This window comes from Maylandia zebra, linkage group LG8, assembly GCF_041146795.1.
Source record: "Maylandia zebra isolate NMK-2024a linkage group LG8, Mzebra_GT3a, whole genome shotgun sequence".
In the NCBI taxonomy this organism is placed as follows: domain Eukaryota; kingdom Metazoa; phylum Chordata; class Actinopteri; order Cichliformes; family Cichlidae; genus Maylandia; species Maylandia zebra.
Window position 1 is genome coordinate 8,932,233 of NC_135174.1, and position 60,948 is coordinate 8,993,180.

The following is a 60,948-nucleotide window of genomic DNA, read 5'->3' on the forward strand; positions in this document are numbered from 1 at the left end:
CCGCCTCGGGCTGGCGGCACCGTGGACCACGAACTCGTCATCACTTCCACTTTCGGGACGCTCCTCTCCGTTGTCTACATCATCGGGGTCTCGGGGAACGTGTACACGCTGGTGGTGATGTGCCACTCGATCCGGTTCGCCACCTCCATGTACATCTCCATCATCAACCTGGCTCTCGCGGACCTGCTCTACCTCTCCACCATCCCTTTCGTGGTGTCCACCTACTTCCTGAAGGACTGGTACTTCGGAGACGTGGGCTGCCGCATCCTGCTCAGCTTGGACCTTCTCACCATGCACGCCAGCATCTTCACCCTGACCGTAATGTGCACGGAGCGCTATCTGGCCGTCACCAAGCCGCTGGACACGGTCAGGCGCTCTAAGAGTTACCGCAAAGCTCTGGCGTGGGGCGTGTGGCTGCTGTCGCTGGTGCTCACCGTGCCCATGATGGTAATGGTCGCTCAGACAACTAAAAGCACGCCGGACGGGGGTGTGAAGAGGATGTGCGCGCCCACATGGGCTCCACTGGCTTATAAAGTTTACGTAACGGTCCTGTTTGGCACCAGCATCATGGCCCCGGGGCTCATCATCGGGTACCTGTACGTCAAGTTAGCCCGCACTTATTTAGAGTCCCAGCGCAACTCTGTGATCAGCAAAGGCGGCAAAAGGTCACCGAAGCAGAAAGTGCTGATCATGATTTTCACCATCGTGCTGGTGTTCTGGGCGTGCTTCCTGCCTTTCTGGATCTGGCAGCTGCTGCCTCTGTACCACACCAAGCCGCTGAGCCTGGCCTCGCAGACGCACACGTGCATCAACTACCTTGTCGCGAGCCTCACATACAGCAACAGCTGCATCAACCCTTTCCTCTATACGCTGCTCACCAAGAACTACAGAGAGTACCTGAAGAACAGGCACAGGAGCTTCTACAAGTACACGTCGTCGTTTAAGAAGCGGCCGCCCAGCCTCTACTCGTGGGGCAAGTCGGCGTCCTCCAGCAATCAGTTCGAGTTCAACTCCGAGACGCTGGTCATGGGGTCACTGAAGTGAGGTGAAAGCGTCTGGAGCCGGAGCAGCGACAGGTAGGCGGTGATGTCTCCGTTACGCATAAAGCAGGAAGCAGCCAAAGTTTGTTTTCTGTCATTTTAAAGTGCGGCTGTTCTTTGGTCACACATATGTTGTTTGTTATTTTATTCTGTCCATGATGGACAGCCCACGGAGCCACTCTCTCTCTCCCCCTCTGCTGCGCTCCTGCAGCTCAGCCTCAGTGGAAGAACTCTTCCTGCGGTGCTGTGTTGCAGTACAAGGCCGCGGCGGTAATTAGAGAAGCTGAAGCGCCTCTTAAACGCAGAAGTGATTTTAAGAAGCACATTTGAATGTTTAATTTAAGGGTGTTTTAATCTGACATTACATTATTTGTGTTAGAGCAGTTAAATAAAGGGGGCAGTCAGAACTTGTGCTATTGCAGGTTTAACCTCCTACTGACACGCCTACACTACAAACCAGGGACGTCCCGAAATACATTCACATGTAATCAAATTCCCACACAGTAAATAAAAAAAACGAATAACAATAAAAATAATCTGATTAGGGCATAGATTTTTTTGTCCCACCTTCTGCAAAGGTTATGTTTGACTGAGGAAAACATGTAGTGCACCTGTAGGTATGGAATTCCAAAGCCCCACTTTCACTCCATATTAATGATACATACACACGTCTCAATAATATGCACCACTGTAGCAGAATATTAACTTTTAGAAGGACCAGAGGTTTACAAGCTCTATATTAGTTTATGCTGAGCACATGTAAAGTTGGTCGTCATATTTCTTCAAGCTTTTCTTGTTTGAAGTAACTGATATAGATCTTACTGTGTTATTCCTTCATAGAGGTACTGGACTGCTCTAACAAGTATATACTCTCACCACTACTACATCTGACATCCAATATTATATTTGCATATACACAGAGAGAATGTTTGAACTACGTTGGAATGGGAAAACTGATTTTTTTGTTGTTGTTGTTTATTTCTTTTGTTTTTAGTTTATAGCATTGCATCTTACAAACTGGTCAAGGACTTAAACTCATTGCTGCTCAGCTATGCTGCTACTCTGCTGCATGCGCTGCAGATAGTGAAAAAAGGATCATAAACAGCTGAGTTAAAGCCATTCTGGTGGGCATACTATGCGATGATCACATTTCTTAATTACCCTCCATTTAAGGATAATAAATGTTTCACATTTGCAGTTTTCTGACAAAAAATAAATAAAAAACAAATTTATAGACATACAATTACAATATGTCAGGTCACTATGAGCTGATTTGATCCATAGCAGGTCTTAAAACCAGGTAAATACAACCTCAGATGAAAAACAAAACATGAAATATTACACTGCATCATATTTTTTTAACCCAAAATGTAGAAACAGTGTGTGGAAAAACTAAGTACACCCTCACCGCTGTCATAGGAATATGACAGCAGCACCTGCCTACTGCAGCAGGCAGGTGCTGCTAATTAAATACACTTGACTTACTGGTCATCAGCAAGTGTGAGTGCCTCTATAAAAGCAGAATTTGGGGCAGTTTGGTGATCTGGAATGTTGAGGTGTGTTAACACAATATCAAGCAGGAAACAAAACACACCAGCAACAATCTTAAAGAAGCAACTGTTGCCCATCTATCTGTGGAAAGTCGAAAACACTCAAGACAGCTGCTAATCTTCAGAGTGGTGGTCCCAGGAAATCCAAAGAACAAAGAGCTACATCTCCAAATCTAAAAGCCTCAGTTAGCATGTTAAATGTTAAAGTTAAAGACGGCACAATATTTTTTAAAAAAAGACTCAATAATTACGGCTTACATGGAAGGATTGTCAGGATAAAGTCTCTTCTTTCTAAAAAGAACATTGCAGCACAGTCCAGGTTTACAAAGTTGTATCTGAACAAACAGCAAGACTTCTAGAACAATGGGGCTTTGGACAGATGAGACCAGAGTGGTGACGTTTGACCATAATTTACAGAACCATGTTTGATAAAAAGGGTGGAGGGGTGATGAGCCTACATCTAAACAGGTGAATTGACCTCGATGTGTTGTGTGACAGCCATAATAAGAGCTGGTCAAATTCTCTGAAAACAAAGGAAGGTGCTTTAGTATTTCCTTTCTTACCTCCTTTAGTAGAAGACACTGGAACATCCCTTATGAGAGTGAAGGAGATAACTTCTTCAAAGTAAGACAGCATCCGACTGTCACAAAAACAGCAGATCAACATAACTGATAAGCGACATGTTTCACATTGTAAAATGCGGCTTTTTTCCAGTTGTAACCCACAGGTGAACGAGGAGTATTGCACTACTCTACTAAAACCTGCTAGATTTGAATTTGTTCCCTTGTGTGAAGCACTTTGTAAAGCGGATTTTAAAAAAGTGTTCTACAAATGAATATAATTACCCACATTGAAACAATCAAGCTGAAGTGGACCTAATTTGTGTTAATTGTGTCCTCATTCTGAGTTGCTGTATTATCAGCTTTTAGAACTTATTAATTGATTTTACTTCAGAGATGCTAAAAACCTTAATAAAGGAAAAATGAAAATAAGGGGATCATCTCTTTAGTGGGGAAAAAAACATCTGATTGGATAGCAGCACGAGTATCTGTTAAAACAGCTATTTAATTTGAGTGTTACTATCATTACTTGTACACAATTATGCAAGCCTACATGAAGAAACACTCTAAGAACACAAATAGAGGAGCGTGTATCTAATGCTAGTTTAAACCATAGACTGTATAAAAAAGATGGCCACAATGACGTCACTCAATTGAGCTAAGCATTTTCATCATCCTTTTTGACTCTAAGGGCAAGATTTATTAACGCACTGCCCCAGCATAAACTGGGTTTTGGTGTAAATTGTAAAAAGTACTGTTGGTATTTACAAAGAGTGACAATCATCCATAGAGCTAATCATGCCCTCACACGCTACTTTGTCCTGTTTTAGTAAATCTGGTCCAAAGTAGAACTGAAAATTAGAAAATTGTTGCATGATCATGTTGCAAGAGGACTTAAAACTACAGATAATATAAGATAATAGGCAAAGACTTTACTGAAGTCACTCATCAACACAGTTGAGTGTAACTTTAAAAATTTTTTTAAAGAAAATTTAAAAAGAACAGATGGAAGAAACACCCTTCAGTGATTATGTAATGAGTGTTGATGTTGTATAGTTTGTTCACCAGGACCAGCACACCCGTTTAAAATGCCTCAAACATGATAATCGGTTAATGTGAGCAGAATTATTCAGAGTATATAAGCAAGGTACAATTTGTTGTTCCAATAAAACCAGTTTATGTTTAAGATACATAGTCTTATTTTCCTAGTAGGGAGTCATGAATAACTACACGTAACAAATGTTAGGAAGATGCATTTGTTTTGTGTCTGAAAGAAACAAAATATTGTGCAGTATGTCATTTTTTTAAATCACCAAATATCAACATCAAAAATCTTACATTTTCTGACTTCTTCTTATCCCAATCAGAAATGCACCTCCTGCTGGTCATTAGAAAGAATGCAGGTTCAATGAATTTCAAATGCCAGGAACCTTGGTTCATCTTTTATATACAGTTTACTGATTTTAACTGCAGAGCCATCACATTATTAAGCAAACAAGTATGAGCTAAACCCTCTGAGCACTATAATTATCTTTTCCTAAGTCCTTATAAATTCTCCCTTACGTCTTACTTTAAGACGTTCCCCATCACCATCAAGGAAAAACGATTAGCAACAGAGATAATTTTCTGAATATTTAATTGGAATCCTGAATTTTGGCAGGAAATGGAAAAAGAAGAGAAAAAGAAGCACACACATGGCATGTCACTGCCATTGAATTTGCATGCATCCACCTGCGGAGGCAAACACACTTCTGCTGCTGTGGTAAAACCTGAGCCAAAACACCTACTCCTCAGCGTGCTCGCATCCAGGCTTTGTGCGCTCTGTTTACTAGGCTGAACTGTGGCCCACTTACCTGAATGGACAGACAGGACTTCCTTTCATGCTGTAGTGTTTGTGTGGTAATAACACAGTTAATAGCATAGCACCTGCACCCATTAACAATTACTGCAAAAGTTTTGAGGTTGGAAGGCCTCAGTGGCAAGCATGCTAACAACAGATGCATAAAGTGCCTGTGTTTTATGAAGAGTTCACGGTCTTTAATTAAGACAGCTCTTCACTCTAATCTGGCATGTTGTTTCCAGCTCACGCAGCCTTCAGCTGTAAAGCCACTGTCTTCTTAGATTCATAAGAAGCATGGAAAAAAAGACTGTTACAGACCGAGAGTGGTGGAAATATTACGCACGTCTAGGCAGTAAACGAAAAATGTCATTAGTGACAGATTTCCTGTCATTCTAAAACATATCTGAATATCTAGAAGTGTGACATTTTGCAAATCATGTCCCAGGTGGGACTGGGCACTTTGGTACACTGACCTTTTTGTGTTTGCATGTCAAATTGTCCAAACTCATGCATAAATTCATTACAGCTACATCGTGCCGCATCACAGATATGGAAATCCCCCACCCTTTCTTTCTTTTTCTTCCTTTCTCCACATATTGACTGACAAAACTTTGCAGAAGTTTGAAAATTCTGGATAAGACCAGGTCTGTGTGGGATTTAGCAGCTTAAATCTGCATACATTCGAGCTGAGAAGTTTAGCTTGGATTTGTAGATTTCTTCTAAGCGTTAGCTTGAGAGCCACTTTTGGGTTTCCTGTAAAAATGTAATACGTTAATCCCAAAAGAGAAATTAGAACAATGGACGTTAAAGGTCTTGAAGAAATTTGTGCCATTTGATCCTGTTTAGTTTCAGCAGAGGTGCAAGCACACTTTTTTTTTAGTGTGTAATTGTTTTTTTTATCTTACATCTTAGCAGACAAGCATCAGCAGTAAGGTATCCAAAATTCCTATAAACAAAGCCATAATTCAGTGTCTAACCTCCATGTAAAGCTCAGCAGGTTTTTGAGTTTGTGAATGAAGGAAAAAAGGGAGAAAATCCTTCCTAAAGCACACAGTGCTAAATTCTTTCTTTACTGTAACGTGGTACAGATAATACTGCTGTCTGTGTCTGCAGAATATTACATTACATTAAACATTACAGTAACTTCCAGCGGTTTACAGCTCTGTGTGAACTGTTTATATTGGCGGCTGTTTCCCTGCATTTCATTAAAGTGGAATTTAGACAGATCACTAGAGTCTGAGTCCTGTTTAAGCCTTGCAGAGACTATCTAATGGCGCCAGTTGGCACAAGCCAATGATAACACCTGAAATAATCAGTCACATCTAGACTATTAATTACACAACCCATATCATGATAAAACACTGCTGAGGGCAATATGTTCTACAGAGAGTCTGTTCTTTGTTTAAATTACCTTAAATAGGCCTCAACTGATCCTGCATCAATGCCTACAGCTGTCAAAGCCTTAAAAATAATACTTGGCACAGTCTGCACCCTACATTTATTTGCAGTCCAAATCAATTACACCCACTCCTGCAGAAATTTATCCTGACATGCATGATAATAGTTATTGGTAAGTAGAAGTAGTATTTACTGTGTTATTGTCGGGCAAGGCCAGACGGGTCATTTACAATCAACTATTGGCTCAATTCCTTTCCCACACAGTATCAACAACTAAAATAAATCACATTTAGAAGCAGTGTCCTTGATATTTAAAGAGATCAGAAGGCAGTGTTTGTTTTTCCAGTCTGTTCAAACCAACAGGAAAGATATAAGGAAATGAAAAAACTGTGTGTGTCTGCTTTAATATAGGCTAGTACAACCTTAATGTAATCAGCTAGCAAGTGATCACAGTATGTCACTTTAGAGGGAAAAAAGCTGACATCAATTCAATTCAGTTTTATTCATAATCAATCATGAATAATCAATTCATAATTGTCTGATCAAATTTACGTTCCAACCACAGCAAAGCCTCCCAACCTGCAGTACAAGGACAACGCAATTTCTTATCTGTTTTTTTGTTTTGTTTTTAAATAAAGCTTTGGCATCTTTCAGCATCATTAGCCAGAAAAGTACGAGTTGGAAGATTCTTTTGCAAAAATTTGTCTTAGAAGTTTGTGAAGTGTGCCGAATTAGTTTGCTAGCTAAAGCTGATTACGCGGAAGCAGCTACAATATATATATTTGACCATTTCATTTATGTTTATATTTATTAACAGTTCCATGTGGAAATGTCACCACAACAGTAATAGATGAAGAGTACAGTGACTGGAACCATTATTTATAAGGGTAGAGGTGATTAATGGCTTCTTTATTAGTAAATTCATACGTGGCCATCTTTATCAGATCAGTTATAAACTCTGAACAAGGCGCTGCCATTTACAGCTGTGTGACCCTGTCACATCAGAGCATAAATATATATAAATATGCAATGTATATATATGTGCTACTGCACAGTGACCCAACACCATGCTCATTTCAAATAAACTCCCACACAGCCCTGCACAGCATAGAAAGACTTACCTCTGTTCTTTATATCACCAGTGAATGTGCTAACAGCTGTGCAGCAAGGTGAGAAAAGTGTGAGAAAAAATGTTTCAGTCACAGCTTTTGAATATGTGTGCTCACTAATGATACATTATAAATGTATACTTACATTTTTGAGAACCAGTGTGCAACTGGCACGTCTTTCTGTAGCACAAAAGTTGCAATTGTTAGCAACAAACTAACAGGGAAGCATCACCTCACTTCAGTTTTTCATGACCTTTACGAGCATTCTTCATTTACCATTCATCTATTCATTTATTCTGCTTTATCGTGCAGGTATTTTTAATTTAAAACTAAAAATCTGTGATAGTCCAATGTGCAACGTACACAACCAACAACACCCAAACAAAATTAGTTTGGGGTTTTTCAGAATTTATCTACACAGCCTGATATTTTCAGTAGGAGCTGGAACAGAAACAAAAAGAGCTAAAAAAGAAAGCGAATATTGGACATGCATCAGACTGTTGCACACAAAGAGAAGTTTACTAGCATATTTATGTTAATGAGTCAACTATATACAAGTGAACCTAGTGCCTAAAAATGAATGCTTTTAGTGTAGGCGATTTATAAAACGTTTACTTTCAAATGCCAAAAAATGCAGAATTGCACAGCTGATTTTAAATATACGCTAAAAGATTGTCCTAGTGTGTTGACATTAACAGAAGTAAACAGCTGTTTGCATTTATTAAGTGTAAAAAAACCTGCTGTTATTTTAAATGACATGAAGAGCCGTTTTTTTGTTTTGCTTTTTTTTTTTTTTTAATGGAAAATGGCACCACGTAATAATATTTTGACTTTCTCTTTCTTTCTTTCTTTGATGGCTGGCTGACATTTTGTTTCTGATTCTACCTTTAAAAGAAAAAAAAAAAGAAAAAGCCCCAAACACATGAACGCATTAACATTTAAAATCACATCAGAGCATAAAAACTGAAATGGGTGTTGACATATAAAATAAACACAAAATTATGGATCCTAAAATCAAAAAACTCCAGAATCAATAAAGAAAAAATGAGAATGGAAACGGTGGGTGGTTCGGTGCAGCTGTGTGAAAAATAAGAAAGGCGAGGATGATGACTTCCCAACCACATGATAGTCTCAGATCAATCAAGAGATTCCTCAAGTGGCTGGCTCACAAAGGAAGGGCGGATAAGACTCTAGTAGCAATCAGCAGGAGCAGAGACGGGTATAACACTGGTTAATTGAATTTAAAAAGTAGTAATACATAAAGGTTTAATATTCCAGGCTGCTGGTTTTAAAATAGAAAAGTACAGAGAAGCATGACTAACAAAACCAGGCAAACTTTTGATGTCATTTTATTTCAAAACATCCTCAAGACTGCACAGAAGCATAAGGTAGGAAAAAGCAAACGAACAGGACAGAGAGACGGTTCTTCTTAGAAGAAAATACCTCAACGGGTCATAGGACGGGGTATGAGTGGTACTTGGTGATGAAACGTTGATTATTCAGTTGGCAGTTCATAAGTTTCAGATCTCTTCTTCAGGGAATCAGCAGCTCTCTTAAAATAATAAACAGAAAGGCAGAAAACAATCCTGCTTTGGCAGAAAGCCTGCAGGGGAACTGAAAAACCCTTAAAACCAGCGATTAAGATGGTGCAGGAAAAAAAGACATTTCTGTAGAAAACAGGATAAAAACACAAGGGTGCGTAACAAACAGGAAAGCACAGAGGGAGACCACATGTGGCTCTTTTTTCCCCCTGCTGCACCATCAGCAAGTCAATACTTGAAAAATAAACGGAGAAAATTGAAGATATTGACCGAGCAGCTACAGAATACCAATGTAAAAATCCATGTAAAAGCTCTTTTTCCTTCCCCTTGTTCTTAATTCCTGCCTATTCTGCCTCTTTGTTGCAGGGCCTATCGGAACCAGTGGGCAGTGCCGTCATCCATCATCCGTGGTTGCCTCATGGCAGGGCAGGGTCAGAGATGGCGTGTGCAGGGTCGCAGGTGAAGGACACAGTGATGGCGTAGCGTGTCCCCCACATTACCTTCTCCACGCGGTGGAGGTTCTCTGAGCCAGAAGAGAAGAAAGAAACTCTCCCTAAGGGTGGGGACAAAAGGAACAAGAGGAACTCTTTAGGAGAGAGGAAATGTAAAAGCTGTTCAATATTTACCGATTCAGATCCAACACACACACAGCTGGTGTTACCATGTGTTGAACAAGGCTTTTAAAGTCAGAGAAAACCTCTATTAATCTCATGGTCGGTTGTTACATCAGAGGTATTGGCAAGGCAGAGATACGGCACTTGACGAATAGAAATCTTGAAGCGAAATCTATTGGAGAATGCTGTAAACCCAACTATAGAAGCTGCCAACCATACCTCTTTTACGAGATGCGATCACAAAGTTCTGGGATTACACTTCTACAAATCAAAAACAGCATTAGATTTAAATGTAGACGATCTGTCCTTCAAGGGCATCTTCTCGTATATCTCTGGACTAATTTAAGTGCCTCTGTGCGCACGCTGGATCCTCCGCTGTGTCAAAATGACGATCAACTTGAATTAAATCATAGGTGTCAAACTCTGGCCCGCAGCCTAATTACATTTGGCCCGCGAAGCCATACCAAATTACTATTAGAGCTGGCCTACTGGTATTATACAGCTAATGTATATATTGTTTAGTATTAAGCTTTGCTTGTTCCATATTCAGTTTTTCAGCAAAACGTGTTTTGAGTCCATAAGAAAAGATTAATTCTTATATCTGGAGGAATAAATATATTTCAATAAATATTAACGTTAGCCCGCGACATTGTTCCAGTTTTGAATTTTGGCCCACTGTGTATTTGAGTTTGACACCCCTGAATTAAATTGTATGAAAGTGGGGGAAGTTGCAGGAAGATAAATCTGGCGGTGAGGCAGGTGGTGAGAAACGATTATGCTGTCGTGGCCACAAACCTGTAGCATTTTTCATGAGCCGTGGGGGCTCACAGACACACACGGCAGTGCAGGTCATTCCAGCTCAATATTCTCTCACAGATACTTCATAGCTATAAAGGAGAACTCTGCGCTGACAGCTCAAGCCCCGCCCACCCCCAAAACCCCCCAGCAGGTATGCTCCTGTTTATAAAACTTAGGTGATGTGCTGTGCTGGAAACTGGACATTTCAACAAGAGAACGAGAGGGGAAAAGAACATGTAGTCCCTGTATCATAATTCAATACAACAATGATCCTCTTCAAGAAAGTGTTTTCAGTTTGACACAAGCTGAGGTTTGCTCTCTGTGCACACTTGAGTCGCTGAACTTGGATCATGGTGAAATCACAGAACGCACAATGTCGTTTCCAGGGATTTATATCAGCAGCACTGGCAGCTGTTCAAAGGTGTATGAGAAGATGACTTTAAAGTCAAACTAATATATAACAAAAAATGTTACATTTTTTAAATTATGATCACATCTCATCTCAACAGTCAACCTAGGAAACATATAAATGAGTTGACTGGTTTAAACCGTCATAGTAAAGATGATGATGGTACATCTGCTTGTTTCTAATGGCTGATCATTCACATGATTAGCATATTAACATTCATTACAGAGCAATGCAGGGTAAGAGAAGTGATTGTATCAGAAATCTGGGTAGAGGTGTAGATGAAACTTGGGGCATGTGTACTAGAAATAAATCTGTGGGGAAAAAAGATTTTTAAAACCTCTTTCTGGTGAAAAGTCAGCAAACTTTTTAAATGATTCTTATGAGATTTAACTGGCTGCAAACATTCAGTTTTTATGAATTACTGATCATTTATATAAAGTTATGGCCTCCGTAACCTTCCTTCAGATATGTATCTGGTCTTAACCCAAAATAAATGCCTAAAGGGAGTATCAAGTCGTCAAGACGTCAAGAAAGGTTGAAAACAGAGCGAGGACGCAGCTAGCGAAGCTTGGTATACACACCAGAGGCAGCATATGCAGTTATTCTGGTTAAACACTCATTAGTTTAACAAAGTTGTTCTCAAACTGTGGGGGTGGGACAGAAAAACGTCCGTTTGGGCTTGGGTGACCAGGCTAAAAACCCCGAGTCTGTATTGAATGAATATGATAAAAAATTAAATTGCTGATACTTTCGTGCATACTGAAATTTTCTTTTATATTGTTGATTTATAAAAAATGTTTAAAATATGAGGCGTGTGAACTATTATTGACTTCTAAAGTGGGACATAGTGGAAGTAGTTTGCAAACGATTGGTTTAACCTGTTCACTGAGAACACAGTCGTCCCCGGCAGAGCCCGACCAGAGATTTTTAACACTGATATTTGGTGATTTTAAAATCTGGCATTCTGAAATAAACGCTGATCGTTTTAATAAATTCCAATATTGATATTTCGGCAAAATGTTAATATCAGCCAATAATATCAACTCGCTGGTAAAATGGTAAGGGTCTCGAGACAACTCCAACTCTAACACCATACCAACACCATAGAAGCAGAAGTTTAATTGACTTGATGATAGCTTACTAAACAGCTATGCTGTTCATAGAGAAACTGCTATAACATCCAATTTGAAAGTGTTGGTATGCACTTTTTAAAAATTATTGTTATTATTTTAACCTTTCGACAGATTATACCTTGCTTATTAACCATGTTTCCAGGTTTAGCCTAATATAGCTTATAAGCCTTAAAACAGTTCAAACACTCCCCCTAAAACTCTCACTACAATCACAAAAGCTGGATGTTTATTTCGAGCTAAACTTGCTGTTTTGTAGTTATTATGCAAAGCAAGGTAAACCATGTCCTCCCTCTGTCTGGTTGTAATATTTTCCTTTCATTTGCAAAAAGAAAGTAAATAAGGTGAAGCTATTATTTATTTATTTATTTATTTTTTAAAAAGTATTTGCAATGATGGTGGAGTCAAAAACCATTGATAAGGGAAGCGAACACAAAGACAAGCAGTTGGGAGCAATTTACTTATTCTAGGGTTTCATTTTTTGGACTGAAATGCATTTCCTTTGACTGAAAAGGTTTTTTTTTCATTAAATAAACAAACAGTCTGAGTCTGGTGAGGTTTCCTCAGGATAAATTTTCTTCACTTATCAGAAGCTCTGCGTCACCAGGTCATCTCATGAACTACTACCAGTTACTAGCCAGTGTTGTTTTACCTGTGCTCTGTGTTAGATAAGACATTTCCATTCAGTTTGGAAAGTTTAAGCAGCAAGCCCACAGTTGTAGATTTTTATTCAGAATTCTTTCAGACTCTTGGTTTGCTAATAAACTTACAGTGTCTCAAACCTTTTGAAGAGAATATCTCATTATCTTATGCCATGAATAAACAGCTGGAATCACTGAGCCAAAGAATCTCAATCAGATTGGAGACCGGACTGTGACTGGGCCACTTCAAAACCAACAGTTTGTCATTTAGAGCCATTCAGAGATGGCCTTGCTGCTGTGTCTCAGATCATTGTCCCGCTGCACAACCCAATTTTGCTTCAGTTGAAGGGTACAAGCTGATAGCTGGACATTATCTTTCAGGGTTTTCTGGTAGAAGTCAGGTTCAGTCAATTACAGCAAGTCATCCAGGTCCTGAAGAAGCAAAGCAGCCACATAACTTCCACCACCATGTTTGACTGTTGGTATGATCCTTTTAGTTAGTTTTACACCAGATGGAACGGGACTCAAACCTTCCAATGATGTTTTGTGGCAAATGTGAGACTGTTTTCCGTTTGGTCAACAGTGGGTTTCTCCTTGGATCTCTCACATGGAGGCCATTTTCGCCCAGCCTCTTTCTTACTGTTGAATCACGAACTTTGACAAGTTAGCCGTGGAGTTCTTCAGATGTCGTTGTGTGGATAATGGCTCTTTGTGGTTCAGTGGAGTCCCAAAGCCTTAGAAATGGTTTTGTAACTCTTTCCACAGTGATAGATATTACTGACTTTGTTTCTTTTTGTTTTCTTTTTCTTTTAGCCTACTTCACTTCATGCTTTTTTCGACACTAAAATTATCATTTAAAAACTAAATTTTGTATTTACTCTAGGGCAGGAGTGGGCAACTCCAGGCCTCAAGGGCCGGTGTCCTGCAGGTTTTAGATATTACTCTTGGTCAACACACATGAATCAAATGATAAGTTCATTACCAGGCCTCTGGAGAACTTCAAGACATGTTGAGGAGGTAATTTAGCCATTTAAATCAGCTGTGTTGGATCAAGGACACATCTAAAACCTGCAGGGACACCGGCCCTTAAGGCCTGGGGTTGCCCACTCCTGCTCTAGCCTATAAAATACTGATGACCAACGAGTAATGCATTTTTTTTAAATGTAACATCAAACATCCACTTCCATTACCTAATAACTACCTTACAATATCAGCCACATCATCTTGTCTGCTAGAGTCTAAATAGTACTTTCTTCATTAAAAGCACAACTAGAAAGGTCTTCATAATAAATGCAACATGCTTATTAGCAGAAAAAAGGCAAAACTGCTACTTCTTAAAAACAGAAAAACTATATGTTGTAATTATTGCTTTACCTGCAGTCTTTCCCAATAGTATTTTAGCACTTTGCGGTGTCATGAAAAGGAGTAAAGCATCAGTACATTTCTGTCATTTAAGGATTTGGGTTTCCACAATAGAAATTTTCCCATGAAACAGAAAACTTTAGAGAAACAATTCCACGTCCTGAGCTTATTCTTGAAGCACCTGGGTCAACAATCACTTCTATGGAGGAAATGTATCCTCCCAAGCTAACCTCTGTTTAGCAGTGCTGTTAAGTGCCGCACTTAACATTGTCTTCACTAAATGTATAGGGGAAGTTTTGCCTCATGCTACTCATGTGTCATGCCATTAACCCATGAATATTTGCCCATAATCACCAACGGGATGAGCAAGAGTACAGGTCTAACAGTAAACAAGACCCCGAGATACTTAAACTCCTCCACTTGGGGCAGGGTCTTGTCCCTGACCCGGAGTGGGAACTCCACCCTTTTCCAGCTGAGGACCATGGCCTCAGATATGGAGGTGCTGATTCTCATTCCCACCGCTTCACACTCGGCTGCGAACCGTTCCAAGGCGAGCTGGAGGCCATCACCTGATGAAGCCAACAGAACCACATCATCTGCAAAAAGCAGAGATGAGATCCTGAGATCACCGAAGTGAAAGCCTTCCGCCACTTGGCTACGCCTAGAAATTCTGTCCATAAAAATTATGAACAGAATCGGTGACAAAGGGCAGCCCCGGCGGAGCCCATCACCCACCAGGAACGAGTCCGACTTATTGCCGGCTGTGCGGACCAAGCTCTTGCAACCGTATAAGGACTGAATGGCCCGTAGCAATGGGCCAGACACCCCCATTGCTGAATATAATATGTACTTAATAATGTATAGCATTGATATTTTGTAGTACACTGTATGATTTTTTTTAATTCTTTAATTTTATATAATAGAAAAATCCAATGTATATAATTTTAAAGTCAAGTGAAAAAAATAGTTTTTTTTATTATTTCATGGAATTTTCTTTTTTCACAGAAAGGAAGAAAAGTGGTTTGGGAACTAGTTTGCTTCTCTTGTACGTCAACAACTGAGCATCATGTCAGTGTTTGACTGACAGCAGGCTGCGGTCCGGTAGCAGAGCGAGAGAAACTGGGATTAATTTTTGATGGATGGAGTGAGAAAGTAAGGACCACACGCCTCCAACTAGACCTCAGTGAGAGCTGCAGCTTTGTTTACATGGAGTTTAATGCGCGGAACCAAGCAGCAAACTAGGCATCTAGCCTTCAAACTAATGTTAGCGCACTTTTCCCTGGTGACGTGTGCTTTTTGAAGCAGGAATGTGTGAAACAAGACATGCTCATCTTTTTAGGACAAGAAAGAAAAAGACTTAAGTAGTAAAGCTAAAGTGAGTTATTTTCAATATGTAGATGAAGCAGTGCGTGGGCTCTGTGTTTGGCAGATAGCCGACATAATGTAGTAGTGGTAAGTTCAAGGTTTGGCATCTACCATTGGTTAGTTAAATTTAAAAAAAAGGCAGACCTTTAAATTCCAAGCTTTTATGTATCAGAACACTTGAAACACTTGAAGTGCGTTTGGTTGATTTTAAACAGGCAGTATAAGCGCTACAACTTGTGCAAAAAATGTACACATTACTTCTAAAAGACACGGGGCTGGGTATCGTCCCTGATTTCTAGAATTGATTTGATTCGATCCACGATTTAAATTCGATTCGATTCGAATCGGGGAAATTTTGTCAAAAATATTATAATTCTGATCATTTATCAGTACTGACACTTGTGAGAGCTGTGTGAGAGCTTCTTATCGTGGTGGAAGCAAAACAGCAAAAGTAAAAGGGAATTCATGACGATGTGTATGTGAAGTGAAATGTGAAGCTTAGATTTGATCTTCTTTTGCTGCTGGTTCAGTCAATTTTGGTTGGAGAGTGATTAAACCTGCAGCTTCAGAATCTAGTGCAAAAAAAGACATAAACACAAAGCGCTGATCCGCCGCTTCAGAATCAGCCCCGGTGGTGTGTCCGTGTACATGCCGTCGGGTGAAAAAGCCGACAGCTCACTGATTCTGATGTGTCGAGTTCGCGCTTTGCATTTATTTCTTTTTGCAGAATCCGTTCACCTGCTCTCGTTTGCTGTTTTAGTTGTTTGGTGGTTGGTGAAATAGTTTTGTGAGGTTTAACCTGAGATTTTGGGTTTCTGGCAAAATACATTTATATTTAAAAATCGATTCAGGATTTTAATGAATCGATATCGCTTTATTCAAACTAAAACCGATTTTAATCGATAAATCGATTATTGAAACCCACCCTAAAAATACAGTAATAAACTGTTAAAATTTCCACATAAGATTTAATTCTACTAATAGTTTGTAAAATGTTATTTTTTAGGTGATTCTTACTTTGACTGTATTTAGGAAATTCTCCATTATCTGTGGGTATCCAATCATTAGGATCAAAAGTTTGATGCCATATAAGGGCGTGGAAAGTCAAACATTTTCCCTGAATACACGTTTATTTTTTAACATCACGGTGAATCTGCATTTTGGAGTCTCATAAAGTGACTATGTGCACCATGATGAATTTTTTTCTTTTGTTGTGTATTATTCAAATGAACGAATTTGCCTTGAGAACCAAACACGGTTAAACATTCAGAGAAACAACGACCACGTACAAAAATGTCTTCTAGATAAATGTAAACGCCATCAACGGGAAGTGAACAGAAAAAAAAAAAAGTATGTCATAACACTTGAGACAGTAGGAGAAAAAACCTGCAGAAACACTGCCGTCTCTCTTGGACCTGCTAATAAGAGGCTTTAAAAAAAAAAAAAAAAAAAAGAAGATCCAATTAATACCATCACAGAGGTACTACGATGCGTAATAGTGATCAGCACGAAATACTTCAAGCAACGCCACCAGACTGTTTTTGTTTTTAATAATAAAAAACAGCCACATGCTGCTGATTAGCACTTAATGAGCTCTTGAACTTCACAGACCCAACCGGGATGAGTGCACAATTCTAACAAGATGCTAAACGACGCATGACTCATCCAGTGCCGATAACAAAATCGCCTGCTGGAGCGAAACGCCTCTTTACACTGCCGGCACAGTCACAAGGTGCGCGGCACACTGACACAATGTCCAGTCAATTTATTACTCCCACAGCCTTATAATTAATCAGCTGGGGAAGAATTAAAGAGGGTGTTTGGTGTAACCAGAGATGAAAGGGATAAAAGTAAGATAAAGATAGATCACGCTAAGCTTGAGCAGACAGGACAGAAAAATGTGCTCCCAGATGCAATTACCTGGATTACATTGTGACTGACTTCAATTTAAAACCCTTGAGAAGGCTGAAAGGAGTGTGGTCGCTTTCCATTTGTCACCATGCGTCAGTCTAAAGAGCAGCTTAAGTGGATCCGTTTCACTCTTTTCTTTTAACGATAACTGGATACAGCTTAAGATGGCGAGTGCTGGAAAATGTATATCTGCTAAACATCATCTTATTAGCATTATGACTCTGAGAGTGTTAGCACCGTGAGCTTCAGACAAGAACAGAGCTGCAAAATGTTCTTGTTTTATTCAGTGTGAAATTATTCTGGACATTTTCAGTAGCATTTGGGCGTCTCACCACTGGCTGTCTGTCGGGGTGTGTTAGCTGTGTGATAGACTGACAACCTGTCCAGGCTTCACTTCAGCTCCCATCCAGTGACAGCCAGGATAGGCTTCAACGCACCGCAAACTAAATGGGAAGAAAATGCACGGAACTCTGTCGAGCTCTCAATACATTTATACAGGCTTACACTCGATACTAAAGTCATAAATGATTTCACAAGAATCAAGTACAGATGTCATCCAAAGACGTTTCCCGTCATTTGTAGAACAAGAAGGAGAAAATCCTCTTCAGGCGAGCTCTGACTAGACAAGTGGAGGGTATGCAGCAGGACGCGTGACGCACAATGCACAAACAATTACTGTGAATTCTCTGGTCAGTTAGTTGTGCTATTCTCACATCTCTGCAGTCTTAATCCACACAGACTTTGGATTCCAGAGCTGGGAGGCTAAAAGCTAACTTGCTTTCTCACATCCACCTGTAGAAAACTGTAGGGCAGTGCGGCAGGGATGAAAGCATCTTAACACAAAATCTGTTTGTCATTGAAAAGAAATGAGCATTAGACAGGAGTCTAACAAACAGCTACAGAAATGAGAAGTGTGGGATCCAGCCACTGTCACGTTAATGTTAATCATTCTGTCTGTGATGAAACATGAGGAACCAAATTTTATACAAAATTCAAGGACTCTTTTACTTCTTAATTCTATAAACAATTCTCACTTTAACCAAGTGGCAGCCTCCAGGGATGAAAAATCAACCGAGTGCAGACATGCTAAAAGTCTACAGTTTCTTCAGTTCAGTTCAGTTCAATTCAGTAATAGTTATATATCACCAATTCACAACAACAGTCGCTTTATATTGTAAGATAAAAACCTTACAATAATACAACAATCAAAGACTCGCTATGAACAAGCACTTGGCGACAGTGAAAAGGAAAAACTCCCTTTGAACAGGAAGAAACTTCCGATGAACCCAGGCTCAGGGAAGGGCAGTCATCTGCTGCTGGGAGTGAGGGGAGGAAGACTGGACAAAAGACACACTCTGGTATAGAGCCAGAGATTGATAATAACTAATGATTAAATGCAGAGTGGTGCGTAAACGCACAGTGGATGGAGAAAGTAAAATGTGGGTGAAGAAGAAATGCTTAGTGAAGCTCCCAGCAGCCTACGCCTATTGCAGCATAACAAAGGGAGGATTTAGTGTCGCCCTAACTATAAGCTTTATCGACAAGGAAAGTTTGAAGCCTAATCTTAAACGTACAGAGGGTGTCTGTCTCCCGAATCCAAACTGGCAGCACAGAAGAGGGGCCTGAAAGCTGAAGGCTTTAAATATCCTCGGAACCACAAGTAAGCCAACAGTATGAGAGCGAACTGCTCTACTGGGATGACACGGTACTGTGAGGTCATTAAAATAAGATGAGGTCTGTATATTAAAGACCTTGAATGTTAGGAGAAGGATTTTAAATTAAGTTCCAGTGGCCACTTGAGGCTGCATACAAAAGGAAGTTGATCCCCAAGTGCCCAGCTATGGGCATATATGTTTAAACTCTGGCAAAAAAAATGGTTTTAGTGTCCTTTCCCTTTATGGCAGTTGTGTAGTAGGTACATTTAAGTAGCCAGTCGGCGTCACTCTGTGCTTCCTGTGCCTTTAATTAAACTACCTGCAGAATCCTACAACTTCCTGTAACACTGCAAGCTGATCTTCCATATACGGTCATTTCTGACTAACATTGAAGGCATCGTTTCGATCGTATGATTTCGCCCACACACACTAGCAGCGTCTTTAAAACAACACACCTTCTCAGAGTGAGAGATTAATGCACATATTTTCACTCCATACACTGTGTGTGTCTGTACAAGCACAGCGGGCAAGGTCAGACCGGCCGTTTTAAGGTGTCTGCCCAGCTGAGGTTATCTAATTCCGTGGTTATCCAAGCAGTCAGGTTAACTGCTGCTGGCTCCTCTAACTGGTAGACGTGTCTTTTTCGCTCTGTCCTTTTATTACCCTGTTTGTATCTGCCATTCCCAGCCAAACACCATATCTCTCACGCTATCACACACTGTATTTACTCTTTATCTGTCTCCCAGCCATTTTCTGTGTCTGACCTACCTTCTTGCCCTATCGGTGGCGCTTTTCACATTCCACAAATCTATCCATCATCTCATCTAATCCTCCACTTTTTCCTCTGCAGTCTGAACACCTCCACCTCTGTCCCCCTACTGCTCGTTGTCATTACATCCTTGACTGTTGCGCTCTCTGACAGCAAAGTCCTGATTGTCTTCCTGGTGTTATAATTACACCTTGTTCATTGCAGTCGCCTCGAAGAGACATGATTATCTCGGCAAACTAATCATCCATCCAGATATGAGGATCAGACTCTTATCAAGTCAAAACATGTCAGTGGGATCCATCCCAAACAGTTTCTTGATGAGGTGATGGTGGATTTTAGTAGAGAAAATAAAATGATGGGATGTTGATGCATTATGAATGAGCCTGTATCATGTCTACTACTCGACGCACACACATAGCAGGTTAGGATTTACCAGCTTTACAGATTGCCAAGCATTTAAAAATCTATCCAAGGGACAGACTGTACTTTTCCTAGTTCACTTTTCCATGACCCTCTTCCCCACCTTCCTCTTCCTCCTGCAATGTTCACTGGGTTTAAAAATCCTGCTCATGTCGCCCTCTTTGCTGTCTGGAGGTTATTCTCACCTCGCCGATACAAGACGGCTGAGCTATTCACCAAAACCCGTCACAGGAGACTAGGAGGAAGACACGCTGCAGTCACTCTTTATTATCATACGTCCTTCAGTCGATGTTCAAGACAGTGTCAGCAGCCCAGGATCCTTCACTGCAGCTCACCGAGTATGACACATGAGCGAGAGTGGTAGCAGAGATTAAATGGAGGTGAAAAAAGGCACACAAAAAAAAAGCATTTAAGGTAAGAGAAGTAGTAAAATATCATTTTTCTGAATTGCTTTTGATTAAAAGTGGCAAAAGACTTGATGTAAATGGCACGAGATGATGGACAGTGGGGGAGATAAAGGGAGAGAGCGAAAAGCGGTGAAGAAAGAAGTTCAAGAAGGGACAAGGTGAGCGGAGGCAGTCTGGGATGGTTTGCTGTCAGAAGGAAAACGCCTCAGGCGATGTTTCCCATACAGAATCGTTCAGGAGTAACGCGTACGTGGGGGAATATGAGCCGAGAAGGAAGCTGCCCCAAGTTTTTTGCACAAAAACTAGGTCACACAAATATTACAAACCATGACACTTTGGAGCGTCACCTCTTCTCTTCCCCCACAGTGAGGCCTCCACGATCAGCAGACTATACGACACACAAAGCTTTTGAGTTTATCTTTCAAATTTTCTTCAGTGACGACCTTTTTACACTGAAGGGGAGCTATTACAGGGAGTGCAGAATTATTAGGCAAATGAGTATTTTGTCCACATCATCCTCTTCATGCATGTTGTCTTACTCCAAGCTGTATAGGCTCGAAAGCCTACTACCAATTAAGCATATTAGGTGATGTGCATCTCTGTAATGAGAAGGGGTGTGGTCTAATGACATCAACACCCTATATCAGGTGTGCATAATTATTAGGCAACGTCCTTTCCTTTGGCAAAATGGGTCAAAAGAAGGACTTGACAGGCTCAGAAAAGTCAAAAATAGTGAGATATCTTGCAGAGGGATGCAGCAGTCTCAAAATTGCAAAGCTTCTGAAGCGTGATCATCGAACAATCAAGCGTTTCATTCAAAATAGTCAACAGGGTCGCAAGAAGCGTGTGGAAAAACCAAGGCGCAAAATAACTGCCCATGAACTGAGAAAAGTCAAGCGTGCAGCTGCCAAGATGCCACTTGCCACCAGTTTGGTCATATTTCAGAGCTGCAACATCACTGGAGTGCCCAAAAGCACAAGGTGTGCAATACTCAGAGACATGGGCAAGGTAAGAAAGGCTGAAAGACGACCACCACTGAACAAGACACACAAGCTGAAACGTCAAGACTGGGCCAAGAAATATCTCAAGACTGATTTTTCTAAGGTTTTATGGACTGATGAAATGAGAGTGAGTCTTGATGGGCCAGATGGATGGGCCAGTGGCTGGATTGGTAAAGGGCAGAGAGCTCCAGTCCCACTCAGACGCCAGCAAGGTGGAGGTGGAGTACTGGTTTGGGCTGGTATCATCAAAGATGAGCTTGTGGGGCCTTTTCGGGTTGAGGATGGAGTCAAGCTCAACTCCCAGTCCTACTGCCAGTTTCTGGAAGACACCTTCTTCAAGCAGTGGTACAGGAAGAAGTCTGCATCCTTCAAGAAAAACATGATTTTCATGCAGGACAATGCTCCATCACATGCGTCCAAGTACTCCACAGCGTGGCTGGCAAGAAAGGGTATAAAAGAAGAAAAACTAATGACATGGCCTCCTTGTTCACCTGATCTGAACCCCATTGAGAACCTGTGGTCCATCATCAAATGTGAGATTTACAAGGAGGGAAAACAGTACACCTCTCTGAACAGTGTCTGGGAGGCTGTGGTTGCTGCTGCACGCAATGTTGATGGTGAACAGATCAAAACACTGACAGAATCCATGGATGGCAGGCTTTTGAGTGTCCTTGCACAGAAAGGTGGCTATATTGGTCGCTGATTTGTTTTTGTTTTGTTTTTGAATGTCAGAAATGTATATTTGTGAATGTGGAGATGTTATATTGGTGTCACTGGTAAAAATAAATAATTGAAATGGGTATATATTTGTTTTTTGTTAAGTTGCCTAATAATTATGCACAGTAATAGGCACCTGCACACACAGATATCCCCCTAAAATAGCTAAAACTAAAAACTACTTCCATAAACATTCAGCTTTGATATTAATGAGTTTTTTGGGTTCATTGAGAACATGGTTGTTGTTCAATAATAAAATTATTCCTCAAAAATACAACTTGCCTAATAATTCTGCACTCCCTGTATAGTTTTCTTTATTTTCTGTGATATATCTACTGTTACAGTGATGAATGCTCAACCTACAAAGTTTAAAACATGAAGTCACCATAAGAGCTCCCCAGTGAGAGTGGATATCCCTAATATTTTGACTTGCTGCCTTTTATTACCAAAAACCAGTTTCCAAAAAACAAACGTCAGCAAAGTGTTCTCATATTTTTTCCTCTTCTTAGTTCAGTTTAAGAAAACAAACTGCTGCTGTCATCTGTTCAGTCAACAGTTTTTCTTATTTACACACGTTTTAGTCCTGATGGAGCGCTTAGTTACGCTTAGTTACGCTTCGTTACGAATCATGTGGACAGATTTGTGGATAATAAATGATTGAAGTGGTCCTATTATTCTTCCTAAAGCTTCATATTTTTATCCCTGGACTCCACATAACTTAATCATAATCATTTTATTTATGATAGATGGCCCCTCAGTTGATCCATCCCCTGAAATGAGCCGTTTCAGCTCCTCTCCCTTTAAGCCAAACTCTTTCTGATAAAGAAACCAAAAAAGGATCATTTAACAGCGCTCCATGTCTGCTGGCTGTGCAACAGTGCATATATTACAGAAGACAAGAGATATTTGCTATTTGTTTTAATATATGTGCCCCCTGTAAACTGTGCTACATCTTAAAGCTGTCAGTGTGGCAGGTGGATGTTGTTCAGTCTGCCTGGAAGCATCCACAATTTTAATATGACAAAAATAAGGAAAAGTAAAAAAAGGTGCACATTACCAACGACTCAGTTATTATCTATTTAATAATAATACCTTATTGATATTTGATAATTACTTCTGTCTTACATCTTTACTCTCTACTTAAAAGCAAGTATCTTAAGTGTGTCTGTATATTGGAGAGCCTCTATTAAGTATTGACAGAGTAAAATGTGAGGTAACCAGTATTTCACCCCAGAAAGCGCAGACATTACATTTAGACTTAATGGACGACAGAAATAATTAAATAAATGTGATTTTTTAAAAAGCCATGTTAGATCTATAACTAGAAAAAGAATCCAATCACTCTTTATAAAGCATGGCGTGCCATATGTTAAACAGGAAGAACAATTTATTGCTCACTTTCAATATCATCCAATTCAGTATATAAATAAAACCGGTGTACATGCTGTGTCACATTCCTTTAAAGTGACCAGCTTGGAAACTTTCCAGATTTCCTGCATGCTCCCCCTGAGGACTCCTCCTCCGCTTTAAAATGTCTGAAAAGCAGATGCCCCTCTAGGCTTTTCTGCTTCAGTCTTCAAGGTGTTCATTTGCTTATAGTGTTGCCCATTTTTTTTCCTTAATGTGAAGTGTTGACACAGACAGATCACGTTACTTACTAAAAAAAGACCACATGTAGTTACTTCTAACTTTTTAGGTCCTAAAAGCTCAATACAAAAACAAATCCCCTGCATGCGCACTGTGCTACAGTCTGTGCTGCTGATTACCCACTTACAGAGGATTATGCCCACTTTGCTGCACACATTAGTGTGCTAAAACCACCTCCAGGCTCCCTAATGCAGCTCAGCAATTATAATTTTAACCTCTGCTGTTATAATGAAATCATTTATCTGTCTCACATCATTTACTTTAACTTTTAGGCTTATGAGAACGAATCAGCTATCAGGTGTTAACGTCGATGGCCTGCGTTTACACCATCCTGTCTTTAAGCAGGTCAAGCATTAAAAAAAGGCTTAAAGCTAAAAAAGAGTTAGGTAGATTCAGCTTCTAATACCTGTCCGTGGTTCCACAGTCCGGTTGCCATTCTGGTCCATGAAGACAAATCTACCTCCAGTGAAGTCAGAGCCGTAGTCAGACAGGTACAGGAGGGAGGTGTAGTCGAAAGAGCCATAGGTCACCTGGCAGACAGGGAGAGAGGAGGAAAGCACGAGTTGAGAGCTGAATAATATAATTTCATGTCTCATCTCCATATTCAACCAACACTCACAACACACACGTGTCACAAGTTCATTCCCAAACTTCTGCACGCTTTAAAATTTAATGTGTTCACGTGGAGCAGCAGCACCGCTCCATCATCATGAGCTGACGGGTAAAAAACACAAGCAGAATATTTCTGACTGCTGGCTTGATTTTTGAATTAGAGCTAGTGCAGTGTTCACTATGGCGACTCCTAAATGGAGCAGCTAGAAAGAAAAAGAAGAGAGGAGGAGTGACACTGCGCTTAGTAAAACATTTTTTCTCCTTTGTTTGTCCTTGAGAAACAGCGCTGTAGATCTATCAGTCTATCTAAGATTAATCAATTATATTCTGATTCTGATCCTCGCCCCAACAGAGGACTACAAACTGACCAGCAGCCTGTGTGAAAAAATGTATTTATCAATATGAGGGAGGGGGAGAACCCTATCATACAAGCCTAGCTAATGCTGCTGGTTTCACATGTCACAAATGTGTTCCCAAAATACTTTCACAATACAACAAAAAGAACAGACAGCATGCCTTTGGCTTTTTCTTTGTTGTACCTCCGCGACAAAACGTTTGAAAAGCACTAACCTAAGGCTCCGGTCTGCCTATGGAGCGTCACTCCGTGGATTCCCAAAGTTATTGTATGGATTCTTACTCAACACTGATTTTAAAAGCTCCAAAAAGCATTTACAGCTGTGGAACCGTTCACGCATGCATTCAATGCATATCACTTCATGAATCATATCCCTGAAGGTTTTATCCATCACACTGTAAAAGAAGCAGCAGCAGCTCTCTTTCTGTACATTTTGGCTCCACGTGAGGTCCCCAGGCTCTGAGGCACAGTTTGGATCTACTCACAGCAGTTTCACACATAAAGCATTAGGTAAAATATCCCACCTGCATGTTCTTTACAGGCAGGCGGATTTGTTACTTTCTGCATAAACTCATTGTGAAGTTCCTTTGTGTATACACCACACAGCTTCTCCCACAGCAGGATGGCAGCCACCTGTTTGTGCCCACTGTGTCAGCAGCTCATGTGGAAAAAGAAGAGCTTTGTCTTTACGTCGCTCAAAGATTACCTGCTGCCAGGTCCTCCCTCCCACTCCCCCCATCGTATCTGTAATCACTCAAATACAAGTCAAAACGATGCCGCTTTGAGCAGCAGCAAGCGTTATTCATGGGAAGTGAACTGTTGCCCGTTTCTGCAGAACAACTAATAGCAGTGCTAACGTGAAAGCGCCTGATCTCAAAACCTTAATATATCATCTGAAGGTAAGCTGAGAGGGAACAAGAAACGGCTGCCTCTCTTATTTCTTGCTGTGAAATAAGTCCTCTCACTTCAAAGAGAGAACAAAAGTAAGCTGCTAAGAGTTTTATGAATCCCTGAAACGACGTCAAACCGGCATCGTTCACAAAGCGCTCGTAAGTGTTTCCAATCGAGTTCTACAATAGGAAACTTTAACAATTCATGAACATTTGTCTCTTAATGTGCGTGTGCCCGAACGCCTGTGTTCTCCAATTAGAGAAGAGTGTGAAATGGAAATATAGTGTAACCATGGGGACTGAGAAGCTGCCTGAAGTTAGAATCATCTTATGTAAGATGTTATTTTTGGCTAACGTTTAAACACATTTTACTAACATACACTGTAAATCTGAAAAGTTAACATATTACTGAGATTTACAATGCCAGGCAACACACCTAGCACACATCTGTTAATAGTAAAAGCCAATTGTTGCTTATACACTGTTACTGTAACAGAAGCTCACAGCAAACGCTGCTGAAGTTTCAAAAGGATTTTGCAGGTCTGAAAACCAAAGTAGTGAGTTTGAAGATGCTTAAAATCCCCTAGTATTTAAAGTCATGTGAAAAATAATTTACACTCCATTGAATGTAGTTAAACGTAGACGCTAGTTAGAATATCTAACTGGCTTTCTAGACTTGAAGGAATCCACAACTTTGAAAAAAAGAAAATGGTTTAGCGTGCATCTTACAATGACTGCACAGAAAGCAAAGAGAACAGCACGGCTTAAACACCAGTTTTAAATAGGACAGGTTCCACCTATCTCGAAACACTGAGTTACGAATTTGACATTCTGACACATTTATTGACAATTATTTCCAGACACCGATTCAAAGAAGTGCAAATGTTTACTTGATGATTAAAATTTAAATTAAATTAAATATTCTGCAATAAATCAAAAACTGAAGAAAAACCATGAATCAACATATGAACATTACCTGATACTGCTGAAGTGAAGCAGAGTAGTGTTTTATTAGAGACACAGCCAGGTCATTTTTGAAAGAAAAAAAACAAGGTGAGAGCTGCTGTTGCGATTATTCAAAAACTTTAAGAAACAAAATGACCATCGATCTTCTTTGATGGGGTGAGGATGATCATGAGAAAGGAGGTAAATTAGCTTAAAACTACACGATGGGAGCTTGTTAACAATCTGAAGGCAGGTGGTCCACAACTGGTAACACACCTGCAGGGTCTCCTGCTCAAGAAGGCACAAGTTTGCTGACTTCTAAATAATTTACAGGAGCTATGGAGAAAGTGCTGCAGTTAGAATTCATGCACTAATGCACCAAAATCGAGCTGTTTGGCAGCAACTTGACCCGCCACGTTTGGAGAAAGAGAAATGTTCCATGATCCAAAGTAGTCTAAGGAGCTTGGAAAAAAAAGCATCTGGACTTCTTTAAGTTGCTTGAAGACGTTTCACCTCTCATCCAAGAACCTTCTTTGGTTCTTAGGTCAAATGGTGGAGAGTCCCAGATTTAAACCCTGTGGAAGTATCCCCCCAAGAGAGACATAGACCCCCTAATGATCCTCTACCTAATCACACGAGCCAAGGTGTGAAAACGGGTGTAGGTCACAATCAGCCAAGGTTTTGGGTGAGCTCATTGTGAAACCTAGCCCCAGCCTATTATGTGATTTCCAGAGGTCACATGACTCAGGATGTGAGTGGGCGTTAAGGCGTCTGGGAAGGGATCTCAACACTGGATTATAGATGGCAGACAGTTGGTGTCGTAAACCACCGCCTCTGTTCAAAGATGGTCGCTCACAGTGGACATAAATGGCTTCTTTCACTCCTCTTTCAAACCATCTGTCCTCTCTGTCCAAAATGTGAACATTGGCATCCTCGAAAGAGTGACCTTTGTCCTTTAGATGCAGGTGGACAGCTGAGTCTTGTCCTGTGGAGGTGGCTCTTCTGTGTTGTGCCATGCGCTTGTGAAGCGGCTGTTTGGTCTCTCCAATGTAGAGGTCTGGGCATTACTCGCTATGCTGTACAGCATACACTACATTGTTAAGTTTGTGTTTAGGATTTTTGTCTTTGGGATGAACCAGTTTTTGTCCGAGTTCGTTGCTTGGCCTGAAGTACACCGGGATGTCATGCTTGGAGAAGACTCTCCTGAGTTTTTTTCCGATACAACGGCTACATAGGGGATGACAATGTTGTTACATTCGTCTTTGTGATCCTCCCTAGTTGGGATCCAAAGTACGCCATGTCCACAGTCAAGCACAGAGGTGGAAACGTTCTGCTTTAAGCCTGTTTTTCCTACTAAGGGTACAGAATGACTGCATTACACGTACCAAACAATCTTAACAGATAAACTTCTTAACTAAGAACACTGGTGGGTCATGGATGAGTCAAACACACAACAATGTCCCTTCAACTGATGTGGGGCTGATCAGAACTGCACCATTTTATATGTTTGTCACGACACACATTCATCTGACCCATTGTCAGTGTAAAATAATGAGTGTATGCAAGATGCCATCTTTGTGTGATACAGTGTGACACAGCCTTTGTAAAAAAAAATGGACCAGGTGCTATTTGAGGCTGTGAAAAGATCTGAGTGTTTGGTGACAATACGTTTGTTTGGTGGAGTTGCAAACATTGTCTGAAGAGAGTGCAATTATCCTTGGTGGGTGCATCAGAGCGGTTGTATTTCAGGGTAAATCCAGGGTGATTACCATGTTAGTAAGTTGATGTGCAGCTTTACTCCAGCAAAAGTCAAGGAAGGGTCAGGAATGAACAGACTACTTGACACTCGTGTCTTCACCTTCAATTCCATTTCATTACAACTCCAGATATGAGATAAAACACACTCTCTGTGCTGTCACACCCCAACTGCTGCTATGACACCGTATCAGTGCTATGATCGATGGGAAGAAAAATCGACCACCCAAGACAGCCAAGGGCCATTTACATTTAAATGAGAGTTGGGTTGGACAATTAGCCCCAAAATAGCAGCAGAGACAGATGGAGGGGAAAAAGTGGCTCTTTCTGATTAAGTTTTACCAGCTGTCAAAGGCCAGCAGGAGACGATTAGGTGGCAAATATTAATATGGCCACAGGGCTCACATTAGGTGTTAAGTATACACCAAGGATGAAGCGAAAGCAAACAAGAATAATCTTAGAAAGATAGCACGATCGTCACAAGCAAAGTGAACACGTAACAGAAACATGTCGTTTCTGCCTCGTGTAGCAGGAGAACCACAGAATAATATTCAGACTGACGTGCAGTTTAAACACGATTGCAAAAGCAGCATTCAGGGACATCTCTTACATTTTAAAGTGTTTTTCTTTCACCAGCTCTTCAGTAACACATTAAAAAAAATACAAGAAGAAATTCTTCCAATAAGAAAACTCATTTCAGAATTTACTTACTAACACATTTTTCACTCTTAATAACATAATTTGTAAGCCATTAAAAGTTTGTTGGTCTTTTCCTATCAAAACACATCTAACTCAAATTGCCTCAAGGTCTTCTTTCAAACGCAGAGCAGAGAATGTGTCATGACAATGACCAAAGTGTAAAATGAAAGAGCGAGATTAAAGCAGCGAGCTTTAAAGCTGCACCTCATGAATAGAAATTATGACTGAATGATGTAGGATGTGAAGAGTTTACATAACAGAGACATGGGCTACAGGAAATTAACAACCTGCCTTGCATGGCAATGTCACCTATTTGAAGCCATGATCTATGTAAAACCATGTCTAAATGTGAAACAGCAGCTGTTTTAGAACTGCTGAACTGATGGTATAAGGGATGATCAAAAAATATTAGTAGGTGTTACGGCTGGGCCATATCATACCGTTCATGGTAATACCGGTATAATGTTGGGCAACGATAAGAAAATGAAATATCGTGATAGAATATGGGTAAAGCGCGCATGCGCAGTGCCTTTGTTTTCATACGCACATGGCGGAAAAAGCATGGCGGCGACGGAGAATGAGAAGGGTGAAAGCGAATCGTTGAATGAAACTGATGAACCAGAATCGGTTTGCAAAAGTGCTGCAACTTCAGTGGTGTGGAACTGGTTTAGCTTTCGTCCGTCAGATACGCAACAAAGCATTTTTTGGTAGCGCATGCTAGCGGGCCGTCGTTAATACCGTGTTTTTTGGGAACATACGGCACACTTAAAATCAATCCTTTGATTTTTCTGAAAATCAACCTGGGTTTGGGGGTAGGGATGGGTATTGATAAGATTTTCACGATTCCGATTCCATTTTCGATTCTTTTTAAAAAAGGAGAACACTAAGGTCGAATAGCTTAGAACTTTGTTTTATATCTTCTCTTTGAACAAGATAGAAATTTAGGAGTAACATGGCCTTACAAACCCAACAGTGAGATCTTAAGAGATCCAGCCTACGGCTCTTCAATGGGGTGTCACAGGGTCCCCAGGAAAGAAAATCGTAAATGTAAAATAATAAAATAAATATTCGTCTGTAGCAATTACACAAGAATATCCAGTAATGTCCCTGCCTACAATTAAACACATTCACTTACCGAAAATCGGAGCATCTGCTGTGGTAAATGGGAGTTTCTGGTGTGGCACGCACACCAGAAACTTAGTCACTGCTCGGTGACATTCGTCTATCCTGGCTTGAAAGGAGACGCTAATGGTAAACTGCAGCAAGAACTGCCAGCATCTGAGCCAGACTCTGTCTGTCTCTCTCATCATGGTCACCTAAATGCACAGCAATGGCAGGTTTTGTAATAAGACAGATCGCGCTAACATAATATGCACTGTTAGTTGATTATTTATCCGCCGCATTAACGGGAGAGGACGTGCAAACGTTACCGCTGCTGCTGGGTTGAGATTCACGAGTCCAGAGTGGAATTAAAAACACGACATTCATTTAAGGTCATCGCGTATTTGTGAGCAAATGCTTTTGCATATTCGTAGTGTTTCCTCCCTTAAATTAAATATCTACTTTGCAAGTATTGCAAGTTGCCCTGTTGTCATCCGTTCTCGTAAAGTGTAATCAAACTTTTGAGCGTTTGAGCCGCTTAGGCGCCGTGTTTCCTGCCAGGTAAATGACGCTCCGCAACGTGGTGACGTCATTCGGGGCGACTGGAATCGATAAGGGAATCGTTTGCAAAAATGGCAAACAATTCCAAGGAATTGAAACAGTGGGAACCGGTTCTCAACAAGAACCGGTTTTCGATACCCATCCCTATTTAGGGGTACGTGCTTTGGAATTTGTACGTGCTTTTTGGAGTTTGTACGTGTTTGTACTCTAGGGGCCACCGTATATATTTATATATAAACATATATAAATAAAACCACTTTTTTTTACATTAGTAATTCCTTTTGTGCATAATTTTATATTGTTGTTAATAATAAAAAATTAATTAAAGCAACAAAACAACCTGAAGAGCCGGTTGGGAGCCGAAAGAGCCGGTTCTTTTTAGTGCGCCGAACCAAAAGAGCTGGTTCTCTAAAAAGAGCTGGAATTCCCATCACTATCACATATATGGCAGATACAGACCGGAGTGGGCTTGGCACTACATGTTTGCAACCTCGCTTAAAGGTAAAAGGAAAAGTCTTCCAGTACTGGCAACTTTCTCTTCATTGAAAGTGACCTAGTAGCAAACAAACTGAGCTTAACAGAAATTCAGATCTTTGTTCATTTCAGAAAAGTCTACAATACATTTTAAGTGAGAACAAGATGTGGGTGGAGAGGCCTTGAGATCATTTTCACTGTTGCTTTGATGTTGCAAAAAGGTTCCCACTCAGTTCAACAAGATAATGAGATACACCCTTTTACTAACCTGAATGGAATCACTGGAGACACAATATCCATGGGGCCACTGTTTTCTAATCTCACTTGATCTTCATCCTCTATGGGGGTCTCTCTGCCAGATAATTGACTTTAGCCTTCAATAAGAAACCATTTGCTTTTTTGCGCTCAGCTGCTATCTCGATAATTCAGCAATCCGGCACTGAAATTGTCCTGTTAATATTCACTCGGAGTTTTGCGTCTATAAACAGTCTTGATAATTCAGGCCCTGAGGCTGTAATTGCAGCCATTATCATCTTATTACAAACCAAAGCTGTGCCAAGAAAATATCAACCACACCACTACACCACCACCAGTCTGAACCACTGATAGAAAGCAGGAAGGATCCATGCTTTCATGTCATTTCTACCAAATTCTGACAGTACATGTCAAAGTCACAGGTCAAGTGGTTATTTGAGTTACTGTTACCTTCCTATCAGTCTGCCCATTCCCCTCTGATCTCTGGCATCAGACATTGTCACAAACTGGATTCCCTCACTGGATATTTTATTTTATTTGAAAAATTATTTTTAATCCCTGGAGACGATTGATTGGGAAAAAAAATCCACAGTTCATAAATAGTTTCTGAAATACCCAAACAAGTTCACAATCATGCCGCGTTCCAAGTCACTCACGTCACCGTTCGTCCTCATCTCGATGCTCAATGTGAACTTTAGCATGTTGCTGTCACCATGTCTACATGCCTGAATATATTAGGCTACTGCCTTGTGATTGACTTATTAGATATCTGCATTAATAAGCAGCTGAACAGATGCACCTAATGAGGTTTCCAGTGAGTGTTTACCACAATATAAAATTTATTAATTGCCTCTATTGCACAGACTACTGACACGGACAGAGATAACTCACTAACATTAGTAAAAATTCATTTTTATTTCCTTATTCTGTTAATTTAATGATTAATGAATTAGCCTACCATATGAAACCTACCTTGTGGAGGGCTTTAAACTTAACAAGGTAACGTCGCTGACAACAACACATAATGTCGGACTGGTTCTTTTAGTTTTTCTTGCTTGTTCTGAAAAACAGACGAGGATCCGGTTTTTGTGCCTTACCTTATCAATGTGCGGGTGCCAGTACTCGTCGTGTTGGGTCTTGGCTGCCGTGCTGTTGATCCTGGAGAAGAAGGTGGGCTTGGTGAGGTACATCAAAGCTGGGTCCAAACCAAACGTCTGAGCGATAACTTCCTGGATTCGCCCACGCACATCTCTACCGGGGATAAACAGACACAATATGACAGGTTGAAAGCTCTGACTTTATTTCTTCAAACAGAATGATTTATGACCGGGGTACGCCGTCAGGCAGCGCTGCTCGAGCTTTTAAAAAATATCCCAAATAAAGCTCTGCAGGGCTCAACAAGCACTGATATTTACACAAACGCTCGAGCACTAAAACTGCTATTAGCAAAAGGTTTGTGACAATGTTCAGTCATTTTAGTTCTATGTTACTTTTTAATAATAGAAAGGTTGTATGTGCACATTGGGAACAACGAAACCTAAATATGTGTACATCTAAATGATGTAATAGTTGTATTTTATCGATGCAAATAAAACAGGACATGTATTAACAACTAACATTGCGTATGTAACCATTTTAAAAATTCAGGTGTTTCTTTTTGGTTTAAACTCTAAAAATATACAGAAAGATTTTTAATAACGGTTCCTTCATCACCTGTAAAGCTGGAAATCCTCTTGTGTGAATACATCCTTGAGCCGTTCCCCAAAATACCTGCAGTCACATCCCCACCGCACAACCACAGGCAGGTCCAGACACAGCCAATCAGAGACACAAACACAGAGAGGAGGACAGGGGGGGAAACAGAGCAGAGGAGATGGGATCTGTTAGGAGAAATTAATATTTCACAGCACAGTGCACCATTATCCAGACAGGTATTCCCACCCAACCGTCCAAACGCAACAGATTCTGAACATCTGACTGTTTCGCATGAGGAAGTCCCCAGCGGAGGGGAGGCTAACCGGGTGGGAAGTGAGCTGGGAGTACCACCGTCACTGTTTCCTGATTAAAGTCAGCCAGATGGTCCCTGAGGATCTCGTGTCAGCCACCTGCGCTATGTGACTAGAGAGCGACGGAAGGAAACTGAGGCAGAAAACTGATTGTACCAGCGCTGATGAATGAGATTTGTGCGGGTCGCTGAACCTGGAGAGTTCAGCTCACAGAGTCCGTCATCATTAAGATTGATTGTCAACTCGATACTACGACTAGATTTCTGCACATGATGCTGTAGGTGGTTCCTGCTGGGGAACAAACTGGAAAAACCTTGTAGACATAAGTACCGAGTGTCTAGGGCTGTAAAATGAAGCCAATGCAGAAGCGCCAAAATCTGCAGTTCCAAAACGGAGTCAGTCCCCATAAATCAGCATGTTAAAATGTTTTCAGCCTGGTATGTAACACAGTTTGGCCTCTATGGATAGTTTCCCCATTCATAAAAACGAACAGTCTATGTTTTTTTACACAGTTTCTGTGTCGATCTATAGAAGAACAAATAAAAAAACTGATGTACTTTCCCACCTGTATATGTTAACAAACTGTTTTCCCATCGACAAGGCTCCAGAGTGCAGGTCCAGTATGGAGGCCTGCAGGGTACAAACAAAAAAACTGGAATGTGTGCAAATAACAACAAAAAACAAGTCAGCTGAACAAATAATTCCAAAGTGTTGATGTGCACTGGTACAAGCATGACACAGTGACCGTTTCAAGGGTCAACACTGATCCCTCAGTGGCCTTTTTGGGGCGTTCTCCCTCTGCCCTTTACTTGTTATTGCTTATCAACTCCTCGGGGACACTGATCTGAAAATAAGTCATTTTCAAAGAAGTCTCTCTGTGGCTTCCCCTCGGTTCATGTGAGTGTCTTAACACTCCATAAACAGCTCCTTTATTGGCTGTGGACCAGGCCTGGGGGGAGCGGAAAGCATTACTGGAGAGTGCCCGGAACATCCAGGCAGTCCCAGTTTCATCTTCCACAGCAAAAGAGCCAAAGCTCTAGTTATTGCTCAAGCCTGCCCTCAAGTGCTGAGAGGGCCCATTACAGCAGTGGTGCTTTCTAGGTTCATACTGGAGTATTATTTCATTCACATCCAACAAAAACACAGATGTAATAACTACAGCACATACACATTCCTGTTGTTGAACAGGCTTCCTAGAACTGCTGATAAAACTTCATCAGACACTAATTCCTAATAAATGTGCCACATACCAATTAGTTTTCTAAAAACTACAGTGCCCGGGTGTTTAAGAAAACTGTTTAGACTTTCTCAAAAGAAGCCATTACATACCGAGTCATTTACATATCACACAGCCCATGACAGATTCAATTATTTTTTTATTTAAAGAAAAAACAAAAAAAAACAGCTGGATTTCCTTCTGTTCCCCTGTCAGCTTTTTCTTTTTTTTTTAAAGACGGATGGGTTATTCAAAAGCTCTGCTCACACTCCCAGATGGATGTAGACAAATGCATACATTAATCATCTGAACAGTGTGGGATCATTTTGACGTAGAATACAAAGTTGAAGGGAGATTGCTCATAGTCACCCTCAGTGCTCATTTACCTTGTTGTATTAAAGCTTACCCTCTGCAGATTGCTGCTTTGCAACAAAACCCACAATAAAGCAGTCAAACAAATACTGACTTTTAAGCTTTAAAGAATTGTTTTTGCCTTATAAACTGCATTTCCATCTATATTTGCACATGTGCCCAGTTCTCATTTTCCTGGCAAAAGAAAGAAAAATGTGTCTCTTAAAACAAATGTTTACATTTTTCCTGTTTCCGTTATTGTTCTCTATATTGTCCTCTGCTGTCCACTCTTCTTGTCATTGTTTGTTCTAATATGATGTCATCACTGTTTTTGTCCTTTTTGTCTGTAAATAGTGTATCTGTATGTTTTTACTAACTTGTGTGTAACACCAACCTGCCAGAGGGTCTGCAGATGGAAATTAAGGGTATAGGCTATAATCATTTGCATTTGTTAAAATGTTCATTAATATGCATTGTCCCTCTTTCTAAATAAGATAAATAAGATAGATAAGATAAGATAAGATAAGATAAGATAAGATAAGATCAGTTTCAACATGACAGTATGAGAGGATCCCATCTTACTAACTGGGTAAAGTTTCTTTCACTACTAATAAAAAAATGATTCTGTCATCTTCCTCTAATACTTCTGTATCTATAAAGAGACTGAAATGTCTATAAAATGAAACTTTACCACGATAGGATGAATTTCACAACACTGCACATGAATGCACTCTCATTACAAGTTATAGGACACATGTGTAAATATCAAACTGGCTATAAAAATATACCAGCCATGATACAAAAACTCTAATGCAACGTACAATCAACACTCAAGCTGAGTAAACGAGGTGGGAGTGGATGTTTTGGAGTGACGTCCATATTTCTCATGTTAGTTTTAATTTCAAAGGCTGTTTGTTAATATATTTCATGCTTTATTAGTATTAAAAACACGAACCACCCATTTAATCCTGTATAAATGCACTTGTTGAAAGCTTGCTGTCTCAGAGATAGCCGGGTTATCCCTGCTTCACTGTCATGTAGGGCTGCCACGATTAGTCGACTAGTCACGGTTACGTCGACTATCAAAATCGTCGACGACTGATTTAATAGTCGACGCGTCGTTTGAAGCTTTGTAAGATCCCAAAAGACGCAGGAATAAGTAGCAGGATTTAAGAGTGTAATAACGGACTGAAACAGAAGATGGCAGCACTGCATGTACAAGGATGCCAGCTGCCGTTAAACCCCGAAGAAGAAGAAGTAGCTCTGTCCCAGAATTCATAGCGCAGCCCAGCTCAGTTTCCAACAATGGCGGCAGCTAGTTAGTTTTAATGTTACTCTTATTATTCTTTCTGGGTCACAAAATAAACGTTTAACATATTTTCAGGCGAGAATGTAGCTGTGTAAACCTCAAATATCTGCTCAGTTTATCAGAACACCACATATTTTCAAAAGCGCTCCGACGTTTTCGGAGACGTCTGTTACCCACTAGCTCGATAGCTAGCCGGGGGCAAGGCTAACTGGAGCCGTTAGAACACCGGACTCCCAGCAAATCGTTTTCAAACCCACCGCTGTCTTTCGCTACTCAGGTTAAACATACATAAGTCACTTAGATAACTTAAAATGTTATTGTTTGGCTTTTTTAGTATTTTATTTGTTCCTGAGTGAATCGGTTTGTCTGAGATCAAAGTTATAGTTTTTACACAGCTGAATAAACGTCAAGCAGACAGCTGATTATCAGAAGTGTGAGATGCTCGAGAATATACTCCGGTGTCCTGTTATATTTTAGATAGCAAGGAGTTTATTAAACTTCACCGAACAATCTGCAATTTTCATTAAAATTTAATAAACTATCATCTTGTCTTTATTTTTAGTTAGCACAGACCTTAAACACTTAAAGCTGTAAGCTAATGATAGTTATATAAGAGCAGATGCTGCTGGTGCATCAAGCTGTACGTTTTACGTCCAATGGATGATGATCTGATTAGTCGACTAATCGCAAAAATAATCGTGACTAGTCGACTATCAAAATAATCATTTGTGGCAGCCCTACTGTCATGTTATTCCAACAGCATTATTTGGGGATATACTCACTCCTCCCTCTGACCCAGCCAGAGCCAGCCCCCTCTCAGCCAACCTGTGTGCCAGAGACAAAAGCACAGAGAATAATTCAGCTGCACCACAAAACACAGAAGATGATGAAGGAGAAAAGCACAAAGGTAGCAGGGAAGGGAGGGAAATGAGACCCAGCGCTCTCAGAATGACATTGTTTACCTCCTGAGTGTCTGAGCCTCCTCCCTCGTCACCACGCCGTCTGTGACAGCACGGCCACACTTCTGAGGGGTGCATCCTGAGGAGAGGACGGCCAGGAGAGGTTTTCAAAAACAACAGGAGCATAAAAATAATTGTCAGTAGACAGGGAAAGTGGGTAATAATAAAAGCAGTACTGCCAAAACATGTCCAGTCTTACTTCCAGATTCTTGACTGGTATAATTTCTTGCTTAAAGCTTCTCACTTCATTATCTTTAGGCACTGGAGAGGCACAGTTTGAGCTGTGGGCAGCCCTCATGTTTTAGAGAGAACAAATACAGATGCAAGCCTCGATCAATTATCCATGACTTCTGGGAATGCAGATTATTAACAGTTCTTCAAAAGTGCCACATGATATGCTCAACTTCTGTTCTACAACACACCAGTACAGTACCACTTTAGTACACAACTGGACAGGACAGCAGGCTCTGTATCTAGAATAGATTAAACATTATCAGGCTCCTCCTCCTCATCCCTACGAAGAATAATAATTTTTTTTAAAAACAATACTGAAACTAATAATAAAACCTAAACTAAAACTTAACACAAAACTAGGACTTAACACCATAAAAATACTAGCAACTGCCAGTACTACCCCTCAAAACTTGACCTCTGACCTTGAGGTCGCTGAGATTCGAACTTGGTATCGATTTGAAGCTCTTCCGTCACCTCGTTCTCCAGCTATCCTCTTCACAAACTTAGGTGTCCTCTGCCTGCCCAAGCAGCAGGGTTACAACAATAAATACTGAAGTGAAACTAGAAAATCCACTCTAGAAGCTAAACTGAATTTAAAAGAAAGTCAAAATAAAAACTAGAATAGGTCAGATTTCCACTGACATCATACAAAGAAAAACGTAAAAGAAAACAAAAAAAACTTTCTAAAACTGAGCATTTCGAGTTTTCGCTTACAGGGATTACTTACATGTTGACAAAAGTTTTTAACTTCATCATATAACAGTAGATATATGCCAGAAAATAAAGAAAAAGCATAATAGATTCTTTTTTAATAGAGTGATCAGTGCTATAAGTAATAAAAGAAATCACTTATTGCCACATTACTCACAATCCAAGCAGCAGCAGATTTCCAAAAAGTCTGCCACTCATTCCAAAACAGGGGGATGTTGACTCTTAGCTGTATTCTTTTTACCGTGATAAAGGCCTGAGCACAGATGCAGCGATACAAACCACAAACACACCGATGGACGCAATTAGCATATTTGGGTACAAGTACATAAATTTGGGGCTTCACCTTAAGCACTGTAGCTTTGTAGAGCCTTGTAAAGAGATGTGCAAGAGATACTGTACTATGCTGCCATCTAGTGGAGGAAACTTTAAAATCAAACCATTTGACAAACTTAAAAAAAGCAATTGTGAAAAACTAATAACAGTTCCAGTTTGATTTTAAAGCCAAAAATGTGCTGCTGGATTAAAATGTTATTCATTAACTAGACAGAGCCTCAACCCTGCCATGTTTACTCAGCACAGGAGTGTCAGCTGATTAGCTGACATTATGCAGTAAGAACAGGAGCCTTACCTGGGTAGCGTTTGTAGTTGTCATAGTCTTCAGAGCACTGGACGCTGTAGACTCTGGGCTGAGGTGCGACCAGCTCCCCTTGGCTGACCAGAGTTTCTGTGACGTCACTGTCCAAAGAGGTCATGTACAGCCACGTTGCCGCCCCACATGCAGACAAAGCGACCAGCAGCAAGGCCACAAGCAAACGGGACCCCCGCCATGACGATCCCTGCCTCAGTGCATTACCTCTGACCAAGACAGAGAAAAGCTCCAGATAATTAGCTGAAGTTGAATTCTGAGAGAACTTCCATAACATGTTTAGATGAACTAAAGCCATTTCTCTCTCAGGTAACAGTTAGAGGGATGTACTGAGTAATTATTTGACTTCTAAAAAGATTCCCACATTTGTGTGTATGATAGGAAAATCCAAGATTGTATTGTTTCATACTTGTTTCCATTTCTAATGCACAGAAACTGCATGGCAAATTCAAAACAAATGACATTCTTCATTAAATGTCATGGCTAAAGAAATATTAGCTTGAAATAACAGTGAAATACATAATTATGTGGCTATAAATGAAAAACCGCCTTAAATTGATGAACAAATAGTTGAAGTAGTGAAATCTATCAGTGGAAACTAAATAACACTAATAACATCAAAATTCTGGGATATTGAACAGTTAATTAGTTACAACTGGTTCATTAGAGGAACCACAGGTTTTACAGGTAGAGGCCACTGACATTTTCCCCCATCTTATCTGTCTTATCCCATCTATTTCTGGCTGTTTTTTTCTTTTTTTTACTAGTTTTGCATTCCACACAGCTTCAAGAGCATGAAGGAAATTGCATGGAGACAGGTAGGAACTCTAGACAGAGCCATAGAAGGTCCTTAACCCACAGATGAGAGCAGGTTCCCCCAGAGCCCATGTGACATGCCTGAAAGACTCTGGTGAAGCCGTGGAAAACATTACGCTGCCTGTAACGTTTTTCAGAATGACCGGTGGGTCAGTGACAGTCTGAGGAGGAAAATCCATGGAGGGATTTAGGTCTATTGATCTAAATCCAGTAGAACACCTCTGGGACGTTATCTTTGGTCCAAACCTTGCTGCCAGTTCACACCTCAGATTGTGCAGGAGCTCAGCGATGCCCTGGTCCAGATGTGGAACGAGATCTCCCAGGTTACAATTCATCATGTCATTAGGACCATGTCAGGCATGCATACAAGCGCACGGGGGGCCACACAAACTACTGAGTACTATTTTGTGTTCCTGCAATGAAATTTTGTCAAAGTGAACTAGCCTGCTGCGTTTTTTCCCCACTTAGATTTTTTGGGGTTTCTTTGATCTCTGTAGGTTGATCATTTTCATTTCTATCAAACAGCTGGCATCCTTTCACTCCTAACACATTACCCAGTCCATATCAGTGTTATGACATGATTTTTCCCCCCCAGTGAGTTGTAATGTGTTTTCAAAGTGTTCCTTAATTTATTTTTAAGCAGTATATATGCAGTGTACATATACATATAATACATGCTTAATGACGAAGTTTTTAGTTGGGGCTGGATCATTGTTGAACCGGGCATTAATACTCAGTCAATATATGTCACTGCATAATTATGTGAAATGCAAATATTATGTGCATATTATTGATTCACTTATGAGAAAACTGTGTACAGGAAAGCACAACTTAAAAGTATTTGGTTCACCTGAACACTCTATACCTGTGTTATTTTAACATTAGCTTAGCATTTAGCCAGCTGACGTTTCATCGCGGTCAAACACGGTGACAGCACCTGACTGGCACACACTCCCCTTTCACACCGTACAGCCGTGCACAGGTGAGCACATTAGCACGTTTTTTTGTTTGTTTTTTTTTAGCTCACCTTTTAATTTTCTTCTCTATCTCGGCTGCATTCGCACCCTTCGCGTTTCTTTGCCGTACTGGAGCCATTCCACCTTAAAACATCTACTACGTAGCATTTAGAAACGCATACAGTCACACACGGCCGCAGTCTCTTGCCTTCTTCCACTAAACCATACCGCTCACCCCGCCAACAGCTTGTACAAGCTCCCGAAACTCTCTACTTCCTGCTTGCCCCGTATAATCCAATCCTATTGGCTCCGGGGAAGGGAAAGCCTTTTTTCTATTGGACCACGTTCGGGTCTCTTTGAGTTGCACTTACAGAGCATAGCTGCGAAAACAACATAGCTAGGCTACAGTGTAGGTAGCTCGGCTGTTATCATCATTTTGATAGTAAACAGTAAGAGAACGGGCTTACGCCACAATATTAACATTTCATCTGTGATTAAAGTGTACAAGTGAGTGGGGCTCTGTGTATGCATGCAGAATGAGCTGTCCACCTTGGCCTAAAGGGAAGAAAGTGGTGCACCTGGACTTAAAAGGTGCTCCTCCACGAGTTGAATACCTGCACAGGGTAAGCTTCCACTCGGGTCTTGCTGCAACATGAACAGTATTTACAGCTCTGTCACTTTTTAGTTCCCCATGTGTGCTAACATCCTCAGCTGATCGAGCTCTTCTCTGAACTGGGAGTGGATGGCCTGCTGGTGGAGTATGAGGATGTGTTTCCTTATGATGGGGAGCTGAAGCTGCTCCAGGCAACAGCACAACCTGCTTACAGGTGCAGTTTGGGGATCTAGTGCTTCTTAAATAGTTTTCACTGTGTGTGGATTTTTAATCTCTTTTCACAATAAAAGATCCTCTAATAAAATCATAACCCTCCCTGTGTTTGATAGAGATATTTTAAGTGCAGACTTGCTGTAGAAATGCTTTGGTTTATCAGACTGTCTGATTTTTGCGTGCTGTACTTTCAGCCGAGATGAGGTGCTGTCTATGCAGGAATTCGCCAGATCCAAGGGGATGGAGGTGATCCCACTCGTGCAGACATTTGGTCACATGGAGGTGAGGTGTGTCGCATGTGGCTCAATTTTAAGATGGGAGTTCTGTGTCGCCCCTGCGCTCATCTCATCTCTGTCATAGTTTGTGTTAAAGCACCGATCCATGTGGCACCTAAGAGAGGTGGCACACTGCGTGGGAACCCTGAACCCCCACAGAGAGGAGGGGGTGAAGGTGGTGATGGAGATGCTGAGGCAGGTAGTGGAGTTGCATCCGGGGCTCAGCACGCTCCACATTGGAGCAGATGAGGTGAGGGGTCAGTCTTCAGGGGGGAACCAGTTGTTTATGTATAACTGAATCTCTTACATTCGTCTTCGCGTCCTCAAGGTGTACATGCTGGGTGAGGGCGAGGAGTCCAAGTTGTGGCTGGCTTCACCTGGGCGTACAGTGGAGCAACTGTTCTTAAGTCATGTGACCAAGGTGGCCAGGGCTGTCAAGGAGGCGTGGCCTCATATGACCATCATAATGTGGGATGATATGATGAGAGGCATGAGCCTGGACACACTGAAAGGTGAGGTGATATTCAGGGTAGTTTGAAGTTCTTGTACGTGTACGGGTCTAAATACTGTCTAAAACCACTTTGCAATAAAGTTAGTACAAAAAAACATTTCAGACTCTTGTGCTAAAACTGTACAGTATAAATGATTTGTATTTATTTATGATAAAATATTCTTAATTACTGTTTTTTTTAATCCATATGGAAGCCAGTGGTTTAGTGGGACTCGTCCAGCCTATGTTGTGGGACTACACCCCAAACCTGGATGTGTCCCAAACTGGTAGGTAAAGTACACAGATGTACATTATCAAACAGTGCACTGCAAAACTATTGACTTCAGGCTAATAATTCACCTTCTGTAAGTTTTCTTTTTGCTAGTACAGAATGTTTTCAAATGCAGAAGCTTTAAGAACTTGATATCAATGAGGGGTAAAAATGAACAGAGTAAATACAACCAAAAATATGTGACCTAATGATGATTCAACATGTTATCTTAAATTGACTGAGCTTGTTTTACTAATTTAAGTTGAAATTCTGAATGGCCATTTTTACATTTTAAAGACTTGGGAAAAATTCAACCTATATATCCGCTTTATTCATTAAGTTACATTTGTAAGTAGAATAAACACTGAATATTCTCAAACTATGTTTTTCAGTGTCTCTGCTGGAGAAGTACTGTAGTGCCGGTATGGCAGATCTTTGGGCAGCCAGCTCCTTTAAAGGCTCCACCAGTGTTTACACCTGTGTGACCAGCACGCAGAGACACCTGGATAATCACCTGCAGTGGCTGAAGGTGGCTGCTTCTTTGTCTCCTGCTGTAAATATAAAGGGTATTGCCATCACAGGCTGGCAAAGGTAAGAAGCAGAGGACGTTCTCCACGGAGTAAAAGGAAAATAAGATGTTTATGTGGGCCATCATTTACCCTTCATCAGGTATGACCATCTGTCAGTGCTGTGTGAGCTGATCCCAGTGGCTATTCCATCACTAGCAGTCTGTCTCCAGACTCTCCTTCACGGACAGTTCAGTGCTGAGGCCCAGAGCAAAGTAACCGGGAAGCTGGGGATCTCATCAGTGGAGGTGGAGACCATGGGAATGTGAGATTTAACACCGTTGTAATAAACAACACCATCACTGTATCTATGTATGCATCTCCAAGCTAACAGGATTTTATTCCCCACGGTCCTCAGGACATGTGTACCTGACACAGTGTTCCCAGGAAGGAGGCTGGCTGAGTTAATCGTGGAGCTCAATGCACTCCTCAATTCAGAAGATATAAGATTTTTTGAAAACAGCATGTAAGTTATGGGAAATGATCATAACATTTCATTTAAATGGAATTGAATGCCAATTCAGCCTCATGTCTGTAGGCTAGCATCTATGATTTGTGCACAGTGTACCACTTTATTAAGGATATTTGTGTGCTGCGAACATGAACTAAAATTTAGTCAGTCATGTCGTTATTGAACAACAGTTTCAGTGAGATGTGGGAATGGATTAAGTCTTTAGACAGATTTTAAAACATTCTAAAAATGTTATTAAAAATATTTATATGTGTTGCTATTTTGGCAATTACTACAAGACAGCCAGATATGTTAGGTATAGTGTTTGGTATAGTGCACGGGCTACCTGTTAGCAGTGAGGTAAGCTATGCTGCTAAGTTTATAAAATGAAGTCTAAATATGAAGCCATCATAAAACAAATTTCATTTTTACATTTTAGGTTTTGGACAATTAGCTTTAAAGGTTATACTACAATTTTTTCATTCTTCGTTTGATCTTTTTTTAATTTAACTTTAGTTAGAGCCCGCTTTTAGCTAACAAGCTAACATTAGTGCTATGTATAACTTAGAAATGTGAAGCTAACAGGTGCCAAATAAATTTTTATTAGAGATTTGTCGAGAGTTATTTTTTTCCAGTGTAGAGATTTAACTGTATGCTTGTGTTTCTGCAGGTTTGTGAGAGGATGGTTTAGCCCATACCAGCGGCAGAGGAAAACTGTTACCCCGCTAATCACCATGCAGATTCACAACCAAGCATCCCTGTGAGCACACCTTCCTTATGTTTTACCAAAATGTGGAAAATTAAAAATACACAGAATATGCAGTCATAGTAAAAAGAAAGTACAGCATGTACAGGATATATTTAAAAATCCTTAAAATTAGGCAACTAGAACCTCAATTAAACTATATGATATATGTGTCATGATATTTAACAAAAGCTAAGCCAAAATGAAGAAGTGGTGTGACCCTGTTTGGCCAACAAGCACTTTGTAATCCTACATGTATGCTGAGGTCAGAGCCAAGAGCGATTTTTCGTAGACTCTGTGCAGCTAATGGGATCGCTCCATGGTGACCAATGAGAAGAATTCAGGTTTAGGGCACTTCACAATAGCTTCACTTTTCAGACCCAGAAGTTTGGAGCATCTTTTATGCTGTCAATAAACCATAGAGGGATCATGTCTGACATGATTTTGTGTGACAGTGGTAGCAACACACCTTTCTAGGTAACTAGTTACCAGAGCAAGTCTACAGAGAATGTCTTTATTTCCTGAAATTCTCAAAGGGATGCTCAGAAGATATGAAGTGACGCAATTCTAATGTCCTTATGATGCTTTTTTACCCATAAAATCTAACAGGACTGGCTTAATGGCACCAGTTTCCTGATAATAAATGCAACAGATGTTGGGAAAAACATGTACAAAAAGGAGCTTGCTGTGGTGCCAGATAGGCTTGAAGTCCTTAATGCAAGAACGAATATGTTTTACAGCAGTTACAGCTCTGTGAGAAAAACCTAGAGATGAAACTACATCTGCTTTACTGATATCTTCTTCAGAAATCACAAAGGAAACAGACAGAAAATTTGTTTTACCTCTACAAGTTACTTGTTTTCGGGCTATAGTTAAAAAGGGCCCCTGTAAGTAAGTGCTGCCATGAAACTCATATTTTGTGGTTCCATTTATATGTGCTAAGCATGTGCAGAATAGAACAGTTATTTAAATCATTTTAGCACTTAGCTCAGCCTGTGAGCTAGCATCGTGATAAGTCTTAACCTTAGTCTGTATGGCTTTAAACTCTCTTCCGGTCACGTTGCAGGTATTTGGCTACATTACAGCAGAAGGTGGAGGCAGTGAGAGAGGAGATGGCCAGTCTCTACCCAGATTCAACAGTCCAGGAGTGGATAGAGGAACACGTCAGCCCTGTAACAGCTCCTCTTCAGAGGATAACAGAGGATGTTGCAGCCTGTTTGAAGGAGATGGTGCCATAGAATCACTTTTCCGTCTTTGACATTGCTGATTAATTCACATAAAGCCTTCCTAATTTCTGCCACACACTGGCACTAAAGTTCAAAGGAGTGATTTTATATAGGGTTCTACGCTTATGTGAGAGTAAACTGCTATATGTAAATGGAGCTACATGTAACAATGACAATAAAAATCAAACCCTAGTTTAAAAAAAACAAAGTGTTTATTCCCTTAAAGCAGCACACATTTGAACTTGGAATGAGACAAAGTTTGACAAAAGCACAAAAGTCTTTTCCTGAGATACAGTCTTTGGTTCACTTTAAAAAAAAACAACAACAGGTAAAGGTTACAAGATAGACAAGCATGACGTCAAAGCATTTGACACATAATTCACTCTTGACTAAGCTCAGAAGATCCTTCATGCTCAATTACAGTTTACACATGCATTCATCTGGATTGTCTACTGGGTTCAAATAAACACGCAAAAAGACAATTATGAGCGGGGTGGTCCAGAAAACTGTGGGAAAAGCACTTTCCTGAGGCTCGCATACACAAACACTCAAATTCAGTAGGAAGGCACGGGAAATCTGTAATCTGAAGTGTGCTCTCAAACAGTAATTAGCTCAAAGATGATGAAATAATACTCGCTTAAAGAAGACTCCACTTAGAATGTAACAAAAGGGAAATAAAAAGGTCTATTCCAAGATTTCCTAAATTGTGAACATTTGCAGGACAACATATAACTGAATTATTACCAGTAAAAATACAAACAAGGAAGACTGTAAGTAGAAACTAAGGGTTATTTTCCCTGCTGTTCCACATGCATGCACATGCTTAGAGTTTGCTATATATTAAGGGCCTTGCACAAACCTCACCCTCTGTAATGGCTCTGCATTGCTGCACTGCCCCTAATTAAATCTCCCTTACATTAGAGTAACACTACACTTCAGACAGATCACAGCTTGTCTGCTTCATCTGAGTCGGTGCTATTGTCTAGAGAATCTTCATCCTCTGCGTCCCCGTACTCAGCCTCATACTCCTGCTGCCGACGTTTCTGCAGTTCCTCCAGTGCCAGGAAGCGCTTGAGCAGAGCAGCCACTGCCTCCACATCACTGAGGAGTAACCGGAGTGCAGAAAACAGATCCAAATAAATCCAAATATTAATACAGTGTATTCATGAATAAATGTTCATCTCAAATCGTAGTAATCAAAGTGCTGTGGTACTTTTTCTGCAGGGTATTATTAGCCATCACATCTCGATAGCTAATTAGCATGCAACAATAATTCCTGTTAGCAATCTTAAAGTGAACACCAGAAAGCAAACAGTGTGTCTTTTCTGTCCTGTCTCCCACACCTCACCACCAACCGGACGTGGCAGATGGCTGAGCCTGGTTCTGCTGCAGGTTTCTTTCTGTTATAAAGGAGTTTTTCCTTCCCACTGTCGTCAAGTGCCTGCTCATAGGGGGTCATGTGATTGTTGGGGTTTTCTCAGTGTCATTATAGGGTCTTTACTTTAAAATATAAAGCGCCTTGAGGCGACCATTGTTGTGATTTGGCGCTGTAGAGATATAATTGATTTGAATTGATTTGAACCGATTTAAACGGTGAAGACAGGCGACTCATTTAATGTTTATATAACACTTGGCACACACATCTACTTGGTGGTTTCTTAGCTAAAATAATTAAAATCTAACAGAACTGTTTTGGAGTCAATTCTGTGTTCTTTGGTTTTTGTTTGAACTGTGTAAGAGAGCTATTGATTTATTTATTGATGAGGGCAGGCTGAATAACAAACATCTATCTGTAGAAGTCAGCACAGTTTAACAGCAACATAAATTCTAGCCTCTAGATTGGCCACAAAATAAATCAATGCAGGAAGGATCTCTTATACAGTTGTTGTGTTTTAGCTGCGAGCCTTCTAATAAACTGGTAGCTAAACATGTATTAACTGCAAGTTTTAATTTTATGGGGTTAATATACTGAAAATCTGAACATCAAACCTCTATTTTATCTTTCATCTAGCAACAACTTCATACTAAATCAGATCCTGTGCTGAACTGTCAACTGCCGGTGACCTACCTGCGTCCCCCGAGCGTGGCACTCTGAGTGAGGGGGTAGGAGAAGCCTGCAGCCAGCTTCAGCATCAGCAGATAACCTTTTCCCAAATAACGCACCCTTTCCTCCTGTACGCAGATATCGCACAGCTGGTCCAGATCCAGCACAACTGGGAGATGGAGAGAAAAAACACAATGGTAAGATCCATTACTGTGGCCTCTCAGCTCACTAATGGAGCTGTAGTGACCAGCCCCCTCTGTGGTTTTACTCACCTTTTTCTTGGCCCTTCCTCCACAGAGTCAGGACTAAAGTGTATAAACTGAAGGTCTTAAGCTCAATCAGGTTCTTGGTTTTATCAAACACAGCCTCCTCCCATTCCTCCATGTTCTGCATGGCCACAAACAGACAGCCGGCCACGTAGAAGAGCTTCCACGGGATGCTGTCTGCGGGATTGACGCAACACAAGGAAAGAAAAGAAAGCTGTACTCAAGTGTTGGAAGTTAAGATGACATATCATATAAATTTTAGCTTGCATACCTGAGCTGTAATATGCAGCTGTTAAGCCAACAGATGCTATACCTGCAGTGAAAATAAGAGGCTTATGGTTTTGGAGCAGTTCAAGGGAATATTCCATCACTGAAGTGTGAGAGCGCATGTCATATTTGAGTATGGGAACAACATTTGCACAAAAAACAAACTTACCAACAAGAAGAGACCATGAACGGATCCCCGGGGATCTCTTTAGGTGGAGCAGGGTGGAGCTCTGGTCTTCTACTGTCATGTATCCCATCTAAACAAAGGCAAGAACCCAGCACTTTAGAAACACTAAAACCTTTGATTTCTTACAGTGGGAAAAGTGCAAAAACTTGCAAAACCTGCTTTACTCCATAATTTCACAGACCTTTCCTTTAAAGGAAGGGACTGTTTTAAGTGAACTCAATTTAAAGAGCCACTGTAAAACATTCACGTCTGTGTTCATTTTCAAATTGCCATTATAATAAATCTGATAGGGCCAGAGCTCAGTGAAATGTAAACAACTAGTGAATCACCCTATGTATTTTCTGCACTTTTTTTCAGTTTCAGCTTTTATATTTCGTATCTTTAAGTTAAAATTAATCAAATCAAAACCCCAAAAGGAGCTATACCAGACCTGTGCTCTGCTTCAATACAATGCCCAGACAGCAAAGTAACAGCTGTTCAATAGGGACCAAGTCTTCACTTTTTTACCCCAGAGCCTCCCTTGCAAATCAGACAAGCTTGGATTACCTCAAAATAAACCAAGATGGTTTCTCAAAAATAATCCAGACAAGTTGCTGTAAGCAGTGGATCTTTTGTTTGTTTGTTTGTTTGTTTGTTTGTTTGTTTGTTTGTTTTCTAACTGAAGAAATATCAAAGATGAAATGTGTTTCATGGTCACACATTGATGTTTTAACATGTTTCAGTCCTCTGAGTGGCATAGACCTACCTGCTGCTGTACTGCTGTACAGGGGTGGTGGCAAAATAAAACTCAAACTGTTCTCGTGGCTTGATCTACATTTTTGTTCCATATATGTTTCTGATCAGACATACGGGTTTTTTTTTTTTAACTGGATCTGAAAACACGAGACAAGAAAGATGCCGCTGCTGTTGCTGCTGCTGCTGACCACGATCACTCAGCGTGACAACAATCTCTGCAGAACAGGTAAAGACAGTAATATGAAATCTGTATTGCTTACCTTAAAATCGCCTTTTTTTCTTATAAAATTTTGCCTTGTAGATTTAGGAAAGAAGAATGCGTACAAGGGAACGCAACCGCTGAAAATATAAGGAAGTTCTATTCATATTATTGCAACAAAACAGTCCCATAGGGGAAACACTTCCTTCCAGGAACAGGGCGAGCTATACTTCATCACGCCTTCAAAATAAAAGCTTAAGAAAGAAAAAAGTAAGTAAGAAAGAAAGAAAGGAAGTTTTTTTTACTTTAAATTTTACATTTAAACATTACATTTGCCTGCATACGCCTACCATAAGCAAGCAAGTAGTATATATGATTGTGTACTTAAATGTTTCAAACATAGTAACAATTTGAAAAGGCGTTCATAACTCGATAACAACCACACAGGTTTTCTTTTCAGAAATACCTAAACTGAGTTTTTATCAAAGCTGTTTCTATCACATTTGAATTTAGTGTGACGTGAGGTAAGAAGACGTCTTTCTACACACGAGCTTCCGGAGCAACTCGTACACAGTTTGCGCATGCGCTCAGAGGTCGCCGGGGTACACAATGGAGTCGGACGACTGGCTTGGACACTAGAGGAGTCTCGTCGCTTTTGTAAGCGGCAGTTAGAGTATTATGAAATAACCGCAGAGGTTCAAGCCTGGCGGCCAACAGTGGCGGTGACGCCGTCCACAGACGAGTTGACCGGAAAACGAAGGGTGCTGAGTAACTGTCGAGTTCACCTGTATGTAGTCTTCTGTAGCACTGGCTGCTCTTCTACATTTTTTCCCCATGTCTTTGTCCGAAAGAGCAGTGAAATAAACCGTCCGGTGAGTTACCTTAAAATTCGACCTTGCAGCGTTAACACTGCGTCTGCCGTGCCGTTAAACCAGCATACACGCTTCGGTCCCACACAGGAATTAATGTAGAAACCCCAAAAAAGGCCTGGACCGAAATAGCGTGTTTTCAAGTGGTATATTTAAGGGCAGCAAAACTAACATACCAGGTAGCTTGTTAACGTGAGGCATGCTTAAGGATTTGGCTATTCTTATTTAAAGATATAAATATATTCACCCCAAACTAGATTTTTTTAAAAGGTATTTTTGTATCATATGAAAGTAAGACTGTTTCTATACAACAAGCTAACTCTCTATAGGTTTTAATAGCACGGTAGCTTCCAGCCCATACTTCTCGCGCTTCCCCTCACGCGCAAGCAATCTGACGTAATGGACTTCGTGGCGGTTTCTGTTGACTCTGTTTATATAATTAACCCGAGCAATTTGGGATGTAATGACAGAAGACTAGCTTGTGCTTGCACTCAGTTTCCCACCATTATAAAGCTGTTTTGTTTATGATAAAAACGCCCGCCTGTGATAGGACGCTGGAAGCAGTCAGTGGAAGGTGGAGTTAATTAAACAGCAAAGAGTAGTCGCCTCTGCCTTCATTACAGGAAACTTTAGGCTGTGTGGAGCTGGGATGTTAATCTCTGTGTGTCTCTCTTAATTTAAAGATATAACTGCTGAAGAAAATGTCAGAGGTCAACATAGCCAAGCGCAAGGAGAAGTGCGAGAACTGCACCAAACAGGTATGATGATGGCTCTGTAGCACTACGCTGTCTCATAAATGGGTTGGTTGACTGCCTCTTTCTTGCTCTCAGTTCTGAGCTGAGTTTATCGATCTTTCTACACACAGTGCAATAAGAAGCAAAGCGAAGATGGGGCCAACTCAAACCAGGAAAGCGAAGAAGTCAATGGGCAGGTAGTATCTGCTTACCCAGTGCACTCTAGTCATTAATTGCTCTACATGAATCAGTCCTCATCATGTTCCCATGTTAAGCAGTTTTCATGCATGTGCATTTCATGCATCCTTTCAGACTGTTTGAAGTTCACAGGGAGGATAAAGTCTAAAAAGTTACAGTTCTTTATTTCAGCATGATTCAGATTAAGATGCTTTTAGCAGATAGTAGGCTTAAGGCAGGTAATAACCAGTACAGGAAGATGAAACGTAGCCCACTTCAAAGGTTGTCGGGGTGAAAAAAATCTAATTTTTTCAGGGGAATGAAGGCTCCCAGCTTTTGTTGAGCGCATGCCTGTCCTGTGACGGCTGTCTGTCAGACGAGGACACCTTGAAGATTTCTCAGCAGGGTCTGGAGGAAGTGGAGCGAGTTCTGGCGCTGAATAAGGTACACTTCCTCTGAAACCAGGGAGTGTTTCTGCGCTGCCTTGTTGCGCTTGCTAAACAACACCTTCCTCTGTCCCTGTCAGAAGTGTGATGCGTCGAAGCACAAGGTGCTGGTGGCGTCGGTGTGTCCGCAGTCTCTGCCTTTCTTTGCTGTCAAGTTCGGTGTGGACATCGCTGAAGCGGCCCACAAGCTCTGCGGCTTCCTCAAGCACATCGGTGATTTGAGTTTTTTTCTTTTATGAAATACGAAGTAGACTTTACCATAAGTTTCCTACTCTCTCCTTTTTGTTTCTTTCTGTTGTTAGCTTGTTTTGTTATTTTAAAAAAAAGCTACTTTTTTTTTTTTTTTTTTTTTTTTTTTTTGGCCGTACTTCCCACTTTTCTGCTAAACAGACTTAAGTTTACCTTTCTGCAAGCAGGTGTGCACGGATTACCCGTACGCCCTGGTATTTATCATACATGTTCAACATTTCCCTGTTTGTTGTGTGCATTCTGCTTCGTCACTCTGGGTTTTCCCTGCAGGAGTGCAATATGTGTTTGACACCACTCTGGCAGCTGGCTTCAGCATCCTAGAGAGTCAAAAGGAGTTTATTCAGCGATATCGCAGGAGGCACCATGATTCCCACGCCCTGCCCATGTTCACCTCCTCCTGTCCAGGTAAACCGTCCTCTCTTCTTTGCCTTCCTCATACTCCCCCCACTCTTTACTGCTGCTTCTTCTTCTCCTCTTTTTTTCAAACCCCCACCCCGTTGTACTGGTTTGGCAGTGTGATTATCATCTGTGCTGGTGTTTGCCTCAGTTTTAAGATTTCTTTGTTCTGCAAGTCCCCGGGCTCTTTCTTGAGTGAATTTTTGTGCGTGTGCTGAACCTGGGGTTTTAGAGGTGCAGATAGCAGAGAGCTGCTGGGGAAAGATAGGAAGCTCTTCCTGCACCACTCCCTTTATCAGAGATAGGACGCTAGAACTTTTTTGGTCTTTAATTGCAGCTATACACGTGCATGCAGACACCCAGGTATTCATCCTGTGGGGTCTAACACTGGCCATGGAGGAGGGCTTTGCTCGCCTCCAGGTGAGGAACGACCAGTAATTAAATAGCAAGCCGGCTTATCATCATGAAAGAAATGTATTGGACTATGTGGATTTTTTTCCTCCTATCTCTTGGTGTGTGTTTCTAAAATAAAAAACTTCAATTCATAATAATAATAATAATGGATTGGATTTATATAGTGCTTTTCAAGGCACCCAAAGCGCTTTACAATGCCACTATTCATTCACTCTCACATTCATACACTGGTGGAGGCAGCTACAGTTGTAGCCACAGACTGTCAGACTGCCCTGGGGTAGACTGACAGAAGTGAGGCTGCCATATCGCGCCATCGGCCCCTCTGGCCAACACCAGTAGGTGGTAGGGTAAAGTGTCTTGCCCAAGGACACAATGACCAGGACAGAGAGCCCAGGGATCAAACTGGCGACCTTCCGGTTACAGATGCGATTCCCAACCCCCTGAGCCACGCGTGCACAGTAGGCTAATGGTTATTTTAACATTGTGTGTTTACAGGGTGGATCCGCTATTCAGAGCGTGTTCTGGGCAGCCTGGTCACTCCTCATATCTGCACAGCCAGGTCTCCCCAACAGATCATGGGGTGTCTGGTCAAAGACTACTTCTCTAAACAGCAGGTAAGCATTGATCCACTGTGACAACTCACAGTCAAAGGTCTCAGGGTAATTGGAGGTCTTTCTACCACTTGTTTAAGTGTCTGTCGACAAATAAGGAAGGGTAAATAAATGAAAACTAATCTGTTGTATAGGCGTAAGAGTTAAATATAATGGAGGTAAGAGGTGATCAGCCTGATGGGGACTGATGGCTAACATTGATTGGCTAAAAGGTCTTCATGCTGCTCTAAATCTTTTTTCTATTAGAAAAGTCTCTAATAGGTTAAGACCGGGAACTTTGCTCACCCAACATGTGGTTCTAGGACTTGTTGTAGTTCAGGAAGTGCTTTACCAAAACAAGTTTCACCACTTCTGAGGCCCTGTGTTAAATTACCTCTAATTTAAGCTGTCACAAAATGCAGAAAAAGAATGCATCAAATGAACTAATGTTAATGAACCGCTCCTAAAATCTTAACAGCAGCTCAGCCAAAATATCCTGCAACAGAAATGAAGCCCGACAAATGTGTAACACCTTGCATTAAAGCTCTTTTATTAAACTGTCATTGAGGAAAAAGCAGAAGGTTAAAAAGAACATGCGTAGTTATTCATGATTGCTAGCTGGGATGTTTTGTTGGCATATTCAGTAGTGCCAGTAGCACTTGTAAATACAACCAGATATAACTTCATTTATACATACAAAGATCATCCTTTTAAATGACTTGCGACCCACTAAAATAAGCCATAACAATGCAGGCAGATGACCCTGGCACTTGTCTCCATTGCTACATTTTCTTGTTATTTTGCTGTGTTCAACATGTTCCTGGCCTTTAACCTTTGGGCAGTGGGTGTGTGGCATCCAGCCAATAGTAGTGCCAAGGGTATCAGATTACACCACTCTCAGGTGCAGTGAGAACACATACAGAGTGGATCTATGCCATTACGATTTTTTTTTATTTATTCTTTTTAATGATAACTGTCATTTTAAATTATACTAAAAAGAATACTTAAAATCCTTCAAAATAACTGTTGTGGGTTGTTTTTTGTTTTTTTAAAATGATGTTTAAAAATGTAGCCAAAGTTTAAAATAATGTAAAATTAAAGAGGTAAATTTACCAAACGTGTAAAAATCACTGTGAGCCAAAAGGCTGTTCTAAATGTTCAGTATTTGATCACCTAATGTAGTCACGTCGTCCCAAACCACACGTTCCATCTGAGTCAGTGTTTGTACTGTCTCAAACCTGAACAATCCAAGGCTAATGTCAGACTGAGTTCTGTATTTTATGAGAGAGAATCTCTCTTATGTCTTTGTTGTGTTTTCTGTACTAGCAGAAGTTGAGTCCAGAGAAACTCTACCATGTGGTGGTGGCTCCCTGCTTTGATAAAAAGCTAGAAGCTGTCAGAGAAGAGTTCTACAACAGTATGCTGGAGACCAGGGATGTAGACTGCGTACTCACCTCAGGTAAGATTATTAAAAAGACCATATTTGCAACCATATTAGAGTTTGTTAGACCCCTCTCTCTGGTTTCAGCAGAACACATTTACTGTCTAGAGGTGTATCTGAAACCTGAGGATTGTTTGTGCAGTGGAAAGGCTGAATTACTTGATATCCTTAAAAGGTTTCCTCCAAGAGTTGCTTTAAACAGCTATAATGTTCTTCAGAAAGGTCATAATGGATACTCGAATATAATCACTGTAATTATGCCAGCAGGATGCTGATCTGGTTTCTTTTGTTTTCTTGAGATTCAGCCATTTGTCTCTAGATCCATTTAAGATTAAGAGCAGCTGACCCCAGTATGACAGAGCATGTCAGAGTGAGCAACTGTGGGAGAGCTGCAGCTGTGGCTAAAAAAGAAATCTGCACTCGCACTCATTTGATGCACCTGCATGTACCAACCAACCAACCATGTTTCCTCTTCTTCACTTTCTTTGTTTCAACCAGAGTATCACTGCATGTATCATTGTAAAATGTACACTCACTGGCCACTTTATTAGGTATACCATGCTAATACTTGGTTGAACCCCACTTACCTTCAGAAAAGCCTTAGTGGCATAGATGGACAGATTCAACAAAGTGCTGGAGGCATTCCTCTGAGGTTTCAGTTCATACTAGTATGATACACAGCTGCTGCACATCTATGATGTACCACATCATCAGGTGCTCTGCTGGATTAAGATCTGATGACTGTTGGAGGTCATTTGAGTACAGTGAACTCATTGTTATGTTCAAGAAACCAGTTTGACATCAGTGCAACTGTGTGCATTATCCTGCTGGAAACAGCCATCAGATGATGGGTACACTGGTCATAAAGGCATGGATATGATGAGCAACTGTACTGTGGTTTTTAAACAGTGCTCAGCTGCAGTCCAAAGTGTGCCAAGAAAATATCACCAGTAACAGCAATAGTTCATACTGGGCAGCATGTTGTTTATGCCAAACCAGCTGAATGTCACAGCAGAAAATGACATATTCGAGTTACTGTTGCCTTCTTGTCAGCTCATAATATTCCGTTCATTTTCCTCTCACATGAACAAGCCATTGTTTTCTTTTTTACAAATACAAATTTTATTTGTCACATACACAGTTCAACATATAGTGAACATGCAGTGAAATGCTTGTGTCCTGAACTGCGAACAGGCTGCAGACATAGCCGTGCCGTGACAGGACCCTTACTGGATACCAGGTGGGAACTGAACTTGCGACCACCACTCCAGAAGTGTGTAGTCTTACCACTACACTATCCAGCTTTTAAAACCTAGAGATGGTTGGGTGGAAAAACTTTAATCTGCAGTTTCTGAAATACTCAGATCAACAAAAATGCGGTTAAATTACTTAAAGAACCTTTCTCCCACATTCAGATGCTCACGTTGAACTTCAGCAGGTCGTCTTGTCCATCTGTACATAAGCCTTTAAACAGGTGTAGCTAATAAAGTGGCCAGTGAGTGTTGTAGTGGATAATGAAAGAGAGCACTGTCAAAGTAAGAGTCATGTTTCATGTTCCAGGGCAGATTTATTACCTGATGGAGCAGAGGAAGGTGTCGGTGGAGGAGCTGGACTCAGTTCCACTGGACCAAGTGTGAGTAGCTGAGAGCATTGTTTTTAATAATGTAAACGATGACGTCAGTGCTATGTAGTTGGAGTGTTAATAAATTGTACTTTGATGTGTAATGTTTACGTGACTGGATACAACCTCTGAGCCTGTGTCAATGCAGCTTTGACTGTGACTGTAGGCTGGGAGACGGTGGAGACGTGGCGCTGGTGAGACATGACGGCAGAGGCTCTGAAGGTTTCCTGGAACACGTGTTCAAACACGCTGCTAAAGAACTCTTTGGTGTGGACGTCCAGGAGATCACATATAAGACCCTCAGGTGAGAGACGGCCCAGTCGGCATAGTTGTGTTCTAATACCTCACGGTTGTGTCATTCTGGAGATGGTGTTAGGGTTTTAATCCATTTGTCCATCTGTTAATGTGAAATTATGACATTACTGTGGTTGTTTGTACGTTTGGCGCATCAACAGATGCACGGAAAGTGTTTTTTTTCCTTCTTCATTGTCAACTTTATGCACATCTGCTGCTTTTAATTTCCTTTCAATTCAATTATTAACAATGAGCAATACAAAATTTGTTGTCACACCAACTTCACTGTGAGCTAACTTTGAACTAAGACTGACCCTGTGATCCTACACTCCCCACATTGCTGTGTCAGCCTGTACTTAAGAGCTGCTACTTTGTCTGTGTAAAGGTGAAAAACCAGTTTAATCAGCTTAGCAGTGTGATGTGGGTGTTTAAAACACAGCAGTGGATGGATCAGTTAAAGATCACTTTTCTTTGATTATCTGTGTATAATCCCTTTGCTGGTGACTTTACAGGAATCGGGACTTCCAGGAAGTGACACTAGAGCGGGATGGTGAAACACTTCTGCAGTTTGCTGCTGTCTATGGTTTCAGGAACATCCAGACTCTGGTTCACCGTATGAGAAAGGGACGTGTGCCTTATCAGCTGGTGGAGGTGCTGTCCTGCCCCGGAGGTAACGCCCATCACGGCCCATGAGCTCAGACATGCTGCTGCCAGCTCTTTAAGATTTATGACCCTTAACATTCCTCCTATGTTTCCCTTCAGGGTGCTTGAGCGGCCGCGGTCAGGCTGAGAGTGAGGGAGGTGCAGGCCGGCTGGACAAAGCCTTGGTCAACCAGATGGAGGAGATCTACAGCAGCCTTCCAGTCCGGCTCCCAGAATTCAACCCTACCCTGCACACCCTCTATCAGGACTGGCTGGAGGGTCAGGACTCGTCACAGGCCAGAAAGTTGCTGCACACAGAGTACAGAGATAAGAGTCACGGCCACGCACAGCCCCCACACATGCAGTGGTGAGAAGAAAGGGAACGTCTTCCTTTAAAGACATGAATGTTGGACAGCTATTCGATTGTGCTTCTACCTGGACCATCACATATTCTAAAAAACTGTGGATGACGCAGAATGACGGACCAGTGACTGACGTCTCAAAAGATCATTCTTCCATTTAACCACGGGGGGGGGCTGCCTCTTTTGTGCCGAGCCTGATGATATGTGAGGGGCAGAAAAACAAACACTTAGAAATGATACCGAGTGAATCAGTGAATGCAGTGAGGTGTTCTTAAACTGGCAAAAAACAAGATCACCTGCTGTGCCAGCTGTTCTAATAAGTGACATCTGTAGCAAGTGTGAACCTGTCGAGTCACAGAGCAATAACCCCTTGAGAAAACAGAAGCTTTTATCACAACTGGAACTCATGAACCGAACCTGTGGATGCTGAATGTATATTTGATGAGTTTGAATCTTAGCTGTCCAGTATGAATCATGCAGTTTTCCATGCTAAAGTCATCTCCACTGTTCCTAGCTGAAAGACTGCGTGTTCTCTAACACAGTGATAACTATGCAACAGTGTCTTATTGAATCAGTCACAGTAAGTCTGATGCATTATTCAGATTATCCGTCCCAGAGGAAGGACAGTCCTTCTGTTTAAGGCTGCAAGAGGGTTTCATTTGTATCACTGCTCCAGTTTCACAAACTAGTATTTTTATTAAGTTATGCATATTGTTTTACAAGATCAAACATTCGTGTCCTATGTAAAGCACAAAAAGAAAAATGCTTCTCACAAATAAGTGACTTGTCTCATTCTGATGCTGATGGTTTTTTGTTTTGGTCGGGGGACCTGGTCATAACATAAAGAGACGTCACTCTGGAAACTTTAAAAAAAAAAAAAATTTTTTTTTTTTGGGTCCTTTGAGAACCAAAAGATGCTGATCTCTCCAAACCAGGCTGATCACCAAATAATCTAGATAGAAAAAGAGTACTACAGGTCACAGGAGAAATGTGTATAGTCTTAGTGGAAACATAGAAGAACTAGAGAACAAGAAGGGACCAAAATTTGAACCTTAGGAGCACCTCAGATGCATCACTGATGATTGATGGCTGAAAATATTTAGATTTTCTGTGCTGTCATTAAGCGAACAAATGGATTAATCTTTGAATTTCTTCAAAAGAAATATTAAAACTGGCAATTTAAAGAAAAAGGTTATGACACTGTTGAAATAACATGCATATTCACACTTATTATTGCTTATTATTTAGATCCAGGTTGTCTCTGAGTCAAAGGGAAATGGCTCATCTGACGTTTTCTCACCAACACCTGCCAAGTTGTTCAGTCTGTAGTCGCATCAAATTAAAGCAAAATATGAGATTTATTGTTTTCTTGGATGGAGAAAAACACATTTGGTGGACATGTTTTTGATTTATACAAGGAAACAAATCTGTTTTCACTCAGTCAAAAAGTCAATATTGCAAGCTTCAAAGAAGGAAAGATATTAACATAGTTAATTATCACAACAAAAAGCCAAACGTGCCTTTGATTTTAAATCCCCCTTGTTTTCAGTCAGCATCAGTAGCATAATTCAGATGAATACTATTTCTTAAAATAATCTAAAAAACACTTGTGGGGTGTTTTTAATCTTCAAAAAGTTTGTAAGAGTTTAACATCAGCACCATGTTTCTCCGGCAGCGCTGGTGTGTGGTTAAAAAAAAAAAAAAGCGGCATTTATAATCGGTGGTGTTACTCTGAGTTGTCCCCAGATGCTCTTAAAGCAACAAGCTCTCTAACAGGTGCGTGCTGCTGCTTCTTCATATTTTAACAAATGATAGACATGCGTGAGGGTAACTGAGAGCTGCTGATCCAAATTTACAAAAGCAAAACGTTGAGTCTAAAAAGTGAAATTGGTTATTACGTCAAGCTTTTTCCTTTCAGCCAGCCTATTTAAATCCTATTTGAATTACTTTGATCTGACTGTTTAGAACATTATTGACTCCTGTTGGATTTTAATATGGACTTAAGTTATTCCATAACTTTCTCAGGATTTGATCATTTTTCCATTTTCTTTTTCTTTTTTTTCTTTTGGCTTGCTGTGTCAGCCACAGAAAACCATAACTCCCAGTGACTCAAAATTATAAAACCAGTGAGTGTGTTTGTGTATTTATGGGACATCTTAATCTATTAGTTTGTTGTGCATGTATCACAGTCCACATCCTTAAAGGGCAATGCTGAACAAGAAAGGTTGTTATACATCTGAACCGCCCATAGCATTTTTCATTTGCTGCTGTTATGAGCATGTTAACACAGCAGTTATCACACACTGTACAATTTACCAGTTCAACATTACAGATGTGATCACTTTGAGCACATGCCTCATCAACTCATACACCTACTTATATTTTAATGTGTGTGTAAATGTAAGTGAATGGACACATGACAACAGTTCATGATCTACATGAAGTATTCTCACAAAGTTAACACTGTCTTTAGTACAGTAAGGACTTGGAGATGAAGATAAGCAGAGACACAGAAATAGCATCTGTAATCTGTCTTGTGGGTTTTTCATTTAGTTTCTGTTAAGCAATAAACTCAGAGATCTGCTGATATGTATCTGTACCTCCCTTTTTTAAACTACTCACCATATCAACACTCACCGCTTGACAGATTTGTCACCCTTATAACTGCTTGTATTACCTCAGAAAACGTATGCTTGGTAAGAGTAACAGTACAATACAGCGTGGCATGTAGTGGCATGGTTCTGTATAATCTTGCCGTGACATCACACGATATCACAAGTATTTGTCACCAATTGTGACAACTACAGTTAAGGTGTAGAAACAATACACACAGCAGCTTTAAACTCAGAAAACATAAAGATGAAATAGTTCAATGAAATCCAGAGAAATCCTCAAGCATTCAGGTCTGGTTAGTCAACTCCATGACCTTAATGTGCTTCTTCTTTAGTCGCTCCTTTGTTGCCTTGGTGGTATGTTTTAGGTCATTGTCATGCTGGAGGTCGTCCCCTACCCTTGGCAGAAAAACAGCCCCATAGCATAATGTTTCCACCATGCTTAACTGTGGCGATGGTGTTCTTTGGGTCATACTCCTCGATTTAGGTTTTATCTGAGCAGCACTTTCTCTACAGTCTCGTCCTTGATGTCCTTTGACAGCTCTTTGTTGAAATGCAGGTTTTAATAACAGCTTCTTCTCAAACCTTGATGTGACTATAATTTATGAACAAAACAGTAGGAGGGGACGATGGGGTGGGTTGTGCCATGTTTTACTTAAAACCATGACTGTAATGCTTCCAAATAAAATATGTAAATATATTTCAGGATGTCGTGCGTCCCTGGGAACAATCACACATATAGTATTTAAGAAATATAGCTTTCTGAAAAAAAAGTGGTCTTGTGGCACAACTTGCCCCTGGTGCAGGGTAAGTTGTGC

General features: G+C 40.7%; 5 protein-coding genes across 10 annotated transcripts in view; 3 read left to right on the forward strand and 2 right to left on the reverse strand.

The window, feature by feature from the left end:
• The window catches only part of LOC101481669 (urotensin-2 receptor), a 1,182-nt gene extending 111 nt beyond the window's left edge, over positions 1 to 1,071 (forward strand). Inside the window, exon 1 of the mRNA XM_004557540.4 lies at positions 1 to 1,071. This exon is cut by the window's left edge and continues 111 nt beyond it. Within this exon, the coding sequence (XP_004557597.1) occupies positions 1 to 1,044 (1,044 nt within the window). The 3' untranslated portion in view covers positions 1,045 to 1,071.
• A 7,759-nt stretch (positions 1,072 to 8,830) lies between these two features.
• Positions 8,831 to 41,012, reverse strand: ogfod3 (2-oxoglutarate and iron dependent oxygenase domain containing 3). The gene is made up of 9 exons (XM_014409727.3): positions 40,807 to 41,012; positions 38,946 to 39,172; positions 37,376 to 37,451; positions 37,196 to 37,238; positions 34,103 to 34,167; positions 33,245 to 33,301; positions 32,629 to 32,782; positions 24,291 to 24,414; positions 8,831 to 9,591 (listed from the first exon to the last, which is right to left on the reverse strand). Exons 1-9 carry the CDS (start codon positions 40,872 to 40,874, stop codon positions 9,455 to 9,457), a joined length of 951 nt encoding a protein of 316 aa, XP_014265213.1. The 5' UTR covers positions 40,875 to 41,012; the 3' UTR covers positions 8,831 to 9,454.
• Positions 40,721 to 45,777, forward strand: hexd (hexosaminidase d). Its single transcript, XM_004557547.5, has 12 exons — positions 40,721 to 40,761; positions 41,271 to 41,358; positions 41,447 to 41,562; positions 41,756 to 41,843; positions 41,922 to 42,086; positions 42,165 to 42,348; positions 42,542 to 42,613; positions 42,990 to 43,188; positions 43,267 to 43,428; positions 43,522 to 43,629; positions 44,285 to 44,374; positions 45,426 to 45,777. The coding sequence occupies exons 2-12, from the start codon at positions 41,272 to 41,274 to the stop codon at positions 45,595 to 45,597; spliced, it is 1,443 nt and encodes a 480-aa protein (XP_004557604.3). The 5' UTR covers positions 40,721 to 40,761; position 41,271; the 3' UTR covers positions 45,598 to 45,777.
• Position 45,778: 1 nt separating this feature from the next.
• cybc1 (cytochrome b-245 chaperone 1) lies at positions 45,779 to 49,528 on the reverse strand. The gene is made up of 6 exons (XM_004557545.4): positions 49,345 to 49,528; positions 48,332 to 48,419; positions 48,167 to 48,208; positions 47,902 to 48,072; positions 47,654 to 47,798; positions 45,779 to 46,686 (listed from the first exon to the last, which is right to left on the reverse strand). The coding sequence occupies exons 2-6, from the start codon at positions 48,417 to 48,419 to the stop codon at positions 46,530 to 46,532; spliced, it is 603 nt and encodes a 200-aa protein (XP_004557602.1). The 5' UTR covers positions 49,345 to 49,528; the 3' UTR covers positions 45,779 to 46,529.
• Positions 49,292 to 60,105, forward strand: narf (nuclear prelamin A recognition factor). 6 transcript variants are annotated; one of them, XM_004557542.5, is made up of 12 exons: positions 49,292 to 49,310; positions 50,836 to 50,910; positions 51,018 to 51,083; positions 51,379 to 51,507; positions 51,590 to 51,722; positions 52,029 to 52,163; positions 53,064 to 53,182; positions 54,485 to 54,617; positions 56,160 to 56,232; positions 56,387 to 56,524; positions 57,027 to 57,184; positions 57,277 to 60,105. In XM_004557542.5, the coding sequence occupies exons 2-12, from the start codon at positions 50,854 to 50,856 to the stop codon at positions 57,525 to 57,527; spliced, it is 1,392 nt and encodes a 463-aa protein (XP_004557599.1). In that variant the 5' UTR covers positions 49,292 to 49,310; positions 50,836 to 50,853; the 3' UTR covers positions 57,528 to 60,105. The 6 variants fall into 6 exon arrangements, with proteins under 6 accessions (XP_004557599.1, XP_004557598.1, XP_076743380.1 ...); XM_004557541.5 differs by lacking the exon at positions 49,292 to 49,310 and adding an exon at positions 49,849 to 50,155; XM_076887265.1 differs by lacking the exon at positions 49,292 to 49,310 and adding an exon at positions 49,849 to 50,070.
• Positions 60,106 to 60,948: the final 843 nt, after the last annotated feature.

Coding starts and splice junctions, on each gene's coding strand:
- narf (XM_004557542.5), top strand. CDS start 50,854: ATGTCAGAGGTCAACATAGCCAAGCGCAAGGAGAAGTGCGAGAACTGC. Junction 53,183..54,484: donor ACTACTTCTCTAAACAGCAG/GTAAGCATTGAT, acceptor TTTCTGTACTAG/CAGAAGTTGAGTCCAGAGAA. Junction 56,525..57,026: donor ATCACATATAAGACCCTCAG/GTGAGAGACGGC, acceptor GTGACTTTACAG/GAATCGGGACTTCCAGGAAG.
- ogfod3 (XM_014409727.3), bottom strand. CDS start 40,874: ATGGCTCCAGTACGGCAAAGAAACGCGAAGGGTGCGAATGCAGCCGAG. Junction 33,302..34,102: donor CAGTTTGTTAACATATACAG/GTGGGAAAGTAC, acceptor ATGTGACTGCAG/GTATTTTGGGGAACGGCTCA. Junction 24,415..32,628: donor GGCACCCGCACATTGATAAG/GTAAGGCACAAA, acceptor CCTGTCTGCCAG/GTGACCTATGGCTCTTTCGA.
- hexd (XM_004557547.5), top strand. CDS start 41,272: ATGAGCTGTCCACCTTGGCCTAAAGGGAAGAAAGTGGTGCACCTGGAC. Junction 41,359..41,446: donor GAGTTGAATACCTGCACAGG/GTAAGCTTCCAC, acceptor TAACATCCTCAG/CTGATCGAGCTCTTCTCTGA. Junction 42,614..42,989: donor CCTGGATGTGTCCCAAACTG/GTAGGTAAAGTA, acceptor TATGTTTTTCAG/TGTCTCTGCTGGAGAAGTAC.
- cybc1 (XM_004557545.4), bottom strand. CDS start 48,419: ATGGGATACATGACAGTAGAAGACCAGAGCTCCACCCTGCTCCACCTA. Junction 47,799..47,901: donor GAGGAAGGGCCAAGAAAAAG/GTGAGTAAAACC, acceptor TCCATCTCCCAG/TTGTGCTGGATCTGGACCAG. Junction 46,687..47,653: donor GCCACGCTCGGGGGACGCAG/GTAGGTCACCGG, acceptor GTTACTCCTCAG/TGATGTGGAGGCAGTGGCTG.